General features: G+C 26.6%; 1 protein-coding gene across 3 annotated transcripts; it reads right to left on the reverse strand.

Annotated features, from left to right (window-relative positions):
- Positions 1–3,853: 3,853 nt before the first annotated feature.
- Positions 3,854–50,691, reverse strand: LOC100209198 (fibrillin-2). Of its 3 annotated transcripts, none has more exons than XM_065800883.1 (16): positions 50,548–50,691; positions 41,304–41,372; positions 28,406–28,534; positions 24,579–24,734; positions 22,481–22,611; positions 22,135–22,207; positions 21,740–21,844; positions 18,382–18,513; positions 17,361–17,459; positions 16,815–16,946; positions 11,765–11,878; positions 11,535–11,675; positions 8,717–8,884; positions 8,451–8,593; positions 7,944–8,079; positions 3,854–4,280 (listed from the first exon to the last, which is right to left on the reverse strand). In XM_065800883.1, the coding sequence occupies exons 2-16, from the start codon at positions 41,347–41,349 to the stop codon at positions 4,234–4,236; spliced, it is 1,752 nt and encodes a 583-aa protein (XP_065656955.1). In that variant the 5' UTR covers positions 41,350–41,372; positions 50,548–50,691; the 3' UTR covers positions 3,854–4,233. The 3 variants fall into 3 exon arrangements, with proteins under 3 accessions (XP_065656955.1, XP_065656954.1, XP_065656956.1); XM_065800882.1 differs by lacking the exon at positions 50,548–50,691 and adding an exon at positions 47,740–47,871; XM_065800884.1 differs by lacking the exons at positions 18,382–18,513; positions 50,548–50,691 and adding an exon at positions 47,740–47,871.
- Positions 50,692–72,089: the final 21,398 nt, after the last annotated feature.

The following is a 72,089-nucleotide window of genomic DNA, read 5'->3' on the forward strand; positions in this document are numbered from 1 at the left end:
ATAATTTAAATTCAAAATCATAAAGTTTTGTAAGAATACATATTATGAATGCTTTTGATGTGTATTGAATATTTGATGTGTATTGAATATTTGATGTGTATTGAATATTTGATGTGTAATGAATATTTTTGAATGCTTACAAAGAAGTAATTAAAATTATCAAGTTAAAAGTATATTGTTAGGGAAATTATTTTATAAATTAATTACCCTTAATTCAACATCCTTTGGATTAGCTTAAAATTGTTTTGACAAAAATTGATGATATCCTCGTTAATGTATTTTTGGTTGCCAATACGCTTCCTCTGTGTATCGTTATTAAGGAAACTAATTAAAAAATAAATTGCTAATTACAGTACTATGACCCGGCGTTGAGTATTGAGTAATTGTATAAAAAGGTAAAAAAAAATGAATTAGCTAGAAGAAGAACAAAAAAAATATCGCAAATAAGTTAATTACATTTTCTTTTCCTGATAATTAATGGTAAGAAGGAATTTAGAAATGATTTATAGAATTATATCTTTTCATGCCATGTTTTTTTTAAATAATAGTTTTTGGAAATAATGGGTATTTTATTTACGACCGTTTTATTTATTTTCAATTTTAGAACAAATGTTTTAGTTATTAAAATAACATTAGATCCAAAACGTTTGGTTCAAAAGGTCCAAAACTTGTTTTATGTATATTAAGAATGCTTTTCTTCTTCAATAGACTTTTGGAATTACTTAGCTAAATACTTATTCCCTTCATCGTAATTTAAGTACTGTGAAGTTCTAGAGTCGGGATTAGATTACAAATACTAACATATGGTTTTCACCACTTGTTAACATTTGTAACTCTTATAAGTTTTGAGCACTTTATCAAATTAATATGATATTCATACTACAATTTAATTTATTTAGGTAGTGTCTTAAAAAAAAACATGGTTAAAACAAGAAGTGGGGGATGTAGATCATCACCGAAATTGGTTGGAAAGATGCTTCTGTAACTGGCTATAATATATTATAATAGAACTTATCTTCATGATGGTATGACTCCTTCAACATCTGGTAGTAGTACTCTTGACATTTGTCAAATGAAGCTACCAACAGTTGATGTTTCTTTAAATTGTGTCAATGGTTCCAATCATTCTATTAATCAATCAGTCACTGTTAAGAAACGGGGCAAATTCCTGAAATGGAGTAAAGAAAATATGATGAGTGCAATTAAACATGTTAGATCAGAGCCATCATTTTCAGTGCGTAAAGCAGCAATATTGTACAATGTGCCACGAACAACAATAAGAGACAATTATTGGAGCAAAAAACCTCCATAGTCCGTTATATATAACCCCGAATTCTCAGGATTACCATAAAAATATCCCGGGATTTAGAAAATACGATTAATAACTGCGTTTACCGATTAATACCCGTATTTAAATTGCATCAAATAAAACAAAAGTAACATCAAAGCTTTAAAGTTTAGTAGCAATCCAATGCAATGTTTTCATTTTTGTTTATTAGTTTAAAGTCAATCTTATATATTGTGACCATTACTGTCGCGTTTATTAAAAAAAAAATACTAAGAAACTATTTTTAATTATTCAAACTAAATTATAATAAAAATAAAAATAATAAAATTAATAATAACAATAATAATAACAATAATGGGAAAAAAATTAAAAACTTATTTGCATTGATTTATATTGTGTTTTTATAATAATAGCATGGTCGACGACACTGGTTTTGAAGTGGAGGGGCACAATCGTCAATTTCTAAAAATAGTCCTCTGTATCTAGAATTTTCAAAAAAAAGAGGTCTTTTAGAAAAAAAGTGGGGTGAGGGCAAGACCACATGACTCCCAGTCCCTCCGGTGTCGGTAGCCCTCAATAGAGTATATTTATTTAAATATTAAATTTATTTAAATTATGCAACTTTCAACTTTCTGAAAATTCAACTTAATAAGTAATTTAAAACAGTTAATGAATTCTTATACTCTCTTTGGTTCGTCAAATTAGGATACCATATCAAATTTTGTAGAGTTTAACCGCAAACCCCTATATGAAAACAACTACTGCTCAACAAAGAAAGTGAAACAGGATTGTGTAAACTAAGCCATTGCAAAGAAATATTGAAAACTACTGGCGGATCAACAAAAGCTCTACTTCCGTTACATAAAATAAATTTAAAAGCAGAACTGGCACGTTTTCCAACATTGGAAGAAGAACCACAGAGTAAAAAAAGTAAAATGAGTTCATATTTTTCTTCGAATATGAATAAAGAAGACAGTTTGTCTAAGGTGTTTGCAAGATTAACAGATAAAGATGGGATTTCTTTTAACGTATTATACACTTCTATTGATGTACGCACTAGGCTGGCTATAAGGCGATTTGTCAACATACCTAAATCTCCAAACACTGTTAAAAAAAATATTCTAGATTACCCTAACAATGTTATAAGAAATGAATTAAGACAAAAATTATCAGTGGGACTAAGTTTTCAGTGAATCAGATAGCGATGATGATGATGATGATAACAAGAGTTGTTTTATTGTGGTTAATCAAATAATTGAAGACATATAAAGCGATTGGTCCTGTGATTAACAAAGTTATTAATAAAAAAATAGTTATACTACTTCTCTTTTGTTGCAGTTTTATTTGTTAAAAAAACTTTAATACTTTTATGTTGTTGTTAATCTTTGATATATTACGTTGTATTTTAACACTAATATTTATATTATATTAACATATTATTATATTATATTATATTGTAGCTAACGTATGTAAAATTCTTATTATGTACTTAGCTACTTTTCATTTTTGTATAGAAACTGATGATTTTTTCAATGTAAATGGGGCTCGATTATAAAACAGTTTATGTCTTCTGCTTGCTCCAGCTCTCTTATTTATTAACACGATTTATTTCATTGTAAATTTTAATATACGGCAAATAATAATAAAAAAAAGCATTTGTTTCTTAAGTGTCCCTATATGCCCCGCTCTACTTTACTTGTAATCACAATATAGTTGTAAAACTTATACAATGCAATTGTTATTAGCTTGAGATCACGTAGTATTGCAATCGTTACAACGTTAGCTTGAGATAACGAGTTTGCGCTGTTTTGGTTTATGACGGCAGGAAACGCGTATAACTTAGCTTTTAGAAAACATTTGGTAAAAGATTATAAAAGAGGAGTCAAACAAAAAGAAATTGCCACTAAGTACTCCATTTGTAAATCAATTGTATGTCGAATAATCAAACGATTTTTTTTTTGTTATTCACCTCCTTAAGGCCATGAAGGCCACTACAGATGAGGAGGCTACTCAATAGTGGTTATAACCCTCTCTCAACTCTATAACTCCGAAACACGAACCTCGACGAACAAGGCCGCTGCGCGAAGAAACAAGTTGAGCGCGGTACTACCAGGGACGTATTAAAATAAATAGTTAATCAGTGCCCTGATTAACTATTTATTTTAATATTTTTTTGAGTAGTTATATAAAAGTTGCTAATGTTTTAGAAGACCACATTTTTAGATTAAAATACCAATATAAGCGAACAAAAACATTTATTTTTAAGTAGTCTTTTTATGTATTTTCATTTTAAGAGTTTTTTTTTTTTTATAGAAAAGTTGCTGTATTCAGTAAGTTGAATTTTTTTTTTTTTATTTGGTCGCTAATGTTTTGCAGGAAAGTGTAAATATTTCAAAACTATTTCTACTATTGATGCACTATGTAACCGACAAGCAAAACTCAACTTTGCATATTTCGAGCAATGGTTACATTTAACTGATGAGCAAAACTTAACGTTGCATTTATCGGCTCACTATATGTTCATTAAAACATTTTAGCTCTGTCAAGGATAGCGGAATAAAGAAATTTCTTGCACTAGATAGACTTCATTATCTATACTTTTCAAAATAAATTGTATAATACATTTTAATTACAACCATTTTAGCAATTTGTAGATTTGTTTAATGATTTATCATTAGTTATCGTTATTTATCGTATTGATTTGTTTAAAACTACTTTAACTTTGTAATTCGTGTTGCTAAGAAAATTAATAATTATATATAAATCCCGTAAAATATAAAAACAAACTAGAATTTACAACAATAATTACAATAAAAATTAAACACACAAAAAAATATAAACATAAAAGCTTGAATGTGAAATATAAAGATAAAAAGACTGTAATGCTTTTAGTTCAACAAGTAAAAAGTTTATTCAACAAGTAAAAAGTTTAATCACGATGATAACTAATATTGAACAGGCGAGAACCACTCCAGAGCTCTACGGAACCAATCTAAGAATGAAAAAAATTACATATGTTTATAATCTATAACATAAGTAAAATAAAAACAACACAACTAATCACCTACACATAACACTTAACGCATCAGTTATTTAACTTTTTTAAATAATTAGCATTGTCTTGGAATATTCCTTTTTTCTAGAAAATTAGTCTGCGAATAAACAAATTACGTTTGTATAAAAATTATAGAAACATCAACAAGTCGTTAGTAGCAAATTGTAGCAAACCACTGCTTATCAGATTCGTTAAAAGCAGATTGTAGAAAACCACTTCTTAGCAGAGGTTTGCTCCAGATCTACTTATAGATATACCTAACTATATCGATATATCTAGAACTCTTATAGATATATCTAATCCTGAGAATCAGGAAAACCACTTTAGGTTTGGTACCCAGTGGTATCTCTAATTAAATACCTGTAGTTAACAATGGTACCTAAGTGACATCTAAGAAAAAAACCGAACAAAACTCGTGTAGTGCAACTTGCATCTAAAAAGATTCTTATTACAAAATATAAAAATTCAGATTTTATTGTTGATACCAAGTGTTTAAGCGAATTGCTTAACTCACAGCAAAACGCTTTATTGTTGATGTCAAGTGTTAAAGCGAATTAGTTAACTCACAGCAAAACGCTTTTAACTGTAAATTACTCTTAATATTCAAATGACTCGGACGAGTAATTTTACCAAAAATTGTACCTAACTCTTTTTTTTATATACGTTAAAATAAGTAGACCAGATACCAATCGAAAATGTAACAAGTGTGTAATCAAGTGGTTGGTCCCATGCATTTAAAAACACTTTAATGATGGTACGAATACGAATTTTAACCTGATTTATCATCATCACACTATACTTAATCAGTCACAGATTTGGTGGAGCACAAAGATACCGATAGTACTAAGACATGAGTTAAGAATATTTATGAAATTCTTTAACAAAAACTGTACATGGATTGCTGGACTGCTGACAATGTTTACCAACTAGCAACTAGGATCGAATAATGCCGATATTGGCAATACCAGATCCTGGTTGCTATAAAAAACTTAACCAAATGCGCCGTTACGGAGTTAAATGACTTAGCGAATCAATTTCAACAAAAAAATCAACATTTTATTTTTTTTTAGTTTTGAAATTTTATGTTCCGCATATTTTCACATTTGCATAGCTTAGACATATTTCCATTTACCTTTTTTAATTAAAACAATATTATTGAAAATATAAAGCAAACTCTAACAACTGGATGTTTTTCCGAATGTTAACCTGGTACAAAAGATGACTGAGTATTTTTATCGTAAAATTATTACTAGCAAGATCCACTATCCAAGATTTAAAAGCTCCTTCTACCATCAACCATATTTAAATAGGTATTTTATATCAGAGTTTCCTTCCTTTATGTAAGTAGCGTTGGCTGGCCTTTTTTTAATCAGCGGTTTTTAAAAATAAATTTCAATAAAAAAAAAAACTTCAGAAAAACTTTATTTACTTTGTTTTGCTCTGAATGAATTTTTTGTTTTTTCTTCGGTCTTTTATTTCGTTCTCCATCTTCTTTTTCTTTTGATCACTATCTTTCAAAGAATCAGGTTCAGTATTTTTATTTAAAAAAAATCTCTTTCTTACTGATGTCTCCATTTGTAACTTATCATGAACTCACAAAAAGATCTATCTGGGGTTTACAACTTTTTAACTTTATTTCTACTTTTATTTTTTGAAACTTACAGGAAACAACCAAAAACAATGACGATTAAATGTCTTTAACAGATTTTCAACAAAAAGGAAATGTCTGCCTTTAACTTTGTACAAATGTCACAAAAGAAACAACTACCCATCTCTCCCAATGGCCCATTCTGTGCGTCTCAAAGAGGACTACACCAGTGTCAAAATGTTGCTGAAAGCATTAAAGTGAGGACTACGGATAGAATATCATTCGTGACTTCAAAATAGTATCATTCCTCATGGGTATTTAAAGAGATTTCACAAAATTTTCTTGTTTTGGGGGTTACTTCCAAAGAGTGATTCACAGTACAGTCGTAAATCTAGAAAATCTAAACTATTTTGAACCTTTTGAGTGGTTTCCGACTGTGTTTGTCTTTTCCTTATGGAATTTTTGTTTTTACCTGAGCATAATGACAAAAATGAAAAAAAACTGTTCCATTTTCCTAAAAATCAAGTTTTCTTTGTGCTGTTGACGTGTAAGCAAAGTTTGTGCTTAATGAAGTCACTTTTTCACATACTTTAGACATAAGCAATTAAAATATAGCACTTAGAAGCCAGGAACGAAAATTGTGTTACATAATTATAATTATTAAATACCAGTTGAGGTCAGAGGTATCAACATTGTCCTGACTCAATTGTTTCTTTGTCTGAATTTAAAAAGATATTAATGAGTCCAGATAAACATTGAACAAGTAGGCAGTGAGGTTTGACTTTTAGAATACCGTTCAATAATCCAATACTTGAGCAAACTTGAACAAACTGTTTTGTGTTGATTTATTGATTTGATAGTTACACAATATAGGCTCTAATTGATATAAATTTTTTTTGATAAAGAACTTTGAATGCTTGGACATGAGTAGTCATATGGCAATCTTTTGGGAAATGTTTTGGGAAATGTTTTTATGTCTTGGGCAAAATTGTTTTGCTAAGTGATAAATTTAAAAAAAAGCTTGCAAAGTTGTTCTTTGTATTATAACACTCAAGTCCTTTTCTCCTTGGAATATAGGAATTTTAAAATATTATATTTTACAACTTGAAGTAATTTTTGACTTTCTGTGACATGTTTAGCAACCCACTCTGCTCCAAACTGCTTTAACTGTACACATTTTTCACTGTTTGGTACTTTGTAATCTGCTATAACTTCAAATCCATCAATAACTTTACTGGACCAAATTTGTGCAAGAACTTCACTAGCTTTGGCAAAGGTTGCTTTCTCCTTTGTCTGTTGTTTCTCCTCTTGAATTAAGATGGCTTCCAAAATAATTCCTGCTAGGTCATGGCTTAGCGAAACTAATCTTTTCTCTACCCTGTTAAAGGCACTTCTACTAGGAGCATTGGTGGCCACAAACATCTTATCAAGGTCATGCTCTTTGAAATAAGTTTTGGCACAATGAATTTTTTTTTTTGTAGCTAAAAAAATTAAACTAATTATTTGCAATAGACACAAAACAATAAATATAATAATAATAACATTGAAAATAATAGCAAAATTAAAAAAATTATATATTATATTTGAAGATCTAATTTTAAACAACTACTATTATTTAAATTTTTAGTCTATTTATATAAATATCCTTTAAAAAAGCAAAATATGACTTATGATAGTAATATAAATCGATTTTAAATAATCGCCTACTATCTGGTTATTCTATGTTTGTACGATCAGAAATTTATGCGTGCAACTATAGCCATTCCACATGATTTTTTTGTTGTTGACATATTTATCAATGATTAACATGGATAAATATTTCATGAATAAACATTTATAAACTTAAAAATCTTAAAATAAATAAAATTACAATTTAACGAGCAGTTATATGGTTTTTCATTTTTTAGTTTTAAAAATTTGAAAAAGGTCTGGTGCAACGTCATTTTATAAAATTAATTATTGTATCAACACAGCCATAAATGATTTCAAATAAAAATGTTAAATAAACTTACTTGTGTTCACTTCCTCGCATCTTGCACTCTCCTGTTTTAGCAGAATTACTTTCATATCAAGATCAATACTCACTTGTTTAAAGGTTATAAGTTGGTCGTTTAATTTTTTATACAAACTCCACCATGCTGCATCAAGCTAATTACATAAAACTTTTATCAAACTAATTTGCTTAATTTAATATTCAAAAATAAAATAAAAACATATACTTATAGTAATTTGAAATAAATACTATTCTTATAATTTTTATTCTAGTAACTAGATTATTAAAATCTGACTATTGTTTTATTTGCCATTTTACAAAGTAATGATACTAATAATTTTCGTATTTTGTTGGGACAAAAATATTGAGCCAATTGAATATCAATCTTTATTGACAGTGTAACTAATTATTATGCAAAAATTAAGAATGGAATAATGAATGAATTTAAGAATGAAATGGAAATTAAGATGGAACTGTTGTTTTTATTGCCAAACTGTTTTATCGTTTTACAAAATTTTCTACCTACCATTTCATAAGGATTGCAATTAATAAAGTCCCTAACTACCATTATTGCCATATTTGCATTATTCATCATAAAATTTGTTTGACTTGAGTAAGTTGTTATGTTTGTAATCAATTCTTCAAGCATTTTAAGGTTACATTTTGCCACTGAAATTAGAATTTTTTAAAAATTAAATTCCTTAACTTAACGTAAGCACTTGTGAATATTAGATAAAACATATACATTAATATTGTAAAAAAAAATATAAATGAAATTGTAAAAAACATTACTTTTACAGTAAAGTTTCACATTTTGGCTAGACCAGATGTTCAAAAACTGACGTGCTATATCCTGGTTTGCATCATTAACATTATTAAAGAATGAAATAGGGGGAACAGCAATTGGGCTGATAATGTTACTACATTCACATGTCTTTCCAAGAGCACATTGTTGATAAACTGAAATTTCCAAAAACAAAATTACTTATCTATAATACTAAAAATTTGTATTATTAATACTTGGAAATTTTAAGCATAATAAATATTTTATGAGAAGGATTAAGTTAATACTATATATATATATATATATATATATATATATATATATATATATATATATATATATATATATATATATATATATATATATATATATATATATATATATATATAGCCCTCAGAATTAGTGTTAGCATTTGGCAATGCCAACTTTAAAGTGTTTGAGGATAGCAAAAAATCGCTGACCTCATTTCAAGGTTTTAAGGTAAACCCTCTATGTCAAATTTATTTTTCCAACCTAATGCAGACCTCTAACAGTTTGAGGTTGGCAATTTATTGCCAATCTCATTTTTCAACAAAATGTTTTTTGGTTTTTTCCATTTGGGGTCCAGACATATTTTTAAAAGTTGCTAATCCATCGTCACAGCATAACACAAAATCATTTTTATTATAAAACAAAAGGTAAATTCCCACAAGTTTGCATACTTCTATCAAATGTTCCCATTGAAACATTATATAATCTGCTTGATTTTTAAATCTAAACTTGATCATCGTTAAAGAGTAATGACCTTGTAATGACTTCCTTGCATGATAGATTAATGATTTATTGCTACGGTCAATAGTTAGATGCTGCTCAGCAAATCACTTTTAAGAAGTTTTTCAGCTATTGAAGGGTAGAAATCAACAATATCAAAAATAAGGAACTTATAAAGATGTTTTTGACTGATAGAATTGAACCAATTTGTGGTATCTTGTGTTTTTTTTCCACTGGTTGAAGTAGAGTATGTTATGTGGAGTATATATTATTCATTCTAAAATAGAGAGATGCGAGGGTTTCATTACATGCATCTACTTACTAAAGGATTACATAAAAGGAAGTGCTACTATATCAACTAAGGGTTTGAGTTGGAGTAGAAATCTTTTTTTTTTTTCATTATTCTTCATTTTTTTCTTCTTCTTCTCAAAAATCTGTATAGAAAAAAGGTATAACAAATAGAGTGCTCAATGTTCTTTCTGATAAGCCTACAGAAGGAGAAACATTATATATATATATATATATATATATATATATATATATATATATATATATATATATATATATATATATATATATGTATAGCTTTTGGAATTAGGATATTCAAAGGAAATGATATCATTATATCAATACAGTGTAACATGAAAGTTAAAATTACCTTGATGTCAAATTAAATCTCAATGATCATACTTTTAACTTTAATCCACACCCGGAAGATTCAAAATTTCACGCCAATTCAAAACATCCACCCAATATTTTAAAACAACCATTCTATTCAACTGAGTTAAGATTGTCTGCAAATTTGTTGAGTAAAATTATTTTCCAAAGATCTACTTCTATGTACAATGATTCACTGCTTAAGTCCAACTTTAACTATGAACTTTCATACCGTCCTAATTAAAATTTCACCTCACACCAAGAACTGTATATGCATAACCATTTAGTTCAACCCTCCTTTCAGTAAAAATGTTAGCATTAATGTAGGAAATTTTTTAACAGAAAATTTTTTAACAGAAATTTTAATTTAACAGAAATTTTAAAATTTTTTAACAGAAAAACAATAAAAATAAGTTACAGCTGTATGCTGAATATGAAATCTATTTTAAATGCACACAACCATCACATTATAAACAACTACAAAATTTTACCTAAAACCAACTGCAATTGCCTTAATATGAATACCTGCCCTTTACCAAACCAATGCTTAACAAAAAAAATTGTATACAAAGCAAATGTAACATCTAATGATCCTGTTCATGCTTCTATCAATAAATTTAGCATCGGTATAAGCGAAACACCATTTAAAAAAAGATATGCGAACCAAATGAAACCTTCAAAATTCTTAAGCACAAAAATAAAACTGAAGTAGCATAAGAAATTTGGAAACTAAAAGATGCAAATTTAAACCCAGTTGTTAAATGGAAAATAAGCAAAGGATGCAATTCTTATAACCCTACCACAAAATCCTGTAAATTATGCATAAATATGAAGTATGAAATTTTGTCCTCCAAAAATCCAAATCCTTTAAAAAATTGAAATAATATCAAAGTGCAGATGTAGAAACAAATTTCTTCTTGCATGATTTCACATGGCTGATTAACAAATTTGTTTTGTTTTTGTTTTGACGTCAGAACTCATTCTATTGCTTTGTTACTATCTTTTGTATCTTGTATTTTAAACGGTTTTTTCTTGATTTAAAGAATAGATATAAGTGATGAAAAATTTAAGTTCCATCACATTGTTGACACTTTTCATATAATCTAATTCTATATATATATATATATATATATATATATATATATATATATATATATATATATATATATGTGTGTGTGTGTGTGTGTGTATCTATAATTATAGTAAAGCAAAAATTTGATTCTATATTGATATATTATATATATATATATATTTATATATTATTATATTATATATATATTTCTATTATGGATTAATATTATTATATATATATTAAATATATATTATTATTATTTGATGAAGAGTGTAAATACATAATAATATTTTAAAGGTTTTTTATTTGGAATGAGTACATTTTGACTATTAAAAATAAATTCTTACTTGAGCAACTACGATTGCGCCTAGATGTTTGCATATCTGGAACGAAATTATTCATACACTCACATGAATAACCTCCAAAACTGTTTGAACAATAAGTGTTAGTACCTCTGCACCAACCAGGTATTAAACATTCATTTATATCTAAAACAAACCATAAATTAAAAACAACATATAAAACATATTTTAGATTTTTTTTACAAATAGTAATAAAATTAACAAATACTTTTTACCAACACAGTAAGTTCCATTGTTCATAAAATTATCATTACACTGGCACGTGGCTGCATATGAAGAGTTTAGAACACATCTACCATACAACCCACAATTAAGTAAATCGCACTTACCTAAAAAAATTAGTTACTTGTAACAATTTTACAATCTTGAGAAGATGAAAACATACATGAGAAATTCTATTTAACTACAACTACAAATGCTTTAAAACAAGATCATTAAAAAAATCAAAATACAAAAAAACTATTTAGATGACTATTTTTTTCCTTTTTTTTTGTGTGTTGTTTGTTTTTTTAATTTACATTTAAAATTTTTTTGCTTAAAAAAAACTTATAATTTTTTTTTTACATAAATAAGCAATTACAAAAAAATAAGAATAAAAACTCAAAATAAAAAAGAGTATATATATGCTTATTGTCAGTATTGTATTGTTCGATGTCACAAAATATGGTTTTGAGAAAAACTTTATTGAATATTCAAAAGAGCACAAAATGTTCAAATTCAATTTACCACAATTTTTTTTTTTATAAAATTGTAACGGTCAGTAATGCACACATGTATAAGAAAAGGGCACACCAGATAACTTAACACAAAACACGTATAAGAAAAAGACATACCAGATAACTAAACACAAAGTATTGATGCGTAAGTATACCCACAAGCCAAGCATCGTACTATTGGAATTTTAGCAAATTAAAAGATAGTAACCAATAATTCTGAGATCTGAAAAAGGCGCAGCCGAATTTAAATAAGTCTCACAAAAAGCAAGCGATTCTGGTGAATTTTGCAAGAGGTAAGATTCAACTGATGGAAGGTTACTTTGAAGACCACGGATATTTTTGAAAGATATATAGAAACAGTTAGTTATTTATTTATTTTTTTTATATGTATATATTTTGCCGTTTAAATAATGCTACAATACCAAAATGTATAAATAAATATTTACATGGCCGGGGCAAAAAGAAGACAAAAATAGTCTTATCACTAAGCCCCGTAGTTTACACCGTATTTTTACATTATAAGCAGTTGTTTTGTAAGATAAATAATTTATAATACTGTTAAAAATTAATTGAAATATATTTTTATTTAATTAACAAAAGCCGAAAAAAAAAAATGACACAATTTAATAAAAGACAATAAAAACCTCTTGGTGTAAAAAAAAAACAAAAAAAAATTAAATATATGAACTGATTTGAAATAAAGTTATGAAAAGAACTATTTTTTGAAGTAATTTTATTGATTGTTAATCAATAATTATTATTAGGATTAATAGTTTTTTACACTGTTTACGATAATAATAACAAGAGCAGAAAAAAGCAAACCAGGTGGCTTGTTTGCATAAGAGAAATAAGGAAGATGAATAAAAAAATAAAAAAGAGAAAATAATGAAAAAGAAAAAAAACAACATGTATATATGAAAAAAAAAATTTAGAAATAACTTAATATGTTGTCAATAGTAAGAAGTTTTTGTTTAAGTTTTATTTTAAATTTGTGAAAAGAAGCAGTAGTTTTGATGTCATTATTAAATTTAGAATTCCATAATTTAAGTCTTCTACTATTTGCAATAGAGGTATTATTTGGTGGCCATATAATAGGTTTTAGTTTGAATGAAGTTTTCATTTAAAAATCTATTAGAATAAACATGATTTATTTTGTTAAAAAAGGTATTAAATATTCTATTATACATATGTGTTCATACCATGGAAGATTTTTGTCTAGTGCTCTCTTTTTATAATAAAATTATCAATACAAAGATAGGGAAGTTTTAAAGTGAATGGTTTTTTAAAGTTAATGGGAATGGTTTTTAATATTTTAGGTTATTTTAGGCATTAAGTTTGACTCATTCATAGATTGAGCACAGCATCCCAAGCAATAAGTTATGGAACTATCTCAGTCCTGCTGATTAACCTAAAGTCGTAAATTAGAGCTCAGACAAGAAAACTTTTAGAATTGTTGTTTCTTGATGCACCCAAGTGTATATTGATGGAAATCTCTCCTCCCAATAACAGCAGATGCTATCAAAACTTAACAGTAAGATTTTTTTGGTGCTATCTCTATTTCTTTGACTGTAACAAATACAAAGATATACATTGATCCAAATGATTAACCTTTGAAAGTGTTCAAACATTGAAAAGATCTAATACTGCTTGTATTCAACCTGTGGTTGAATTCTGCAAATTAGCAGAAGCAACAAGCTTTTTTACAGTACCTGCTATACCATTTTAACAGTACCTGCTATACCATCACCAAATAATGTTACAAAGAAATTCTACATTTTTTAAAAATAACAAACAGAAACATTTTATAATAACAGATATTATAAAAATGCTAGCAATTTTTATGTCCAGCCAATCAGAACAATAATGAATTATTATGCTTAACAAAGATTATTTTTCGTATGGTCATTAGTAATATACCATAGATTTCACTAATGCCGAACAGTTCTTAATTCTGAACTGCTTTAGTTCACTTATTGTTACATCTTTTATTATTGTGGGATTTTTAAAAAGACAACTGAATAATAAATTGGAAGACTAGGGTAATGGGAATATGAAGAAATATTTAAAAATTTTTTATTGATACCATCAAATTTTTTAATTGCAAGTTAAAACCCTGAAAAACCAACAATATAAAACCGAATTAAAAAAAAGAAGGCAAATTAAATTGCATACTGTTAAATGTAGAATTTGATGGTGATTATTTATCTGAAAAAAAAAGTCAAAAAATAGCAATAATTTGTAAGAAATTTAAAAAACGGTACTTTTCCGCATAATTTAAACGTTTCCCAAATTCTGAACGGATTTTGGAATGCATTTTATTTTTTGCAAAAGTTGGCGTTTTTACATGCAAGTAGTTAACAGCAATTTTTAACAATTTAACAATAGTATTAACAATTAGTATTATTTTAACAATAGTATTTTAACAGCATTAACTTAAAAATGCTTTTAACTTTTTTAATGAATTTCTAAACATCTTGTTCATCTTAATGTTTTTTAATAAAAAAAATATAGAAAATTTAAAAAAATAAAGATCGCAAAAAAAAAAATTTGTATTGAGGCTATCACTAATAAAATGTCATATTCAGAAGCTTCAGGTTAAAAAGAAATGATATTTTAATTTTGTTTCTGTAAGTTAACCAGTGTTAACCAGCAGAAATAAAATTTCTGCTGGTTAACACTGGTTAACTTACAGAATGTTAAGTTAACCAGTGTAAACACTGTTTCTTGCTCCAGTTGCAATTCTATATCTCATTTTGCATTCCGCACCCTCATTAATAGCCAAGTGCCATTTTCATGTTTCATTGATAAGTAGCACTGATTAAAAATAGATGATAATATAATGGTGTGGATGAATGACTGTTTTCTTTTTACATGGAGTAACTCATAAAATGTTTTTGACAGATCACAAACATAAAGCAAAACTATTAATCACCCATATAAAGAAAAAATATAAATCACAAATATAAAGAAAAACTATAAGAGAAAAAATAAACAAAATAGCTGCTATGCCAATATATAAAACTATGAAAAAATTTATTTTTTAAATTACAATACATAATAAGTTAAAACCAATGTTATAAACCTACATTAAAATATAAAAGTAATTTAAAATTTTAAAAAACCTTTTTACACTAGTATAAATTATTTACTATTTTAAATTAAATGCTATTTTTTACCACTTGTTTGGATACCCTTGATATATAAGTTTGGAATTAACTCTACGTGTTCCTAATTACGAACGAAAAATTCACTTTTTAAAATCAAAAATTAGAAATATTTTCATCAAATATACTTGTTGCTTGATATGGTTCGATTCAGCTTTGGTTCCAGTTTATTTATTAAAAAAATTAAAAACAGGCGGAGTTATTCAACTTTAAGTGAGATTTGTTTTGGAAATCTATGATACTAACTACTATTTATTCTTATTTTTATTAAAAAAATAAAACAAATAGAATTATAAGGAATAATTTTATTTATCATTGTTTATTAAAAAATAAAACAAACAAAGTTTTAATGAATAAAATTATTTATCATTATTTATTAAAAAAATAGAACATATAAAACTATAATAAAGTATAATAATAACATAAAATAAAATAAATATTTTTGCAGTATATTTCATTAGTTATAAACCTAATGATGTTGGTATATAATCTATATATCTGTATATATGTTCTGTCTTGTTATGTTTTTGACATGTAAACATTATATAAAAAGATTCCTAATAATTATAAGATTAGATTATAAGAACTAAATATAAAATTATTTAATAAAATTAATTCTCTAGATAACTTTTAAACCATGGTTTAAATAAAGAATCATGGTTTAAATTAAAATTCAGAATCATGGTTTAAATTAAAATACAGAATCATGGTTTAAATTAAAATTCAGAATCATGGTTTAAATTAAAATTCAGAATCATGGTTTAAATTAAAATCCAGAATCATGGATTAAATTAAAATTCAGAATCATGGTTTAAATTAAAATCCAGAATAATGGATTATATATATATTATATATATATATATATATAAAATTCAGAATCATGATTTAAATTAAAATACAGAATCATGGTTTAAATTGTAGTGAATCTTAAGAATCTTACACTAAGCAAAAAGAACCAATTTCTCTTTCACTTTATAAATGGGATGAAATGAATGTAGTGATAAAATTCATTGGATGAAGTAAACACTGTTTCTTGCTCCAGTTGCAATTCTATATCTCATTTTGCATTCCGCACCCTCATTAATAGCCAAGTGCCATTTTCATGTTTCATTGATAAGTAGCACTGATTAAAAATAGATGATAATATAATGGTGTGGATGAATGACTGTTTTCTTTTTACATGGAGTAACTCATAAAATGTTTTTGACAGATCACAAACATAAAGCAAAACTATTAATCACCCATATAAAGAAAAAATATAAATCACAAATATAAAGAAAAACTATAAGAGAAAAAATAAACAAAATAGCTGCTATGCCAATATATAAAACTATGAAAAAATTTATTTTTTAAATTACAATACATAATAAGTTAAAAATACTTACTTTTGCAGCCAGTGCTACCAGGAGCATTCAAACCATCACCAAAATACTCCATACCACAGATACAGGTTTCACGACCATTGACAACTGAACAAGTAGCACGATTTGAACATAAACCTTGTGTGACACAGTTAGCTGTAAAAATATATAGTTATTATATAACTATATTTATTATATAAAATATATAATTATAATTGTTTGATTATTATATTATTTTTTTTTTTATTTAATAAAAGTAAAAAACAGCGAAAAAGTAAAACTTTATAAAAAAAAAGGACCAACAACAGCCAACATTTAAAGACATCAAAACTTACTCTGAAATAAAACTTTTAATATTTAGACCCATTCATGAATCAGGGATTAAAATCATATAGTTTTATAGTTTTCATTAAATGTTTGTATATTTCTTTTGATAAATAAAAGATTTTTATATATAATAACAAAAATCCTTCATATCTAGATAGTAACTATGCAAATTCAAACTCTTAGCTGATGTATTAAAAACATAGTATTTTGAGAAGCAAAATGCTAAAACTTATTATGACCAACCTCCACATACAAATCCAGGTCGGCATTTACAAACTGGGACTCCAGAATCCATAACACAATCAGCATAAGGACTGCACTGGGTAGAACTACACATGTTCACTAAAAAAATAATTTTTTTAATAATCCAATACATCTATAACTTAAATATAAAAACTATTTACAAAAAAAAGTTAAACAAAAAGTGTTTCCTACATATTTAAATAAGTCTTCAGATAAAAAGCTGTTTGATAAATGAAGTAATTAATGTTTTAAAAAACACACGCCATTGTTTTAAGTTTAAATTAAAACTGCACAAAATATACTGGCAAATATACAAAATAACCAAGTAGAATTCAAGTTAAAAAAAAAGAAAGTTAAAGATAATGTAAAATTTTTTTAGGCGCACCATGCTAATATTTAACAACAGAAAAAATATCAATTGTTTACAAGTATGTACATTTAATATAATTTATATAAAAAATATAATTTACATAACAAAATATATAATAAAATAAATGTATTGAAAATTGTTCTTGAAATGTCCGATTTTATACATACAGTTTTATTTAAGAAAAATAGCTGATTTTATTACCAGGATAAGGTAGTGATTGTGTAGTGCTCAACAAGTGCACAAAAATCTCACAATTTTTAAAAATATATAAATAATAAAAGAGTTATTGAAATCAATAAATGAGTTTATAAAGGTATGGGCACTAGTCTGACTTTTCAATATGGGTAGTACTATAATTTTTATTTTATTTTATAAAACGTATAAATCATTCTGAAAAAATAATTCTTTTAAATAAATTGTCTTTGCAAACCTAAATAAATATTTAATAGGCACAACAAAATCACTGATAAAATAATTGCCTAATCTAGTGTACCTACTCTAGAGTATTTGTTTTTGAAAAGTATGAATGCAAGTGAAATAAGTGAGATAATAAATTAATAAAAAAAGTAATATGATAAGTGAGATAATAAATTATAAATAAGTGAGATAATTGACAGAATATCAGATAAAAACCACACAAAAGCTACTAACTTGAACATGAACTATTTCCAGCACTAGCAAGACCTGATCCAGAACCATATTGAGGTAAGCACTGGCATGATGCCACCCCCATTGATACAACACATGTTGCTTTTACAGGATCACATGGAGATAGACAGTTTGCTAAAAAAAGTAGTTAATATTGTGCAAGATATTTATATATTTTTTAAATTATAATAAATTATTTTAAATTGGTGCAATATTATTTTTAATAGTATTTTCATATTTTCATTAATATTGCTGAACAGTTTTTTAAAACCTTTGTTAATCATTTTTTATTTATTTAAATTACTAATTATATATACCAGCTCATTTATTTTGCTTAATAATTTCAATTTTGATGTTACTATGTAATACTTTTCAGTTAGGCAAATGTTGCATAATTTTCCTCCGGGTTTAAGCGGTTGCACTTTATTAATAATTTTTTATGTTATAATAGGATTTGTATATCCTTTTTTTTTAATTTCCCACATAAACTTGAAAAGCTCTCTTGAAAAGCTCTGTTGAATTCACTTTGCTTTTGTATTGGAATGATTTTTTGTGTTTGTACTAACGGTCTTTAAAAGTATTCTCTGTTAGTCCAATATAATTGAATCTGCTATCTTGTGGAGAAGTTTTTACGTTACAGCAGTATATTATATTTTTTTGGAGGCATTTTCCTTCCAAAGAGCATTGTGAAGTTTCTTGGCAGTTGCATTGTTGATTGATTGAAGTGTTAGTACCAGATAAAATTTTTTTATTGTGAGCAGTGATAATATTTTTGATGTTAGGAAAACTGCTGTAGCTTACCTTTAAGTTGTTTTTGTTGAAGATTTTATAAAGTTTATATACACACTAAACCTAAATATATATATATATATATATATATATATATATATATATATATATATATATATATATATATATATATATAAATTATGCCCCCTCCTATTTTTTTTTAGTTTTGACCAGATTGAGTGTATTTTATAAAAATGTTTAACTAATTCTTTAAATGACTTATAACAATGTTAAAATAGTCACTAAAGCTAAAAATATGATATTTGCAATATAAAAATATTATTCTTTGAAATACTCAATTGACATAATGTTTAAATATACAGGTTATAATTTTTGAAATTTTTGCTGCGTAAATTATTTTGTATAACTTTATAAATAACTTTTTGTTTCTGCTATTCGCATAACACATACCACCACTGCATTTAAGCTTGCCTGTACTCGCCAGAAGAGATCTATTTTTTGATGACAATGTTTTGATTGCAGTTGCAATACTCTGGTTAATCCAGTAAATTTTGCAACAAATTTCCCCGCTGATTGGGAGTCTATTAGTTCTAGAAAATATCTGGAGAGTCCTTAGCAGATAAAGAATTCTTCTTATCAGCTTTTAAGACCAGATAATTTTATGGTGGTGTACTGAGACCAAATAAGGAGGATTGCCATAGTGTACAATGTTGCCATAGAAAAAAAAAACATTTTTAAAAATATTTTACTAATATTTTTTATACAACGTTGTGCACTATGGCAATCCTCTTTATTTGGTTTTTAAATGTAATTTTATGTAATTTTAGGAGTGAATAAAAATGATTTGTATATATACATATATAAATATATGTATGTATATATATATATATATATATATATATATATATATATATATATATATATATATATATATATATATGTATATATATATATATATATATATATATGTATATATATATATGTATATATATATATATGTATGTATGTATGTATGTATGTATGTATTTATATATATACGTATATATATATATATATATATATATATATATATATATATATATATATATATATATATATATATATATATATATATATACAGGTCTCGAGACGCTTCGAAACTCAAATTTCACTTCTTGGTCTTGAATCCTAAAGTCTTGGTTTTAGTCTTCGTCTTGAAAGCCTAAAGTATTGGTCTTGGATCTATACTATCTTTTACTTTCTGGATTCTTACGAAAAATATCAACTTTTAAAGTCTTGGTCTTGATCTTGGGTTGGTTTTTTGATATCTTATTATTGGTCTTGGTCTTGAAGCATTTAGTCTTGGTCTTGGTTTTGAGCCCAAATGTCTTGGTCTTAGTCTTGGACTTAACTGTCTTGACTATACTCTGTATATATATATATATATATATATATATATATATATATATATATATATATATATATATATATATATATATATATATATATATATATATATCAAAATCTCTCAATACACTTATCAAAATCTCTCAATACTTGCAGTATTGAGAGATTTTGATAAGTGGTCGAAGGCTGTTACTTCAACAAAAGTGAATATTTCTTCTGAGGAAGCTGCTGTAATCGCATGCAAAGAGGTTCATTCTGCTTCTAGAGATGGTTGTTTGACAGCTACCCTAGCCACTGGTCTTGAAACGGTTGGCGGTTTTTGGACAAGCCCTTTAATTCACATGATGGTGATGCATCTCGAATTTTTTGTGCACAAAAATAAGTTTATCGGAGCATGAAGCATCTGAAGAAGGAATAGAAAGTTTGTTATCGGATTCCGGTCTAATTTTGTAATATTTTTGACAATCAATTTGTTTTGCAGACTTGTTGTGCAGTACTAACTCCAAGTCTGAACCATTTCATTAACTTTGGCTGATAACAATTTATGCATTATACTCAGGAGTATAATGCATAAACTATACTATAGGATTATTTGAGAAAATCATCTATACTTTTGAAGACATGAGGTCTTTTTAGGATGTTTTCCAAATATTAGGACATTTTAGGATTTTTTAGGAGGCGTGGCTAACCTGTGAATATACGATACGATTCTTAACACCACACAACAGGACTGTAAATAAGCGTCAAAACACATTTATACTCATTTATAAACACATTTATAACTCATTACAACATATACAACATTTAAAGCATGTTATGGTGTGATAAAATATTTTTTAAATAACTCTATAACTTTTTTAAAAAGAGAGTTATAGAGTTTAGTATGTGTATTCATAACTTTTTGCCTTTTTTTTTTCCTCTTTCTAGCGGAATTGACCACAATTTTTTTATTTTAAAAATAACTCATCAAAGCTCACAAAAATTAATAAAGATACGTATCAAATTTTATTCTTTTAAGTCTCCATTCAAAATTTATTAAATTGCAATTTTAAAATTTATTTCTTCTTTACTTTACAAGTATTTTTATTTATCACTAAATTTTATTAAAAATTTGAAACTTTTATTTGAAACAAACTTAAAAATGCTTTTTTGAACAAAAATTAAACTTAATACTTTGTCTTTTGAAAATTTTATTAGAAATAAATTTAAAAAATGTTAAGCTTACGCAAACATGTGTATCCATCACCAGCATATCCATTTAAACAAACACATTGCTGGCCATTTGTTGTATTCTGACATTGACCATTAATGCTACATATACCACATCCAACTAAAAACATATAATATTTGGAAGTGTTTAACTGAAAACATAAAATCATAAAAGTCAATAAAATTACAAATAACATCTGATTAATACAAAAGTGATTTAGTAAAACAAAAATGGTTATTTCATATATATAATAGTGTCAGTTGGTTAGTTGGTTAATATAACATTGTCAGGTTAGTAGAACAATGTCAGTGGTTAGCGGAAGTTAAACTTGTTAAAAAACCTAATATAAAATTTTATAATTAAAAAAAAAAGCTCTATAATTATAAATTAGGAAAAATCAGTTAATGTACTTGAATAAACAGCCAAGTCATCAATGGCAACATCTGATAGCCAACTTAGAGCATTCACAATAAAGTCAATTCTCTAAAAAAAATAGGATTAAATGATTAAACATCTAATCAATCATCAAAATTATCATTATCATCATAAGTTATAACAGGGTCTCAGGGAAGTTTAGGCTTAAACTTGCATTCCCGTGAGATTTACTGGCTGCTCAACCTTTTTTAAACATACTGATTGTAAAAACCTTTAGATAACAATTTATTTGCACAAATAAACAACAATTAATAATTTAAAAGTAAAAATTATACAGAAAGATATTTTAATATTAACATCAAAGAAAATTAAAACAGTTACCCTGACTATTGATGCAAATGTATATGTGTTATTTATAATTTTCCAAGAGGAGGTAGAATCTGTTTGTATTTGATTAGTAAGTATCTGGTCATTTCTTAGAAGTACACCGCTATTGTCATATATGAGAACATCTAATACAGAAAATTGTAATATAAGTAGTAAGATTTAAAAAAGTTTTAATATTAGATTAACAAACAACAGTTTATATTTAAAAGAAATGCTATGAAAGATTTGAAATGTTGTGAAGGATTTGAAATGTTGGGAAAATATAAAATGATTTGCTTGTTGCGTATTGTTAAAGCAACTTTGTAATTTATAAAACAAATATTTTTATTTGTAAAACAGAAGATTTTAAACAATATTTATATTAATATTATTATTAATAATAATATTAATATTTATATTAATTTTATCTCGTCTATAAATATGAAGTTTACATTTATTGTAATAAACATTTTAATTTTAATTTTAACTTTAATTTTTTATTTTAATTTAATATTTATTTTAATTATTTATTTTATAATATTTATTTTAATTTTAATTTTAACTTGATTAAAAATTAAATAACATGGCATTTTTGTCTGGATAACTGCATAAACTTTCTTTGTTCAAAACTAATCTTCTGTAATCCTAATGTATTTCAGTCTTCCAACAGGTATTAACTGGTCATGTTTAACCATTTATTAAACATATGTTCTAAGATTTTAAAATCTTAAATATTATTATGCAGTTGTTGAATAATAGAAAACACCTAAATCTTCAATAATTTAAATACTGATGAACAATATCAATTGCAGAATAGAAAACCCAAACTCAAAAACAAACTCATGTATATTGCCTACTTTCTTACTCAAGATTATGTTAAGATAGACTTTATTACAATTATACAGTTGTTTGCCATTCATATTTAGTATAACAGTAATTAAGACAGAATTATGCCATTCAAATAAAAATGAAACACATAGAAAAAGGATTATAAATAATTTATAAGGAAGTGCATCACAAAGTTGTGACAGACATAATAAACATTGAAAATCAATTTTACTCTTCAATGTCTACTGCAATCATTTCTATATAAGTCAATGATTATCAAGTCAATAAATTTTAATTAATATAACAAACTACAATATGTAAAAAAAAAATGTTAAAAAAATTTCAATTTGATCTAACAATTAAAATGTTTATTAAAAAAAAAAGTTTAAAGAATTTCAATTATAAAACTCATTTAAAAATAGTTAAAATTTTAAATAGATATTTATAAATACATTAGGTAAAAAAATAAAAACAATAATTTTACTTAGAACAAACTTTATATCAATTAAAATAATTTTTAATAATAACTTGTTGACCATTATTTTCCACACTGCAGGAAATCTTAATGGTAATCCAGATTGGAAAATTTAATAAACTTAAATAATAACTGCATTTTTACAAATAGAGTTGATATAAAAAAAACATGAAATATATGGTTTCCAATATAAAATTAATTTAAAAGAAATTAGATTAAACCAAGTTTATTAAATGTTAAGACTTCATTTTTCTAACACGTTTGTTGATATAAAAGAATATATATTAAAAAAATCCACTTTATTTTTTTTTAAATAATCAAGCATGGCAATGCACTTTAAAATATTTATTAAACTAAAGTATTAAAACTATTCTAAAAACTATCCTTAGTAAAAGCCTTACCAATATGCAGTATTTCTGTTTGCTCATTTGTTCAAAAAAAAATAACAGAAAAAAATTAAAAAAAAATAAGATTTCTACTATGAAAACAGACTATTTTTGAATTCGAACTTTATTATAGTCTAAACAGTTTATAGTCAAAACAGTTTCCCTATTTCCCTATTCACTAATTGGTCTTAAACTAGTTAAAGATAAAAGAATCAGTTAGAAAAAAAACTTAATAGATTTATTATTAATCATATTTTACAGTAACTTACATGTAAATGTGTAACTATAAATATATATCATACAAATATAACTCAGATATATATATATATATATATATATATATATATATATATATATATATATATATATATATATATATATATACTTTTACATACACATAAAAGCACAAAAACAATTTACTCACTAAAAGATTGAATGCCTGAACCATAAGCATGAAGAGCAAATTGAAGCCGTACAGCTGTTGTTGATATATTGGCAGGAAGAGTTAAGGATAGAGGTAAATTCAAAGAATTCTGATAATTTGGGTCAGAACTTTCAAAATAAACAAAGTATGATCCAGCTATTAAAAAAAAATCAAAAATAAATAAGATAAAAAACCTACAAAAAGAAATAAATTATACTTACTTACGTTTTAAACACAAGTTATCATTTTAAATATATATATATATGTATGTATATATATATATATATATATATATATATATATATATATATATATATATATATATATATATATATATATATATATATATATATATATATATACATATATATATATATATATGTATATAGATATATGTATATATATATTCAATATATATATTAGGGTGTCCCAAAAAACAACATTATTGAAAAATGTATACAAAGATCCCCTTAATGTGTTCTATCTAATACAAAAACACTAGATTTAAAATTTTTTTTAATAAAAAATATTTTAAGGGGTCCCTCGAGACCCTCGAATATTTAATGGGTCCGTAATATTTTCAAAAAAAAAAATTTTCAAAAATATGTTAACCTGGTACTCAAATGAAGCGAAATTATATAAAAATTTCAAAAATAATATAGATTTCAAATAGAGAATTGTTATATTTGGTTTTATTACATGAAAAATTACATTTTTTAACAAAAAACAAAAAAATGCATTATTTATGTATTTTTATGACAAATTTGATAAATAAGTTAAAATTTTTCCAAATTAAATATTATTTTTGAAATTTTTATATAATTTTGCTTCATTTGAGTTGACATACTTTTAAAAAACTTTTTTTTTTGAAAATATCAGGGACATAATTAAATATTCAAGGGTTTTGAGGGACCCCTTAAAATATTTTTTATTCAAAAAAATTTTAAATCTAGTGTTTTTGTATTAGATAGAACACATTAAGGGGGTCTCTGCATATATTTTTCAAAAATGTTGTTTTTTGGGACACCCTAATATATATATATATATATATATATATATATATATATATATATATATATATATATATATATATATATATATATATATAAATATATATATATATATATATATATATATATGTGTATATATATATATATATATATATACATATATATATATATATATATATATATATATATATGTATATATATATATATATGTATATATAATATACATATTAATATTACATATATATATACAACTCTCGGAATTAGGGTTGACATTCGGCAATACCGACCTAACTGCAAATTATTACCGACCTCATTTTTCCTAATTCCAAGGTATATATATATAAATATATATATAAAGTATATAAATATATATATATATTTTTTTTTATATAAATATATATATACATTATATATATATAATGTTTATATATATATTTATATATAAAAAATATATATATATACATTTATGGATATATATACATTTATGGATATATATATATATATATATATATATATATATATATATATATATATATATATATATATATATATATATAAAATTACTTCCACATTGTGTTTCACCATCAGTTGGTTCATCAGGAGGTTCTTCCTGATGGTGAAACACATTGTTGAAGTAATCAAAAATTAGATAAGTGTTTTTACTAATTTATTATTGCTCTGTTCTTTTAGAACATTGAGCACTCTGTTTCTAGAATACACTAACATAATTTATATATATATATATATATATATATATATATATATATATATATATATATATATATATATATATATATATATATATAGACATATAAATACACACACACACACACACATATACTATATACAAATATTAATATACTATATACATTAGTGTGTTTATAGCTGACTGCGGCCCAGTAAATTTTTATTGTAATGAGTGAAAATTCAGGTCAACATTATCAAATCCCCTGGACTTAATGGTAAATATAAATAAAATAAAAACAACTTTCAAACCAGCTTTAATGATAATTTTTGAAATAGATTTTGACTGATAAAATGTCAGACATGTTGCAAAATTTAAACTATCTTTGTACAAAACAAAAAAGTGTTTCATATTTTTAATTGCTTAATTAAAAAATAACTTTTATAAGTTAAATATGTTTTATTAAAACTATTGTTATGTAAAAACTAATCTTTCTTATTGTTAAACATTATTGCTTTTAGTGAAATAGAAGTAAAATTATAAATAAACTGCTTTAATTAATAAAATAAAAATTTAATTAAAAGCAATTTAATCAAATATTAATAAGTTAACAGACAATATGAGGAAAATATTTTTATTAACTTTTAAATGAAACTGAAAAGTTGGTAAAACATAATATATGTTAACAACTCTAATTTTTCTTCGATGATTTTAATAACTTCTAAACCCTGTCTGTTAATCTACTAGCATTTATTATTTCAATCAATTTTTTGTTTGACCTCAAATTTTGGATCAATTCCTAATTTTTTTTAAATTTTGCATTCATATCATTGCAGGACAATGCAAAGTTCAATTAGTTTTAAAAGAAGTCATAATTTTGGTAAATTAAATTAAAACTTAGCCACTTTGATTGAAACACATTGTCACACATGATTTTATTACTCAATGTTAATCATTTACCTGATATCAATAAATTTAACATAAATATTAATTTAAATATTCATCGTATATCAGATTTAAAAAGTTCTCACCGCCAATATCACTATCATAAAAAGTGCTCACCATCAAATATTTGTCTAAACAATAACCATTAAACTACATTGATAGCCAATGGACAGCAGTTTTAAAATGTGATGTTTGCAATCTTTCTAGGTTTTATTATAAAAAATTGTTGATTTTTAGTTCATATTTTGATAGTTTAAAGTCTCTTATTAATATAACCACTCTCACTGACACTGTTTCTAATTGTACTTGTGTTATTTGTATTTGGTATATTTTCATAATATTCTTAATGTCATTTTTATACATAACTTATAGGAATAGATTTTTAGGCAATTGAAAAAATGTCATATTTAAAGTTAAAATAGATGCTTCTAATAAACATATAGCTGCCTATCTCAATCAAGCTGGATGATCAATCAGTTATTTTTTTTCTTCACACAAAATTTTTTGAATTGAGAAGAAACATTCCTTTCTAGAAAATGACGCCCTTTATATTGAAAAACCATTACACAAACGGAATCATCTAATTGATCATTGCATCTCTTATAATACTTATCAATCATATTTGTTGTTGTTGTTATTGTTGTTTTTGTTGTTGTTGTTGTTATTGTTGCTGTTGTTATTGTTAACAATATAAAGAATGAAAAGTTCAAATTGACTAATTAAAAAGGTCCTCTCATTTTTTTTTTAAGAGTGATATATTTTATTATTATGTTTTCTGCAGAACTTGTTCGCTCTATTATAACATAAATTTCTTTACAAAAAACTAATTACAAAAATATAGTATAGAGAAAATATTATCATAATAATAGATTATTAAAATTTTCTCTTTTTTTTTCTAGTTCTTATATCTGTACATCAACTCTATTTAAATGCTTTTGTCTTTTCAAGTATTTATACACTAAGATTTAACTGATTTAACAAAAAAATAAAAAAAGACCTTGAAAAAAATTCGGAAACAATAATAGTAAAATTAATAACAATAATACTTATCTATCATAAATAATAATAATAATAATAATAATAATAAAAAATAAAAATGATAGTACAATACAAAAACGTTACAAATAAATCTTAGAACAATACAGTTGTTTTATATATGTTATATATTTTATTGTAATATATATTACCATATGAAGAAGCTGGTCCAGTATTACTTGATGGTGTTTTTTGATTGTATCTTATCCAAGCATAATTGTTTCCATTTAACCCACAAAGATCACTTTCAAATCCACAATAATATTCTAAACGACTTTGACCTAAAAAACATAAAGTATATATAAGTATATATTTCATAGAATAATATAACATACATAATAAATGCAAGGAAGTTTTTCTAGTGTTATTCAGGGTGGTAGCCCTTCCAAAAAATCTGTATCTATTGAAAATTGATAAGGTTGATGACAATACTTTGGTTAATATTCTGTTAGAACTGTTATGCTTTAAAAGTTTAAATCAGAGATATTAGTTTTGATAACAATATAAAAACTAAGTCACAATAATTATAGTTTTTTTTTTTTAAATATATTGATGATTTTGTTTCTTAACTAAACCCTCGTTTTCTGAAAAAGATATGATTATCTTAGATGCCATTGGTACTTACGATATTTTACAAATTGAAAAAGATGACTCAGCGAAATCTGAAAAGTTTTATTAGTTTATTTGCTAGGCTATTATTGACATTATATACCTGTCAACTATTCCTAGTTAAAGTTAAGTTAATTGTTTAATGTCTACTAAAGCTTGTCCAAAAAGTTTACTTGTACAAAGATGTGTAAAGACCCAATTTTATATGAAGTAACTTTGGACTACATTCTTTACATTGTAAAACTTTGCCTGAAATTATTTTCTTTCTACCTATTCTATTTGGAAATTGTTTTACAGTGTCTCTGCTGTCCTACAAACACAAGAAACAAGGATGTTTGATGAATCCTTACAGTAAACACTGTGTAAGATGTTAACTTATGTTGTGATGTAGTATAAACTCTTTGTTGAGCTGTCATCAAAATTAATAAATAATTTGTCATTGGCCAAGTTGATTTGTGATACGAATTGCTTAAATCATAAGAAGTACTTCACCATAGGTTGCAATAGATTTTGTTGTCTCAATCTCGATGCAAGCAGATCTGCATTTCTGCTTTCAAAAAATTCAAATTTTTAACTAAATCATTAAATTATTGGTTAAGAAAGTGAAATTCACTAAAAGTTTTATCTTGCTCTTCCACATAATTATCATCCTGTCAAACATCTCCATGTTGACTTGATCTGTAGTTAGTGAAACTGAAATCACTTAAAGCCATATTAGTAGACGATTTTAAAATTTTTAGCTTAAAAATTAGAGAATGATATAATAATCACTAAATAACTACAGAAAAAGAAAAAGAAAATCATTTCAACAAACTTAACGCCTAAAATATGTCACATGTGAAAATCACATGGTCAAATTATAAAACAAACATTAAATGATAAAATTAAACATTTTAAAATCTTATAACCTTTTTGCATGTTAATAAATTATATTTTCGGGACAACATAACTTCTTTTAATATTTATTTCTAAATTATAGTAATTAATTTCTTAATTTTATCTGTTTTGTAAAAAGAATAAAATGCACTGCACCATCTCAAGCTGCATTGAAAATATGAGACTTATAATTAAGAAACCATAACATGCAATTAAGACACATGAAATGCAAGAAGAAATCATAATTTAGAATTCATAATCATAAACTGTAATTGTTACTGCCCTGTGTTACCTTATTGCAATAGGTCTATATGAAAATAAATATTAACAAACTACTCAAATTCGGCTTTTCCATGCATTAGAAATAACTTCAAAAATTGAAAGATCATTATTTTATTTGGCGATACACTTTAATGCTAAAGTCTTTCATTAAATAAAATCTGTGCCAACTTTATTTTACCAAGTTTGTTTACAGCTAGTGCTGGAACAACCTATTTGTTTAACTTTCGATGTCAAGTATAAGGTAATAAAATTGAGCTTACAGCAAGAGCTTAAACTGTTTTTACAAGAACTTCTTCAAAGGTTGGATGTTTTTATTTTAAGTAGTACACAAGAAGCCTTTTTACAACAATGTAATCCTGAAAGCAAACAAAAAAAGAGCTGAATACGTGAATGAATTTAGAAGAAAGACATGGACAAGTTGAGAACAGAAGCATTGTCGTTAGCATTATATAAATGTGTTATTTCTCTCATTTTGTAAAATTTAGGAATAGCTACAATAAAATAGCTACAGTAGAAAAAATAAAAAAATAAATAAATATAGAAATTTAAAAATATTTTTTTAAGATTTTTTTTCTAAGGTTAGAAATACAAAAATATGTTTGAGTCTGTTAAGTTGAACAAACTCTATATTTTTAAAAAACTTATTGAAGTTATGCTTTCCATACTTCAATTAAAAACTAGGTTCCATAGACAATGTTCTCAATTAGAAAATGAGTAATCTGTTTTTTTAAAAGTTGAAATTGCTAAGTTATTATTCTGACTGTTGGATCCCATTGAGTATTTATAAACAATTTCTGGAATCACTCCTTTAATTATTTCAGAAGCATGTTATTTTTATATTTAAACATAAAGAATAAGTTTTGAAACAGGTTTAACTCATAGACAGTCAGGAGTTTTAATTTTTTGAAGTAACAACTTAAAATTGGGATATTTATGGTCATACTACATAAAATTCTACTAGCTCGTTTTTTGCTTTATATATATTTACTTTAATGCTAAAGAGCAATTACTTACTAAAGCAATATTACAATAGTTAATGTAGTATTAATAAAAGAGAAGTACATCATTCACATATACAGGACGGATAAAACAGCAGAACATGTTTTACACATTTTTTACTTAGTAAACGTTTTCTTTTATGCATAATATTTATTGTTTGAGAAACTATGTTTTGTAAGGGTCCAAAAGTAAAGCTTTGCAGTACTCCATAACTTATTATTTCTAAGTTTGTACATTTGAGTCAAAAGATCTTGTCTACAATTTTTTGGATACCATTTTGGCCATTTAAGACTACTGCTTTTTACTCTCTTTGTTTTTTGTTTATGAAGAAAAAAGTTAAATATAAAATTTTTGTTATTTGCTGCATTTTACTGTTTGTCAAGAAAATAAATAAGCTAAGAATATAATTTTTGTTAGGAAACACGTCTAAACCTGAATAAAACTCGTCTAGACCGTGCTAAATTATTATTGAATGATGTGTTGAATGTTTTTTTCAAAAATTTAACTTTTTTATGAATAAAATATATACTTTTTGGTTTTAAAATAATGTTATACATATAACATCATACTTTTACGATACAGTTAATTCCGGTTCGCGGTAAAAAAAAGAGTCGATTAAGTAAAGACTTTCAAGTCTTTATTTGCCAGAAAATAAGAACCTTTTGATTATAAAATTTAAACTTATGATAAATGTTTTTTGTTCAAATTTCAATTTCACTACTGAAATTTTATTTTTATTTTTTTTAATTGTTTAATAGCCAATCTTTACTATATTGTAGGAATTTTACCTAATTTTATGTAAAAAGATCATTTTTGAAAATTTTCAATTTAAACTTATTTGCTTCATAACTTTAAATTTTATTTTCTATATAGAAAAAAATAAAGTATATAGTATATTAACTGACTTTATGATTGCACGAGTGCTGAAACTTGTAAAAAGTGATTTGAAATTTGAGGATAAAAGAGTTCCAAGAGGAATTTGCAACACTTGCCGTATTCTTCTGCAAAAAAGAGACAATGGTGATTTGAACAGTCCACTACCACCACTTTACACTTTGGACTCCATTGTTATAAAGCCTCTTACAAGAACAACAAATAGGTGTGAATGTCTCATTTACCAAATCAGTAGGCTCAATTTAAATCAACAGCATCCAATCTTTGTTCAATCCTCATCTAAACAACAAACTAAGAAACAAACTATTGCAACACCAGGGTCATCAAGTGCAAATCAACAACCTCCATCTGCAGAAAAAAGGTGTTTGTCAGTCATAGCTCGAGGTCACAGACATTTTTGCACTCCTGGAACAAGACACAGAAATTTACAGTCATTGGTGCAAGATGACATTAAAGGGGCAGAGCAAATTGCAGTATCTGTCATTTGCAGTATCTGTCAAATCTGTCAAATTGCAGTATCTGTCAAGCTTCTCCTCATGGAACAGTTAGACTCAGTCAAGGAACTGGTGGAAAATTGTTTCCAGTTACACCAGGTAATATTGAAATAAAGAAGTTCATCTCTTAGACACATCGTTTTGACGCCTTGCATATTAAATTTGCTGCTGTATACTATAATATATTATACATATGCACTAAAACTTCTTGAAATGGCCATATGCAAAATGGCAATGTTAATAGCATACATTTCAAATTGGTCTACTGGAAACTGTCATGTACACATTCAGATTTGAGGCATTTTTTTCTTTACATATCAAAAATATGCAAAGATTTGTATTATATGTTTCCTCTGGTTTTTAGTATTTTTTGTTCGCTATGCTAGGTAAACATAAAATAATACCATTTAAATTAATTTTGCATTGCTGGTTTTTATTTATACCACATTACTTGTTACAATACAATGAAATACTATAAAATAACATTTAATTTAGAGCAATAAAATTGTGGCCAAAATAGGTGTATAATAGTTCTATTATTGTAATTTCTTTGAATTTTGTTTAACCAATAGAGAACCATCCTATGCAATGGTTTGAAATTTATATCAATTAGCTAGAAAAAATAGATTTTGTTGTGAAATTATTTTAAAAGAGATGGATTGTTTGTTCTTTTTTTATTCAGGCCCTTCCATTGCTCACAAAGTAAACAGCACACCTCTTACAACACAAAGTTTAGTGAATGTTTAACTAAACACTGGACTTTCTAATACAGGAATGAGACTTTTAGCATCAACGCTAAACAAATCCACTGGGATTCGACTAGTTGAGCCATATTTTGAGCAAAAATTTGCTGCTGCTGGACAAACTCTTGCAGATTTCTTCACCTTGTCAGAGTCAAATTTTACCATGGAAAAGGGAAAAGAAGAAAAACGATCAATGGTTCACTGCAAAAACCTGCAAGACCTAACAAATCATATTTTGCATTCAAGAGATTACTCCCCTCAGCATTTAGTCAAGCTGGGAATAGATGGTGGTGATTCATTTCTGAAAATTAGTCTTGGCATTATAAGCACAAAAGAAGTTGATGAGTCAAAAAGTCCCCAACAAAAAAGTTCACGCCTACTCACAAACTCAATTGCTTGTGATACTGGTGTGACGCGTCAACTCATTGTTGCAATTGTTGAAGATGTGCCTGAAACATATGAAGATGTCTCTTTGTCATTTCTTGTGATCTCAAAATTGCTAACATCTTATGTGGAATTCAGTCTCATTCAAGTAAACATCCCTGCTGTTGGTGTAACATCGATTCAGACAATCTCTTAGAATGTGGAGTTTCCAGAAGTTTTGGTTCAATACAAGAGAGCTACAGAGCATTTGTGTTTGCTGGCTCCAAATTCAAAATGGCTAAAGATTTTGACAACACAACTCATCCTCCTTTGATCAACATGGAGGACTCGAGACTTATTTTGGACATCATTCCACCAATGGAACTACATTTGCTACGAGGAATTGTCAATTATCTTTTCAAAATTTTTTCAGAACTTTGGCCAGGAGCAAAACAATGGCCTGCTCTGTTGCACATTCAACTTCAGCCATACCATGGAGGACAATTTGCTGGAAATGAATGTCGCAAACTTTTGCAAAATGTTGAAATTCTTCAAAGACTGGCTAAAAAGACTTGTGCTTATGAAGCTCGGGGTTTCATTGAAACATTTCACAATTTTAGAGATGTTGTTTCTTCCTGCTTTTGATAGTCACTTGAGGGTGACTTCAAAGAAAAAATTGGAAAGTTCAAAGATTCTTTTCTCTCTCTCTGCCAGTTACAGGGTAAGTCACCTATGTGTATATAACAAGACCCCAAAATAGTTTTTTCGGTACTCTCCAAAAGTATTAATGTCCAATATTTACAGGGTACGCCAAAATAGATCTTTATTTTCCACTGTGGGGCGTCGCTTTAGGGAGGAGTAGGGGGTAGGGGGTAGGAGGGGAAGTCCGTCCCCCTCCCCTCCTAATAATCAATAACACTAACATTAAAATAGAAAACTCAGTAAACTTTCTAGGCGTAATCTTAGTTGAACATTTACGTTCGAGTTTGCATATAAAAAGTATTGAAAATAAAATGTCAAAAAATTTAGTAATGATATATAGGGCTAAACCATTTTTAAAAAATAGTTCTTTAAAAAGTTTATATTTCAATTTTATTCATTGTTATTTAATTTATTGTAATATTGCATGAACAAGTACAAACCATACAAAATTAAAAAATTGTACTGTAAACAAAAACACGCGTACAGAACAATTTTTGAAGCTGATAGAACTGAGCCTCTTCTGCGTATACTTGGAGCATTAAATATATATAAAATCAACTTACACCAAGTTTTAATGTTCATATATATTCATATATAAAACAAATATAGGATTATCTCCTAAAATATTTCAATCCTATTTTGACAAAATAGTTCATAAATATCTAACAAAATTTTGAAATAACAACTTTGTTGTCCCAAAATATAATTCAAAACTAACTTCATATTTAGTTCTTTATGGTGGACCTTACTTGTGGAAAATGTTGAATTGTAATCTATTTTACTTTTTTATTTTTTTAATAAATAGTTTGTTAACTATAAATACTTAAATATAACGGTTTTTGTAAATAAGTGAGAAAGGGGCACCTATTTCTTACACTAATAAAACCTATTTCTTACACTAATAATTGTTAGAATCAAAGTGGTATAACTCTGCATACCCCACTTTGACTGTTACTTTTGGGCTGTTTTGTTTGTAAATCTCACAACTACAATGTTATTTTACCGTGAAGTTTGAAAGATCTTCTGGAAATTGAAGACACCAGCGAAGAAGAATATGATAGTGATAAGGATAAAGACTATCGGCCTCACCTAAGTGATATCAGCTGATATCACCTAAGTGGTATCAAATGATATCACCTTAGTGACATCAAGTAATATCACCTAAGTGATATCAGCTTGATATCACTTAGGTGATATCAGCAGATAAGAGTAATAGGAAAAAATTAATGTGAAGTTATTTTGTAGGTTATGTTTCAAACTATGAACTTAGTTTTTGAGTTGTTAAGTGTACTGAACTATTTAAATTAACTATGCATTATATTTGTAGCCTTTATAGACAGTGAGAGCACTATAAAAATTTGGGTTATACTTGAACCTATGGACATTATGTATAAATAAACAGCCAAGATTAAGTCTAGACCTAGGCCTAGACTTTATTTAATATTGGTGATTATTTTTAGATGAGAGCAATGACCATAGCTACAATATAAAAATGCCTACTCGAGTCTATCATCGGAAAAAGCTGAAACCTAAGCCAGCAGAGGAAAATGTATCTGATTCTGAACAGACCCTTAAAACTCATCAAACATTTGAGACCGCCCAGTATTGTGATACTGTGGAAAACTTGTCTGAGCCCTCAGGAAAACAAATGATAATGGGCCTACTTCAATATTATCAGGTAGGCTCTTAATACTAACTTATTCCTTGATTTTAATTATTTTGTTTCTGGCAACAATAAAAAAAATTAACTCGGGAAGTCCTGCGTTTTTCCAATTAAATTGAAATCCTATAGATCATCTCTAGGCAATTTTCAGCCAACATATTCTTTTACTTGTTCCTAAACTCTTAGATAAGTTATTCCCTAGGCCTTGACGTTTATTATGTGTTTATGCTAAAACAAAAATAAAAAAAAACTTACTTGGCTTGTCCTCTATTGTTCCAAGCAAATTGGTGTTTTGCATAGGATCTCTTGATTATATTAAAACATTTTGTTTAGTTGACTTATAAGTGAAAAAAAAAACAAAAAAAAAACATTCATGTAGGCCTAAGTGGTAATTCTTTTTTTTTCAGAAAACTGGCCTGCCACTGCTTTGCTGATATCTGAAGAATTTTCACAGACACCCAATGTAATTTTTTTCCCAATGAACAAACAGGTAGATCTCAGACGTCTGATAATTCACTAACTGATGATCCTTTGCTGGTGCTTCAAAACGTGGCTTTGGGGGCTCATAAATCTTGAAAGAGACTTTGAAGACCTGATGCATCTTGCAAGATAAGCAAAATGCTTATCTTGGTGGCCTAATCCACCAAGTACAAGTTGCAGTAAGAAAGCCCAAAGATAGTAGCAAGACAAAAAAACAGGCCTCAAATAAGTATTATTTAAAGGTTGCAAGAAATACAATCTATGTTTGCAAAATATTTTTCTTTCATAAATTTTGTACTTCTAATGGCAGGGTTTCTAGAAGTTTACAATGGTAAATCACCAGGTAAAGACCTTAGGGGAAAACATGCTCCTGCAAAAAAACTCCTGAAAAAAAGTTCAAGGTTTAAAGGACCATATTAAAAGTTTCCAGCTTTTCAGAGTCATTAAACTCGTAAAGATAACCCCAACAGGAAGTATCAGAGAGTATAGCCCAGAGCTCAACATCAGAAAAATGTACCAATTTTACAGTGAAAGTTGTACTACACTTGGCGTTTTACAGGAAAAAGAACACAGGTACAGGTATAGTTTCAATACTAAATTTAACCTTTACTTTCATGTCCCAAGGAAATATACTTGTAAGGTGTGTGATAAATTTAAAATATCAGCTGATGTAAAAATTGACCAACTGAAACAGAATACCTTTAAAGTTAAGCATGAAAAAGCAGAAAAAGCTAGATCTGCAATGAGGCTGAAGGAGAAATGGCCAAAGAAAAAAAGATGAAATATTAGCAATAAGTATAGATCTCTAGAAAGGTCTTCCCTTTCCTAAGCTTATAGTGTCTGATGCCTACTACAGGCCAAACATGTATTGTTACAACTTAGGTGTGCATGACCTTGCCATCAATAACGCTGCAATTTATGTATGGGATGAATGCACAGCCTCTCAAGGATTTCTAGAAATTGTGTCTGCAAATTTAAAACACATATCGTTGCTTGTTAGCACTCAAAGCCATAACATAATTTACAGTGATACATGCACTGTCCAGAACCGAAACATAAAGGTTGCCCTGGCTATGCTGAAGTTTGTTCAAGTCAGCTCCTCTGTTAATATTATTGAACAAAAGTTTTTGGTATCAGGGCATTTGTATTTTCCCAACGATTCTGATTTTGGACTAAAAAAGAAAAAAAATGAAGTTTGTTAATTTTAAAGCAAAAAACAACGTTTTGTTGCTATTACATTTAAAGAATCTAAAATTTTTTTTTTCGGTGCGCCCTAATGGACAACTATATCTATGTATTTTAATATTATTTGGTTTGCTATCAAGAACTTACATATAACCTTTATTATCTGTTCCGTTAAAAAGTTTTTTTGTAGGAAAGTTTAACGAAACGGTATTTAACGGAAACTCCGTTAACGCAACGGAAATTGAAATGGTTTTTAATGAACCTCACAAAGTTGAGGGAAGTAGGAAAGAGTAAAACTTTTAACAATATTAGTGCAGAAAGCATTTTCTTTAATCTACAACTTGGATCTATTTAAAAATAAATATCAGGTAAAATATACATGAAAATACTATATGTTAAATATATATATATATATATATATATATATATATATATATATATATATATATATATATATATATATATATATATATATATAACTGTTTTTAAAGATGTACGTTATACTTTATATATTTTCCTAGAGCTGGTGCTTAAGCTTCTTCCAAAACTATAGTCGCTTACTGAGAATGATGATGCAGATTCCTTTAAACGTACTTTGCTACCTGAGGAATTGATCAGCAATAAGAATCAAAATTCATCCCCCATTAACAGTGTTATCAAAGATTCTGTTTGGTAAGTCTGTGGTTCTGCAGCTTTTTGCTACAACTGCAATTAGTACTAATTAGTACATACATACTAGGAATACATACCTCGTATATATTCCTAGTACGTATGAAGCCAATGACCTAATAAGTATTCAACATGGGTTCATCTTTGATAAAAACTAAAAAATCATGAAAAAGTTGTAAAGCACACACGACATTTACTTCAGACTTATAACACATTCAATAAAAATAAAAAAGTCAGTAAAAAAAGACTTTTGCAATGTAAAATATGTAGAAAACTTGGACATACCACAAATGGGTGTAAAGTAGATGTGAACAATGTCCTTAGTGAGGAAACAATGATAATTCGAGAATGTTTTCTATGATCGTATAAATCAATAAGACTTTTATTTATGTATATTTAATATTAAACTATTTTGAACTCAAATATATTTGCTTTGAAATATAATATAATATCATTTTCTAAAAATTATATAACCCATATATTAGCCATAATTAGAGGAAATTAGCAGTTACCCATATATTAGTCACACCACGTGCCACAAACATGTAAGTTGACCTTAAACCATCTTATCTAGCCAGTAACTTGTTGGTCACAGGGATCGCAGCACTATTTATTATATAAGGGGTTGGCGGCAGAAAAGTTTTTAAAAAATGTATTTTTTAATTTATACTTTATGGTTTATCTGAAAAGTTTATAAAAAGTGGTGGCATGACTCTCGACGCCCCCACGTCCCCTCAAAGTTTTTTAAACAGCTTCTCTTTTGTTGTTTCTCACAGACTACTCTTGCTGTTTTTAACTCTCAATTAAAAACACAAGTTTTGACACACACACAAAAACAAACGGACACATAAAAAAAAAAGTGTACACAAGGAAGGTGTTTTCATAAAGCGTTAAAAACCGTTTTTAGAACATTACCATATTGCCAATAATTTATCACTCCAATTTATTACTCAAACAGCACAATAAATACCGGTTTTCGCATTGAGTGGTTTTTTGCACAAATCTGTTATTTTTTTGTATTTAATTTAGTAGTTTTTTGCATTAAATCTGGCGGTTTTTTTCATTCAATCTGGAGGTTTTTTGCATTTAATATGACGGTTTGTTGCATTTAATATGGCGGTTTTTCTTTATCAGAATAAATGGTTTTGTTTTTATTGCTTTGCCTAATTTAACCTTTTCCTTTACTTACAATATAAGCCTCTTTTCTCTTTAATTTTTTGAAACACTAAAACTAATGATGCCCAATGACAATGCACAGAAATTGGTGTTAAGGTAAGAGATTTTATCATTATTCTTGTAATTAATGAAGGAAAAAAGAAAAGAAATATTGGAACTCATGCATAAAAGTGAAACTTTTATTCGACACTTGTTCCGTCGAAATTTTTCAATATGTAATACCAATCCTAGTGTTAGGGATGATATTCGACAATCAGGTTGTACTGAGAAAATAAGAGATAACAAAAACTATAATCTACCGGACATAAAGGTAAAATTTGAAATTTATGCCAATATCTGTACAATATGGCAATGGTTAAAAAAATTAAACTATACTTACAAAATTTTAAGATCCATAAGTAAAACACGCAATACTGCAGAAGTAAAAGAAGAAAGAAAAAACATATGTTATATCTAAACTTGACATTGCGACAACATTACAGAAATATTATTCACATCGGTAAAAGTTCGTTCAATCTTTAAATGATAGGAAACCACGGGTACAGTCTACGAGAAATAATACCAAATCATGGTGTATTGCCATCAAGAGGCTATAACATAATCATGATTTTAAATTTAAATTGTTCAAACATAGTCCTCAGTGAAACAATAACTTTATAGGGTTCCTAAACATGCTTAAAAGGATTTTTTTGGGTGGAATAAGAGTTTACTTTGGTGGTGGGACAACGTTTATCATTCATTTTCAGATTTCAATGACAACTTTTCCTGTGATATATGTTTTTTACCCTGATACTCTCTTTTTCTAAATCCTTGTGAAGAAACACTCTCGAAAATAAAAATTACTAGAGGTCAAATAGCTCCCATCGGAAATAACAATTTATTAGATTGAGCAAGGAACGGTTGTGAGTATATTACTGAACATGATCATTCAAACTACGCGAGACATAGTGAATTTTTGTTTACTCAATTACTTAATGCTTTTTTTACCCAATAACTCAATACTATTTATTACACATCTAAATTTATTTTTAACTGGAATTTACAAATTATTTAAGCAATTCATGACATGCATCATAAAATTGATACAAATCTTAAAACACCAGATTAAATACAAAAAACCACCAGATTAAAAGCATAAACCGGTATATCTTCATTTATAATTGTTTTCAATTTCAGTTTTTTTTTTGCGTGTTGCTTCTTTAACTAAGAGGTTATACAATATATATATATTTTAATCTTTTAAAACATCTTATATATTTTTTTGTATTAATAAATTTACATATATATATATATACATACACACATACATACATACATAGATACATACATACATACATACATACATACATACATACATACATACATACATACATACATACATACATACATACATACATACATACATACATACATACATACATACATACATACATACATACATACATACATACATACATACATACATACATACATACATACATTCATACATACAAACATACATACATACATACATACCTACATACATACATACATATATATATGTATATATATATATATATATATATATATATATATATATATATATATATATATATATATATATATATATATATATATATATATATATATATATATATATATATATATGTATGTATATATATATACATATATACGTATATAATTTGAGACACTTTGGGAACAATGGAGGGAGAGAAAGAAAAGATTGAGGGCTAAAAAGAAGTATTGCTACTTTTTATCTAGTTAAAATATTTTAAATATTTTCGACAATATAAGTAACTTAAAAAGTGCCAAAAGAAGTAAATAACGTTTTAAAAATAGAAACGGTAATACTATCTTCCATACCTAAAAGTACCAAAAGAAGTAAATAAAATTTTAAAAATAGAAACGGTAATACCTGCTACCAGACCTAAAAGACCAAATATTATCGCCGCAGCTATCATTTTCTTCGTCTTTTTTTCTTAATCTAAAATTAGTATATATATGTTAAATTATAAAATGTTAAAATTATATTTAAACTGCGGACTGTGGACACAGTTCCGACTGTTGAAACGGTTCCGACTGTAGGGTGGATTTTAAATGCGTAATTTGATTTTTCAAATTTAATTTAAGAGCATGAAGTATTCAATATTTTAATTTAAAGGCCGTGGTTATTGTTCCGGCACCGGATCTCAAAGTAAAATGGCTATTCTTCCGACATACATGGGCATACAACTAATTTTTTCTTAGTTGTACGGGCGTATTCAAACATAAGTGATTGTTAATTATTTTGACAATATCGCTTAAAATTCTTGATTACTTCACTTTGTAATTTTATTTATACAAATTAAATTAATTTATAAACTCAATTTAAATAAATATTAAAATACCTTTCTTTTGTTTTAAAGAATACCTGTCCAAACCTTCTAAATCCCTAAACCCTCAGTAGATATATGTACACTCCACTGCGCCTATCCCTATTTAAGTCATTCGATGCATATACACGGCACTGCACCTATGCCTATTTAAGTCTGTCGATGTATTTAAACTCCACAGTGCCTATTCCTATTTAAGTCAGTATACTCAACTGTGACTACATCTAAATCATTCAATTTATGTATGCATTGATGCACTTATTCCATGAAACTTTGAAAGATGAAATTAAATAATAAATATACCAATAAATAACAACAACAATAGTTAAAAAACATAAAACTACTTAGAAATAAAACATTTAAATAAAAGATAAAGATTTTCCTCAAGGAGGATTCGAACGCCCAACCCCACCAGTCGCGCCTCAATTAAAGGAGATTTCAAGTACTGCTTCAATCATTAAGAGCAATATAAACATTTTCACGTAAAAATAAAAGTTCTATAATGTTAACTTTATTTGTACGCGCGTAAAAATAATGACTGTAGAAAAAAATGCAAAAATTGTCTTATTTTATTATATTCTCTGAAAAATTTGATTAGCAAACATGCGTATGAATACTGCACATTTATGTCGGAAGAATAGCCATTTTATTTTAGGATCCGGCGCTGGAGCAATATCCACAGCCTAATTTAAAAGTCAAAAAGGTTTTGGATTTAAAAAACATAAAAATATAAATATTGTTATTATTTAGAAAAAAAACCCAGAGGTTTTTATTTTGCTCTAAAGAGTTTATCTTTTAAATATTATTTAAATATCTATCTTTTAAATATTCATTAAGAATAAGTTTGACAAAACAAACTCGTTTTTGTTTTTGAACATTTTATACAAAGTTGATACCGAAATGAAATCAAGACCTTTACAATCAGCAGTTTAGCACGTTCTCACCTTTTGATATGAGATATTTTAGTCTGAAATATCTTTGTTTTTATTCCAATTTAGTCAATAGACGTTGATTACAAGTCAAGTCTAGTGGTCTTTAAAAAAAAACTGAAAACAAGTCAATTTTTAACTGATTACCACTACACCTTTTCAAGATGTAATTTAGAAGATGAAAGTTGTAATTGAGAAACGTATGATGTAGTTTAGAACATGAAAGTTGTAAATAAGAAATCGTAAGATGTAATTGAGAAGATAAAAGTTGTAATTGAGAAAAGTATAAAGAATACAAAGTTCTTTGAATTTTGAATTTCGTAATCCTAGTATACTTTGTAATTTAAGGCTGGAAATAGTAATATAATATCAATAAAATATAAAAAGTCATGAAAAAGACATTTGAGGTTTAGGCAGTAACTGGAAAAATCCTATTGGGTGTCTGTAAAACTTTCTTTTATTTTTGTTTGTGAAAAATTTAATTGACATTTCAGATGAATAATAAATAAAACATAAATAATTTGTTTGCATGAAAATTTAAAATTTAAGTTTAAACAACGTCATTAAAAATCATTGTAATATTTAGTTAAACACCAACTTGGACGTGTTCCATATTTAAAATCATTGCGTAATGCGTGGTCGTATCTTGTACAGCGCGAGTACAATCACCTCCCATTATTGTATTTTTTGCCGCAGTAACAATTCTTTCTAAATACTGCAATCGTTGTTACATAATCCCAGCACCAAATACAGGTGAAATGCGAATAACATTTTTAAAGTTTATTTTTATTTTGGGCGAGTCAGTTTCCACTGGGTTTAACATTGGGCTGTAGGGTCCTAATCTTAACAACTGAGCCGGTGAATTTTCAAACACCCTTTCCAAAAGAGCGTGACACGGAGCATTGTTTGTTACGACGACCAAATCCTCTAAACGATTCCCAGATGTAACCCACTGGTTAAAGAAAGCCAACATCCACTCGTTACAAGAATCTGATTTAAATGATCCTCTGCGAGTTTCCATCATGACATCCACGTTTATGCGATTTGATCATTGGTTAATTTTTTTGGTTTAAAACCACCTCTTCCAATAAAATTTAAATTTCCGCTGCGGACCCAATTGTATGCTGTCTTATATTTGACACCTAAAGTTTGTGCCAGAGTCACCCAATCGTCGTTTCTCTCAGCACATTCAATTAATCTTCTTCTATCATTCGATGAAGATAAAACATAATGTTTTCTTTCAACTTGTTCAGTTGTATGTATTTTATGTCTACAAATTGGACAAGGTGGTTCTGGTTGTTCCAGATGTGGTTGTAAGCAAATTTGGTGAAATAAATGCTTGCACGGATTCAATTTAATGACAGACTTTCTATTCATAGTGTATTGACAAATAACACAACGATCTTTCAATTCCATTACTGTATTACTGTATTGCTGGTGCATACAAATGCTAAATTTGATATTATTAACTTATTAAAATGCATGTCCAAGAAGATATTTTATAATGACCTTTAAGCTTACATTGAATTTGCAATTACAAATAATGTATTCTCATTTACATATTACGATTTCTAAATTACATGTTGGGTTTCTCAATTACATTTTAAAATTTCTTAATTACATGTTGTGTTTCTTAATTACATATTGCGACTTCTAAATTACATGTTGTATTTCTGAATTACATCTTAATTTTCTTAATTACAACTTTCAATTTCTCAATTACATATTGAAAAGGTGTAGACTTGACAAGTTGATACAAATCTTTTTTTCTTTCTCATAAAAACATTTTTACACTTTTTAGCAACATGAACATTAAAGTAGCCAAAATTTCCGAATGGTTTAGATTAAACAAACTATCATTAAATATTGATAAAACTAAATGGATTCTTTTTCATCCTTATGGTAAAAAGCACCAGCTGCCTAGCAACTTACTCTTTCTTTTTATTGATAACATATTTATTAAAAGAGTTCTAGCAAGAAGATTTTTAGGTGTATATATCGATGAAAATCTTAATTGGAAAAGCGACATTGCTAACTTGTGCAATAAAATTTCAAAGAGTGTAGGCATTTTATACAAAATAAGAAACGTTCTAGATAAACATACCATAATTCAGTTATATTATTCGCTAATTCATTGCCATATTAATTATGCAAACATTGCTTGGGGTAGCACTTATAAAAGTAAACTTAAACCTCTCTATCTACAAAAGGAACATGTAGCACGCCTTATAAATTTTAAGGACCGTTTTGCTCACGCCAAGCCTCTTTTATATGATATGAAAGCACTCAATATATATGAGTTAAATGTTTTTAATATTCTTTGTTTTATGTATAAATGCAAGTTTCTTTTCGTAACTTGTAACTACAAAGAGATAAAAATAAATATATTTTAAGGAACGATAATTTAATTCGACAACCATTTTCTCAAACTAATTTTCGAAAATTTTTTATTTCATTTCGCGGACCATTTTTATGGAATAATATAGTTCTAAATATTTCTAAAGATTTTTCTCAAGAATGTAATTTTGATTCTTTTAAACAAAATCTTAAAACACTAATTTTTTCAACTGAAAATATACTAATCTACTTTTAAATTTTTAAATTTTTTGAAAATCCCTTATCTATATTAGTATATGTATATTCTTTTTTATTTATTTTTTTGTTTGTTTTTTTATCCACAAGCAATTAGCGGTTTCTCTGTGACAAGACCTGATGGTCTTCTTGGAGTATTCGCGTTCTTTATATTTATTTTTATTATTTATTTCTTAGCGATATCTTGGCTTGTTAACTTTTATTATTGTAATAAAGTTTTGTTTATTTAAATTGTACTAAATATTGTGATAAACAACAACAACATAAAAAAAAAAATCTTAAAAGACGTGTTTATAACGTATTAAAATGTATTATAAACGTCTAAAACACGTGTTACGTTACACTTTCTTTGAACTTGTTTTAAGATAATTAACTGTATACAAATAGAACTTTATTTGGGGAAAAATGTTAGTGCATAAAGCACTGTCTAGACATACCCAAAAATCGATTTTACTTTTATTGTTTTTTATTAAAGACAAAAAAAAAATATTTAATATCATAAATTAAATCAAAATTCATTGAAAAAATTTAAATTATTTTATTTTAATTTGATTTTAAATTTGTTGACGTTCAAGTAGTATGACCATATAATAGAACCACGTAAGATTTACACACCATTTCTTATTTGCGATTTTGAATAAATAAATCATACTAATAACCCACTATTACACACTATGGACCACATATTCATTGAAACTAGCAACTATAACCAAAATTACCAACTATAAATTAGCATAAAACTAAATATATTAACTAACCAAATTAATGCTTCATAGTATCATTTTGTTAATAAATTAAATAACATTTAAGTTTTGTGTTTATAAATTATGCTGATTAATTTTATAGTCTTGAAAAAATCTTTCAATTAAAATTTACAATTCTTCATTATTAGACAATACCATTGACTATCATAAAGCTATACGCATCCCTGGTACAAGATATTATGGCACAAGATATTATGGCACAAGATATTAGGGTACAAGATATTAGGGTACAAGATATTAGAAAAAGCAATTGAGTCATTAAAAATCAAATTCAAGATATCAACCGAAAGACTTGTTGGCACATTGCAAAACTGAAAACTGAATTTCGAAACAATTAACATCATTATAAAAATTAAAAAATTAAGACTCCTGTGTTGTCCTGGAAAACTTAATTGAGTAAGAGTAGGCTGTAGCTTTTTACTCTGTAAAAATTACTTTTTTAGTTTTTTACTGGTATATAGTATAAAAGTTGTGAATTATACAATAGTGATTTAAAAAAAAACGAAATGCGGTTCTTTTTATTTTTTATTGGAAATTCTTTGTTGGGGAGTTTTTAAAATGTATTGCGAATATATTGCTAATAATATTGTTCTAACCTCCTTTTACAGGCTTTTTTAAAAATATTAATTTTTTGGTTTAACATAATTTTCTTCAACTAATATCTCTTGAATTATTTAAATTAAAAAAAATGAATTTTAACCAAAAACAATGCTCAGTTCAATTTCTTTGTTATTTTACACGTAATTTAAAGCAAAATGTAAGGTGAAATTACAAAAACTTAAGTTAGGATACTTCAAATCTAAAAATTATGTAATTTAAAATGGGTTCATAGCTGTTTAGAATTTGTAGATATTTATTTTTTAATATTTGGCATTCTACGAGATAAGGAAAAGTTTTAAAAGATATTGAAAAAAAATTATTGATAATTACAATATTTTTTAATTATTTATTAAGTAGTTTTAATTACAAAAAAAAGGATCATAAATTATTTCTAAGTACCTTTACTACCTTTCTCCTATCTTTGTAGTAAAATAATAAAAAAAGTTTCATCACAAATGGTTTTCTGTTACAATACGTTACTACATTTTACCGATAAATAATAAAATATAAAAAGATAAATTGAAGACCCTTTTACCTTATCTTTTCCCATGAGGTACATTTAATTACCCATTAGACAACATTGAGCTTTATAACTTTTTGTTTTTGATCTGACCTTAACTTATAATACTAAATGGAAGCGTGTTTATGTCACGGTAAAATGGGTTTCTAGGTCTCATTTTTTTAAACTTTTTTGTATAAATATTTTTTTATAGTTTAAATTACAATCTAACAATTTAAATATGTTAGAACACAGAACAGAACACAAAATACAGAACACAGATTAAGAAAAAAACTTGTTGTTAAATTTTATTTTTATTCTACTGGCTAGTTATGGAGTGTTTAAATTATATAAAGAGGTCTTAAAACACTGAGGATTTAAGAACATTTTGATAATAGAATTTAAAATGACAAAATATAAAAATAATGAACTAAATATTAAATTTAGTTCATTATTTTTATATTTTTAAATATCAACAAGGTTTGTGTATTTCTGGTTCGTTGTTCTTAGATTGTAATTTTATCAATAAAAAAATTGTATTTTTTAAAGAAATTAATAAATTTTGGTTTTTACATATGAAAAATAAAAAAATTACCTCAAATAGCTTAGAATTTCAGTAATACTTCTCTAATTTAGTATATACTAATGTCAAATGTTTATGAAAGCATATATTTTGTGCATTACTCATCTCTTAGTGAAACTATGCAATTATAATTCTTTATTATCATTTTGAAAAGAATGGAATTACTATGCATTATTAAACTTAATGTGTTATGGCTTAATACAATGATAAAAGGTTTTACATTTATGATAAAAATTATTAATTTTTTGCGATAAAAAAACTGTATTGCTCGTAGAATTACAAAAACCTTCAATAATAATAAGTGCTTTTCCCATATTATTTTAAAAAACTTTTAAAAATACATTTACCTAATTTTCTTCGAAAATATTTATGATTGTTGTTTAAGATATACTTTGCCTGGAAACAGTACATAAAATTTTCAAGTCTAACATACCTTTGCCATTTGTTGGCTTTGTAGTTAAATGTTTAGTTACAACTTCTCAATAGTTATATTTTATAGCTTTCTTTCTAATTACAGCATAACTATATATAAATCAGTTGATACAACTCAAATGTGTATATATATATATATATATATATATATATATATATATATATATATATATATATATATATATATATATATAAATATATATATATATATATATATAAATATATATATATATATATATATATATATATATATATATATATATATATATATATATATATATATATATTTATGTTGTATCAACGGATTTTTATAGGAATAGTCACAGTGGGTGTTCACACACATTGACTGATATAGACATAGACGCAGCCGAGAGTAGTAACAAAAAAGTCAAAATGCAAGTTATTTAAATACGATTAAGGAGATCAGAACTTAGAACAAATAAAAAAAATTAGTTTTGTTGGGATAAATTTTTTTTTTAATAAGGAGTCGTCCATAAATTATGTCACGCTTTAAAGAGGGTTGGGAGGGGGTTAGTGGTTTTGTGACGACTTATACAGAACATGTTACTAAAGACTTACAATGTTGTGACGAGGGGGAGGAAGGGGGTAAAAAACGGTCAAAAATTGCGCGACGTAACTTGTGAACAACCCCTAAATCTCGTAATAAGTTTCGTAAATTCAAAATAAATATTCCGTTTACTTTTACGCACATAGCTTGTTATTGCTGCCGCATAAAACTTTGAAGAAAAAAAAGTCGAAAAGTGGAAATGAGCAGTAAAAATAAACAAATTGATGACCTGGCCATAAATGACATCATAAATGACATCATAAATGACATCATAAATGACATCATGCCTAAAGACATTTCCAAGTTGCTAAAGAAGCCTTTTCATACTTCACTGTGTAAACAAGAAAACAAGTCTCAAATTTTTTACTGTAATTAAACGTTTTTAAATAACTGTTCGTGTTGAGAGAAATCTTGACAGTGACTTAAAGAAGTTAGCTCTAAGTCTTCAACTGATCAAGGTTGTCAATGTCCAAATTTCTCGTGATCTAGTAAGCTTAATTAGAAAATGGCTAAAGAGCTCTCACTTTTTTGTGCTTACTCACTGAGATTTTCAGATTTGCTACCTTTTGACTATTCAATCTGGGCCTCAATCAAGAAGGAGTGGATTAAGATGCCCAAAGATTATATCAAGACCACCAGATCCAGGTTCAAGAATCGACATGAAGTTGTGATTGATGCTAAGAGAATTCTTTTAGTCTTGTTTAGTTATGTCTTGTTATGTCTTAAGACGTATTAAATAAAAACGAGGTATTTGTCTTTCTGGAAACTTTTTAATAAATAGAGTTTTTTTAACTTCAAGTTTTCATTCTATATTAGTTTTGGTAAAAAAAGGTTTTTTAATGTATTTTGTGAACGCATATAATAAAAACCGTTTTACTCGTGTAACTTCTTTTTCATTTAGCATAAAGATTCTTAATACTAATGAGTTTGATACTTTCAGCAAATTTTATTTTAAGGTTAAATGTAAAGTTGATTCATGTCCAGTTTTTTATGTAAAGAAAAAAATAAATATGTATTCCAAAACAATACTATTATACGACTACCGAAATGTAAACCAAATATTGATAATTGCATTCCATTTCTTGGAGCAAAATAGAAAAATTTTGATTTTACTCGTGAATGGAATTTTATTACTTTAAAAGAAAACTAAATGAAATCATTATTACAGTTGATGACATATTTTTATATTTATGAATATTTGCTTTCAATCGCTTCTTAAAATATTTAAATATTTTGTTTTTTAAGAAAACTTTATTTTAACATTATATATTTGAGCATTGTTGATATACATATTTTTGTCAAGTCTATTTATGTTTTATTATGCTATTTTATTTTTATTTAACGTTCTAGCAACGTTTCTAGCAGTTCTCGATGACAAGACCTTGCCTCCGCATTCTTATATTAAGAAAAAATTAAAAATTTAAGTAGCTCAATTATCTAAAGATTTATATTTACTTGTAAAACGAGTTTTATACTAAACATTGTTTAGCAAATTTTTTTTTTAAACACACTTATTTGGAATCTAACAGATCGTACACATCGTAATTGATTTAAAAACGATGACCGTGTATAAGCAGTCGTTATAATACTTTAAAGTTAATCAAATGAAAATATTAAGTTGTTTACTTAACCAACAGAATTAAAGGATAAACTCGACCTAATGACTCAAAGAAAAAATATTTATGTCTATAAAGAGTTTTCCAAAACGACAGTTGATATAATATTGTTTGCACTCACGGTAAAAATAAGGTTTATAAAAATCTCTCTTACAAAAACATAGTGTCAGAATGGAAATATAAATATAACAAAACTTCAATTACCTGATTATAAGTCATCCAACTAACCAAGAAACGTTATTTATAGAAGCATATGCAATTTATTTAGGCATCTTTAACCTCTGTAAATTAGTTACAATGTGAGTCGTTATCAATAGAGTTAGTGAACCAAAAAAAAAAGAAAAAAGTAAGAGATTTGTATCAATCACTATAATGCAATCACAAAAAATTTGAAAATCGCTTGCGCTAATATTGATTTAATATCCAAAAAAACGTATTTAGTTACTAATAATTTAAACTTAATGGATATAAATAGTGATAATCATTTTAAAAGCTTTATAAACACATTTTTTTATTTTAACGCTCTTATAAATCTCCGTGATTAACAAGCCGACACAGTAAAAAACATAATATAACATTATTACTGAAAACTGCAGTATATCGAAAATCAAAATGGTATTGTAAAAACTGATATTTAGTAACCATTAGTGACCATGTTTGTCCTTTTTTAACAGCAAATATTTAAAATTATTTATGAAAAAACCCTTAAAAGTATTTTTTTTTTTTCTCAATGATTCCTTTGAATTTTGATGTTATTCTCGTTATATCATAGATATCGCAAAAAAAAGTCTATTTCCACATTTAAACCAAGTATACAACCCTGATGAACATCTCTTACAAAATTATGTCGTAATTATATTTTATCCTGTTTGCCAACAGCACATCCAAAGTAAAATAGTTAGAGCTTTTTTAGCTTGTTTGTGAGGGCTCCTTTATATTTTTTCACTGTATATTCACCGCATATAAAAAAAGCTTTCAGTATAATTCACACAGCTTCAAGAAGCTATAATAATGCACAAATAACAATGAAGAGTAAGCGGAATGAAATTATATGAAGTTTGCTATACTATCTGAAAGAAGAAGAACATAAAAAATTTGTAAAACAAAAAAGTTAGGTGAATTAATTGATATTTATACACAGAATTATATTACAATGTCCGTGGCGTAGCATACTAAGAAAAGACTTAAACTGACTTCAGATTTAAAATCAGCACAACCAAATTAGTATTAAAGAAGTACTAGTTACATGAATTTTTTAAAACATTAAATTTGTACCATATTATTCAATAGTTGATTTGAGTAACAGTATTTTTGACTTAATGAATTCTTAGACTAGATTTCAACTTGACTACACAACTATATTCAACAAGTAGTCATTAGCGGCATTACATCTGAATTTAAAGCGGTCACTAGTGGTGCGCCTTAGAGTTTGGTCTTTGCTGTTCGTGATTTTCAATAATTATCTGCCGGAAAGCATCACTCATTATATAAAACTGACCAGAGTAGAATTATAGATATAATCGATAATGAGTCAGACTACATCACTCTCCAATCTTACATTGACAAAACAGTGGAATAGTCACATATTTAACTTATGCATTTTAACGTTAAGAAACGCATAATAATGCATGTTGGCCGCAAATATAACTAGTCAATACACAAACACTCAATGGCTAAGGTCAATAGCACACGACGCCCACTCAAAAAGTCTGTAGTCAAACAAGGCCTTGGTGTGATCTTAAAGTCAGACCACAGATTAGTCGCATAAATAAAAAATAGAATGCTAGTGCAATTTAAAAAAACATTTCGCAGCTGCAGTTTTCAGTTATTGGGCACACTGTACCTCATTTACATTCACCTACACCTTGAGTTTCCTGTACAAGCCAGGTCGACGCAGTTAAAGTCAGATATCGCCATTTTCAAGCAAGTCTAATATCGAGCAACAAAAACAGTATTGACACTCAAACACTTTCTCAAAATAGATCAGCTTAAACGGTTTAGTCTATTAACACTTGAAGAACGCTGCAAAAGAGGCAACCTCATTGTGCAATATAAAATCACACATTAACTCGAACTTGTCTGCTTCTTTGTTCCAAAATAAAAAATTCAAATAAATAAATCAAATATATACTGAGAAGACATAAACATAAAGTAAAATCCCAACTAAGAAATTGTAAAAAGTAACTTTTTTTCAAATAGAGTTTTTGTCCCATAGAGTGTGCTTTCGCAAGCAGCAGTGGACACTCCATCAGTCAACGCATTCAAAGACAGCATAAAAAAAAACCTTTTCAATTCACAATTGCTTTATCTGTATTATATGTATCTTCATATGCGTCAACGTAAAGGAGTCTGGTATCTAACACCTCTTCATTGAATTGTAGATAAATTTAATTTATTATAAGTACAAAAAAAAGAAAAAAAGAAATATATACAAATTACAAACAATCGGAAGCTATAAACGAATTTGAATTCGCAAGACTGTGCTAATTGAACTTCAGGAGAACAAAGTAACAACAAAAGATCAACAAACGTTCAATAAACGTTCAACAAACGTTCAACAAACGTTCAACAAACGTTCAACAAACAATACATTTTTTTACAAGATTTGCATTTATTTTTGTGACTGTTGCTGTTTTCTACTGCTGGGATTGTAAAGACATTTTCTTAGGTGATTGTCTTTTGACTAAAAATTAGGATAATCCCCCATCCTCTTTTGGATGACTCGAAAGCTAATAAGCTAATGAGCAAAAAGAAAAAAATATTTGATTTACTGATATTAGAGATCATTGATGTCTACAGGTGTGATAGTGTAGTGCATTAGTATGTTCCGTTTGGTCGTCTTGTATGGTCTCGTTATGTTTTCGTCCGTTTTCAAATATGGTGAATAGAAAGCTAAACACACTCACTTTTTGTGCTTATGGGCTAACACATTAGAGCCAGACGTAAGACCCGAAGAATAGACTTCAATTGATCGAATGCACACATAAGTCACTATAGGCCACAAGCCATCACTCTCAGTTAAAAAGAGCCACAACCCCATCATGATGTAGAATGATGTGCTATAAAATGAGATTATAGATCTGAGCACATAGTCAGTATCCTCAGGTGAGATGGTGTAGTAGATTAGTATGTTCCGTTCTGTTGTTCGGTATTGAACAACCACATTCGCAACCAAATGGAATTCCATTCGATTGCGCCTGCAAATTAAATAACACATTTAAACTGTTGTTCTTTTTTTATTTTATTTTAGGTGCCCCAAGAAGTTCTTACGTCTTATCACGTAGCCCGCGGAAATGCATTTAACACACCTACATTCAGAGGTCAGGTTTGAACCACTAACACTTTGTTTTAAATGCAACCGCGCTACCACTGCGCTACAGGGCTGCAGCTCCGTTGTAAACAATGCTAATTTAGTGTAACGTTGATGTAAAATGAAGGAGAAAAATTAGGAAATATTCCTCAAACTCTTAAACAAGTTACTTATTGAAAAGTAACTTAGCACTAAAAGTTCCTCAAAATTTTGGGGCTTCTAGTACGAGTTTCTTATAAACTGGTTTTTTATTAAAAAAAAAACATTTAGGAATGTTTTCCTCGAAAGTATTTTTGAAAATTGTTTATAGTATAACAGTTATATCTTAATATAATAAATTATTAATAATATTATAAATTATTACTTTTTTAATCGCTCTCTGTATATATGTTTACAAGGTAAAAATAGAAGCAAAAAATAGTTTAAAATCAAGCAAGAATAAATGAAAATAATAAAAAAAGGAGATCATTTAGGAACGTTTCCTTTGAAAGTATTTTTGAAAATTGTTTATAGTATAACAGTTATATCTTATGATGATTAAGATAGTTGTAAATTTTAAGATGATTTTAAATTTTGTTGTGCAAAATTTCTTTAAAAATTTTTAGAAAACACAGAAAGAAGGGAAATTTGACTATAGTTAATAATGATCTCATCGTCACCTCCATTTAATAGCAGCACAACTTTTTTTTTTTTTTTTTATCAAGTCACACTAAATATTTTCAAATATTTTGCACAAAAAAAATAAAAATTATTATTTAAAAAATATGTAAAAATAAAATTTGGCGCCCTAAATCAGAAAATCTAAATTAAGTTTCAAATAAGTGGTGCCCCTACAAACTTGGTTCGGTTTCAGCGTCATAACAAATAGTAATAACAAAAATAATAGTAATAATAAAAATAATTAAAATTACTTTTATTATTTTATTAATATTAATAAAATTTAATTAACTTAATTTTGCTCCTTTAATGTTGATCTAATGTTAATGTTATCGGTTATTATTAAATTTTTAAATAATAATAAAAATTCCATAAGCAATTTTGGAATATTCCTTGAACTACTCAATTAACAACTCAACATTCCTTTAACTACTCAATGAAGAACATACCAATACCAACAAAAAAATTATATCTTAAATACTTAACTGAAAAAGTCGAATTAGTAATCAAACAAATGAGATTGAAAGCTCTAATTTGGGAGAAAAATCTTTACCAAGAAACAGATTACCACTATAATTTTAAAACGAGAAAATGTCCACCGCAACATCATGATCTAGTAAATTTTAAAAACGATCTACTTAAAATGATACAAAATATTTCTTTAACTAATTCCTACAACCAGTTTCAAAAATAACTAAATAATGACATTTGCAAATTTAAATCATGAGAAAAAATGTTTCTTTTTGCGGATAAATAACATAGTAATCATGAGCTTGGAAAATCACCGCAGGATGGTGGTTTAATTTATATTGGTTCATCAGAGCACACCTTTAAAGATCGCTGGTACAAACATAAAAAATTCGTTCAATACGAAAGTAAAGCTAATACCACGGTACATTTGCACGTGTCCGGTTTGACAGACAGTGCTGATAACTTAATTTGTAAAACAAATCGAAAAACCGGCTTCGTAGGATTTATTTTTAGCCTTCACTTAGTAATTTAAATTCTTGTTGACATACAAACTGAGTCAAGATTATATTGAAATATTCTTTAGTGCTGTTAGAATTCAAGGTGGTTTTAATAACAATCCAGAATAATCATGGTTTTTAACTTATATGACGAATCATTCGCTGGTTCTCAAAAATATTGACTTGTACAGGTAGGTACACCTAAAAAACACAAACACCTTAAAAACTATAAAGTTATGTTCTCGACGAAGAATGTTGATGTTCTCGACAAGAAATGATTGAGCTTAAGCGCATAATATTCTTTGTTTTAAGATTTAATATAAAAAATCTCTTAGTATAAGAATACAGGTTTGACTACTTTCATATTTAGAAAATGTGATATAAATAATTTAAAATTAAAAAAATTTTAACTTTAAACTAAAAAACCACAATTTTTTTTATAGGTAATCACCAATTTGAAATTAAGTTTACAATTCCTCGGTTTATAGATAAGTACATTGTTGCTACAAATAAAAACAAAAAAACTTTTTACAATACTCTTTTTAGGTTAATAGAATGAGCTTCTTACTAGCAGTAGAGAAGGTTTTAGTTTTTAAGACAGTAACACAGCATATAATCAACAATAATTCCTTAACTTATAATAATTGAACAAAATATAGAGGAGAAAATAAATGCTTTGACATGATTCATATATAAACATCTAATCAATATGTAAACATCTTATTTGTCAACAGTGGAATTGTCCACTAACATAATTTATATATACAAGTATATATATATATATATATATATATATATATATATATATATATATATATATATATATATATATATATATATATATATATATATATATATATATATATATATATATATATATATATATATATATATACATATAGTATGATATTGCAGTTTCACATATAGAATGATCATAACGCTGATAATGCTGTTTCTCTAATGTATAAGATCATAAGCATTTTTTTTACTTAACTGCAACATTTTGATGTTGCCTGATGTATATATATATATATATATATATATATATATATATATATATATATATATATATATATATATATATATATATATATATATGTATATATATATATATATATATATATATATATATATATATATATATATATACATACATATATATATATATATATATATATATATATATATATATATATATATATATATATATATATATATATATGCATATATATATAAATTGGTGAAATGCAACCTGCAACCAATCACCCTACAATCTAATAACTATTAACCATATTATTAAATTTTTACTAATAATGTATAATTAGCTGACATTACTTTTTAAGTTAATAAAAATATTATATGATGGAAGCGGTCCATGTGTTTTTGTTTTATTGCAAAAGTGAAAAAATGCTACAAATCGAATTTTGCACAAAAACATTTGGATTAAAATATAAAATAAATGCTTTATATTATTTTAATAATAGTTGACAACAAGGTGCGTTTAGTATATAATAAAAAAAAGACAAGCAAGGGTTTTAATTTGAGACACTTAAGTTTTAGGAACAATTGAGGGAGAGAAAGAAAAGATTGAGGACTAAAGAGGAGTATTGGTACTTTTTATATTGTAAAAATATTTTAATATTTTTTTGATAATATAAGTAACTTAAAAAGTGCCAAAAGAAGTAAATAAAACTTTAAAAAATGAAACAGTAATGCCTACTTTTAGAACTAAAATATCAAAAGAAGTAAATTAAATTATAGAAACGGTAAAACCTGCTACCAGACATAAAATATCAAATAATATTGCCGCAGCCACCATTATCTTTGTCTTTTTTTTTAGTTAACTAAAATTAGTATTATAAAATGTTAATTTATAAAATGTTTAAACTACGGACTGCGGGCACAGTTCCGACTGTGGACTGGATTTTGAATAAGTAATTTGATTTTTCAAATTTAGTTTAAGAGCATGAAGTATTAAATATTTTAATTTAAAAGTAAAAAAGGTTACAAAAAACACATATAAACATTATTATTACTTAGGAAGAAAAAAAAAAAAGAGGTATCTATTTTGCTCTAAAATAATAAAAACAGTTTTTTTTTTAAATATCTATCTTTTAAATATTCATTAAGAACAAGTTTGACAAAACAAATTCGTTTTTATTTTTTAAAATTTCATGCATACCGAAATGTAACCAAGACTTTTACAATCAGTAGTTTTGCAAGTTCTCACCTTTTGATATGAGATCAAGATAGTTTAGAATTCAAATTTGAGTCTGAAATATCTTTTCATTCTACTTTAGTCGATAAACGTTGATCACAAGTCAAGTCTTGGGGTCTTTAAAAAAACTAAAAAAGTACTAAGTTCAAAGTAAGAAAAAATACGTATTAAATACGTATTAACACGTAATTTAAACGTCTAAAACACGTCCTGTACCCACTGGGTTAGGTATTAAACATGTTTCAAGATAATTTACTGTATACAAACAGAAATTTATTTGGGCAAAAATGTTAGTGCATTAACCACTGCTTCGAAAAATATACCCCAAAATTAATTTTCTTGCTGTTGTTTTTTAAGACAAAAAAAAATTGATATTTTAAATTAATTATCTTAAAGCGTTCTAACCGCTGCGGCCGTAGCGCAATGGTTAGAGCGCTTGGTTAAGAAGCAGGAGATCGAGGTTCGTAAACAACTCTGGACATATATTTCCGTCACGGTTAGGAAGGAGACGTAAGTTTCATAGCTATATGCACTTCCGCGGTGCTTCCGCTTAATGACAAGACCGTTTGGTCTTCTTGGGGCACCTAAAAAACAAAATAAAAAAATAAAAAATTCATGGAAAATATTTAAATTATTTTGTTTTAATTTAATTTTAAATTTCTTAACGTTTAAATAGTATGACCATATATTAGAAATATGTAAAATTTACACACCATATCTAATTCGCGATTTCAAATAAATAAATCATATTAATAACCGACTATTACATAATATGGACAACATATTCATTGAAACTAGCAAAAATTGCCAACTATGAATTGGCATAAAACTATACCAAATATATTAACTTACCAAATTAATGTGTTTATAAATATGCTGATTAATTTTATAGTATTAAAAAATAAATTTCAATTAAAATTTACAATTCTTTATTATTAGACAATACTATTGACTATCAAAAAGCTAGAGGTTTCTCTGGTACAAGATATTAGGGTACAAGATACTAAGGTACAAAATATAAGAAACAGCAACTGAGCCTTTAAAAATCAAATTCAAGATATCAACCGAAAGACTTGTCGGTACATTACAAAAACCATGCTTAAGGTAGTTCTTAACATCATTATAGAAATTAAAAAATATATTAGGAGCCCTATGTTGTCCTGGAGAACTCAATAGAGTCAGAGGAGGCTGTTACTTTTTACTCTGTAAAAACCACTTTTTCTTTTTACTGGTATATAGTACAAAAGTTGCGATTTTAGAAAAATTAGATTTTAGAAAAAATAATGGTTTTAGAAAAATTAAATGCGGTTCCTAAAAATTTTAAATCTGAGACTGAAAACACATCGATTCCTCTGCATGTTTTAAATTGGATTGTTGAAACCGATATTATTGATGTATTTCCAAATGCTTATATAGCATATCGCTTGTTTCTAACTATTCCCATTACAAATTGCGAGGCTGAGAGATCATTCTCTACTCTTAAAAGAGTTAAGAACATGCACCGTTCAACAATAGTCCATAGTCGTTTAAGTAATATAGCAAGATTAACTATTGAGTCAAAATTATTAGAAACTTTGGATTTCAGCGATGTGATTGCAGAGTTTGCGGGGGAAAAAAGCAGAAAAAAATCACTCAACTTAATTCAATAAAATAGATATAAAATTTGTATATAAATAAATATCAGTGATAGCGTTTTCAAGAAAGTCTTTGTTTTACTCATTTTTGTCGTTGTTAGTGGAACGGGGCCTCCTACTTTTAAATAGCCCCAGGCCCCGAAAAGTCTTAACCCGCCACTGACTTATATAAAACATTTTCATATAGAGGGGATTTAGAGAAAAAATGTTTGTGCACTATACTTGTTTATGTTTCGATAATTAAAAAAAATTAAATGATCAAGCTTTTTGCGGTAGAAGTTTTATAGTAACGATTTCTATCAAATATTTTTTAAATTTAATCTCATTAGCAGAAAATAAAAGATTAAGATTACGTTAAGATTAAGCAAAAGATTACTAATAAAATTAAGAAACTCATAAAAAAATATTTTGGATCACTGTTTTCTCTGGTTTATGCATTATCAAAAATTTTCCTAGAATACCGTCTACTCAACGCCGTTAATGCAAGTTCTCAAACTTTTTTGTCTTGTTTGTTCTCGGTTATAACAAACATATTTTTTTCCGGTCTGCAACATTTGTTTATAAACAATATATGTTAAGTTTTAAAAGATATGTAAAGTTTAAACAATATTTATATATATTGTTTAAAACTCAACATATCTTTTGCGATGGAGTAAGAAAATATGTATACATATTTTCAACAAAAAAAATAAAAAAGATATATATATTTAGGGCTGCCATTGTCCTGATCTTTTCGCTGGAGAACGCGATAAAAGTTTTAATTTTAATTAGTTTAGCGCTGGGCTCTCCTCCGAAAAATCAGGACTATGGTAGCCCTATATATATTCAAATAAAATTTATATACTAATCTATGGTAATTTAAAGACCGGAATTTTAGTTAAATAGTTTTATGGCATTATAAAATAGGGGTGGTTCACAGTAATGTTTAAATTTTGAGCTTAGACTTTTAAATAAACCTTAAAAGGTTTAACTTTAAAAGTCTAACTAGTCGTATGTCAATTTGTGTGTTCTTCACACTCGTATTAATAAAAACTTTCATATAAAATGGAAAAAACAAATTTTAAACTTGAAATAACTATTTTTTTTCGACCTTTAATATGTTTGCAGACATATGACTGGTTAGAAATTAAAAATATAACTTAAAACTTGTTTGAAAAAGTTGTTTTCTCAATTTAATGTTTTATCTTTATTGAAAGCAGCACCATTTTATACTAAAATATGGTTCATCAACTATAAAGCAAAATTTTATATCTAAACTTAAGTAATTTAAAGTTTGATTTTAGACAAACTAAAGCGCTAGGAGAGAAAAAAAAAAAAAAAAAAAAATTATTCGGGCTAAAAAAATGCAGTGAAACGTAACCTTTTTATAAAAACGCAAAATTCGTGTATTTTTCAGTACTTGCATTAACGGCGTTGAGATACCGCTTGTTCATCTTGCACATGTTTGCGCAACATCATCTTCAACATTCGTATCCTGATCGTCTGATTTCATAACATGATTTGTAACCGCAAAAAACTAGAGTAAAATAGACAGCATTTTAAATGTAAATTCATTAATCAAAATTGGAATTACACAAAACAACTTTACATATAGAGGATTTTATGAATGCAAGTTTCCGAAATTTCTTGTACCATCCATGTTTATTTCTGACATTAAAAAACTAGTAACGTCGTGACATAACATATGCAGTGGTTTTTAAATGTTTATAGCAATGGACTTTTTTTTTCTTCGCTTTTTACGGTAAAAACTTCGTGTTTTACGGAAAAAACTTCGTTTTTTATGTTTATAGCATTGGCCCCTGATCTCAAAATATAACTGGATAGCGTATGCGGCAAATTTTTTGAAGCCAGTTTTGGCCTCCCAAGATGGCGACGGTTTCGGTTGATTACAAATGAAAAAATTTTTGTTACGAACTTATATGTCATTTACATATATAAATATTATGAAATGTACATGCCTCAAATATAATTTTTGTTTTACATAACAATAATTAAAAAAAAAAGGCAATATTACATATTGACGTAAATTTCTCTATTGTTTAACAAAATATATTCTAAACAATAAGTTTGTATAATATCTTGCTTTTTTAAAGATAAATAAATGTTATTAAATAAGATAAAATTTTTTAGTTTTTTTAATTAAGAATTAGTTTATTTAACATTAGTAAAGAACAAATAAGGAACTAGTAGTTATACAAGTTAACAATTTTCAAACAACTTTCGAATAATTATTTTAAGTTTGAAAAACTGAAATAATTTTATTCATATTTTGTTTATCTTTCATTTAACTACTTTCTTTTAATTTTAGTTTTACTATAAATTATTTGTTTAATATTGTTTATAATACAATTTATGCACCTTTTAGTTCTTAACTACCCAATGCTGTGTGCTAGAAGGTTAATAACATAACTGCATGGTAGGCAGCTAAATATCTTTTTAAAATAAACTATTATGAAATTAGTTTTTCAAATAGATATCACAAATTTACAAATGCTGCATGAACTATTAGCTGAGCTCTGTGAGTACACACAACTCAGGGGTTCCTTCTAGAATTTTTTTATATAGTTATTTGTGTCATATTATTTTATTATATATATATATATATATATATATATATATATATATATATATATTTTTATTTTTCTAGTTAATTTGGCAGCCAAACTGCCAAATGAGCTAAAACAAGGAAAATATATTGTTATCACTTATAGTTAAGTCAAACATGAGGAGCTAGATCAATTATTATTTTCAAGAAATCGACTGATCTCAAAGCAGCACTTGCTAATGCATTTTGAATTCCAATTTCATTTGGAAAGAGGCAATCTATTAAAACAACCAATTAATTTGGAAACACCTTTCTGTTTCTTTGCATATAACACTTGTGGTTGGTTTAATCAAACCTCCTATGTCTTTGAATTTTAAAAAGCTATTTTGTTTTAAATGAAAAGGGAGTACTAGTGCATTCTGACATTTAATGAGGATATTTTTTTTTGAAGTCTTTATCTACGTATCCAGCAATATATGGGATCAAAGTTTTTTTGTATTCAAATAGATTGTTGCAGTTTGGAATATCTGCATTATCGTGATCACTAACTGTTGGTTCTCTCTCCAACAAATCATATTTTCTTATTAATTCAATTTCAGTAAAAGATATTTTAGTACTAAAATCACCAAAAGAATCGTCTAAAACATATATATGAGTTTTATTACTCTGATGCTGCAGTTTTCATTTGAAAATTGAACGGTACTTTGCATAAAAAGTTATTTATATGTGAATTGTTGGCAATTGATATTGCTGTTAAACATTTCTGCAGATCTCACAGCACCAAAAAAGAGCTCTAGATGGTTTTGACTGAGCTTATATGATAATAAATAATTTAATGGTGAACCTTCTTTTTCAACCCAGTCAAGAAATACCTTGAGCAGATTTAATTGCTGCCAAATATTTAATGAAATCAGTTTTTCGATTATACAAGATCATTTGTGTAGCAGTAATCTCTTTAAGACTAATAATATTCTTTAGCAAATCATTTTCTTGAATTTAATGTCATATAATCAATCTATTATGCAAATAAACTCAACAACATATTTATAAAATTATTTAACAGCTATTTACAGTTAATTAATATAAAAAAGTCAGCAAGCTGTAATATATAACCATAATACTTAAAAGCAGGTAAGCAGGATATTTAATTAAAGTTAAGGAGATATTTCAAAGAGAAGGAAATGTTTTGAACATTTCTAAATAAAGATATAAATAAATTTTTTTCAAAAAAATGTATTTTTATATACATTTGTTTCTTCAATTGTATTGTGTGATTATCCTTTAAACTATAAGAAACTATTATTTACTTTTTATTTGTTTTAAAAGTTGTTATAAATAACTATAATTAAGACCTGGTTTTTTTTTTACCAGTATAAGTGACACTTAGTAATATTTTATTCAAATAGTTTATGCAATAATAGAATTCAAGTATAATATAATTCTAGAAGGAACCCCTAAGTTTTTGTATACTCACAGCACTCAGTTAACAATTCATGTAGAATTTGTACAAAATGGCATCTTGCTACAAAAAATAGAGAATATAGTAGTAGAGAATATAGAGGGTAGAAATCATTACCGTTTATCATACTGTTATGTTATTAACCTTCTAGCATACAGCGTTGGGAACTAAAAACTATAAGACTTATAGTTTTTAGTTCCCAATACTTATACATAAGACTTAACTAAATTTGTAAATAATGCCATTTAATAATAAATTCAATTATACAAAAAAATAATTTCTTTTTTTCTCTAATATTTATAAAATTCATTTGTTTTCTTTTATTTTTAACAAATTTATAAGCTTATTTAATTATTTTTTTTAGTAATTTGATATAGCCATTTAAAATGTATATCGGTTTCACCGCTAAGAACTATAATCGCCGCCATCTTGGGAGGCCAATTTACGCTTCAACTTTTTTCGGAAAAAACAATAGAACCAGCTATCCAGTTATATTTTGAGATCAGTGATTTTATGTAAAAATTGTTTCAATGACTCAAAATTTTTTTGAATACTTCTAATATTAATGTGAAGCATTGAAAACGAATTATCTTCCATTCCTTTATCAATAATTTTTGAATTTGGGTTATAGAATCCTGATAGAACGTTAGACTTTCTTCAATGTCTTTTTGTATTTTTTCATACTTTATCATCTGCTTGTTTGTTTTTTTAAGATCGGTATTTCGGTTTTCGTTTTCCTTTTTTAAAACTTCACAAGAATTCTTTAATGTATTAATTTCTTTTAGCAATCCATCAATTCGATCGTTAGCCAGTTTTAAATTTGCACTTATTAACGCTAAAATATCTTTTTGTTGTTTTTGGAACATTTCTTGAAATATTTCACGAACTAATTTTATTGAGACTTCAGTGTTAAGTTTTGAACTCATCATTGACAAGATTTGAAAAATAAATAAATAAATAAAACTTGCAATATCAATTTTATTTCTTTCGTAGCAAAAGCACGTCCGTTTACTACAGAACCGCAATCGCAAAATTGTGTCAATGTGGCCATCAATAATATTTAAAACATCGGAGTCCATTGATTTGTTGGCATTTAGGAAGGTAGATTGTTGCAATAAGAGCTTTTTAACCTCCATGAATTAAAATGGCGCATCCGACACTCGTTTATTATTTATTTAACAGTCGTTTTGCTTTCAGTTGTTGTATGGAAGTGAATCTTGAAAACGTCTAATTTAATTATTTAGCTAATAAAAAATTATTTTTCATTAGATTTTTTATTTCGGTTTAGGTATGCCTATTTAAACCGCGTGACTTAAGCTGTTATGTAAGTCTTCTGACAAATATATATATTACTATATATAATAATATAATAAACGTTTATAAAACGTCGATCAAACGTTTAGAATAACGACTTATATTAATCGATATTGTAAACGTTTAATCGACGTTTAATAAACGTATATTTTAAAAGATTTAAAGCGTATATTTTAAATCTATAAATGTTTATGTTTAATTAAGGTCGATTAAAGGTTTACAATATTGACTAATGTAAGTTGATATTCTAAACGTTAGATCGACGTTTAGTTAACGTACATATAAAAAAGTTTGAAATATACATTTCAAATCAAGTGTCGATTTTTAGTCAATAATGGTCGCTAAATGTTTTATCCATTTTTCGACCGATTTTGACTAAATATTGACCAATTCTGAACCAATCTGTGTTTACAGGGTAGTCTCATTTTAAACGTTACTTAAGTTTTAAACAAAGAAAAAGTATAGGATGCCTAATACAGTAAATATTTCAATTTTAACCTAAATGGAAAATATTAAACAAAGTAATTTAAATACAAATTTTATCCAGGTTAAAAATTTCAACTACCGTAAACTGGGGTTACTTTGAACGTTTTTGAGATATTTTAACTTGCTCTTCCTTCACTATTGACAATATTTGAAATTTAACAAAATGAATATAGGGGCTAAGGTTGACACTTACATAATTCAAAATCAAAATAATATTTAAATAAAAGGATTTTGTATAATATTAATTTAAATAGTCATTCAAACCCACCCCACAAATGGGTTAACTTTGAATGCGTTTTTTTTGTAAAAGCAAAACCTATTCAAAAACGTATTGTTTTGTCTAAATATTTAATAAAAACAACAGTCAAGTTTCACACTAATTCATTTTTGCAAAAATAAAATAATATTATTTTATAACAAACACCCATTTAGTATTTTATTTTATTTTAATGGGTAAGTTTTAAGTGGACTAGCATAAAGAAAGTCTTATTTACATCAGTTTTACTGACAGACAATGCAAGTGGAACATCTTTACATTTTGCAAAAAAATCCTCAAAAAAAATACTTTTAAAAAGGGCAAAAGTAATTTTTTTCCCTTTGAGCTTTTTTCTTGACATCAACATAAAACAATTGTTAAGTAAATTAATTACTGCTTGGCTTACTAAAATTACAACTACCATCTGGCAAATGATTGAAAATTATACTTATATCTAATGGGTAAATCCCATACTTCTTTCAAAACCACTAAGATACTGAGTTGCTGATTACCTTTTGATCTGAAAAAATGTAATGTTTATAAGAGAAGAAAGCACAAAGGAGATTTATTTTTTGTAATTGTCTGTTTTTTTTTGGCACAAGAGGTTTTCGATTGATTAAGTATTTTCCTCTAATACTATTAAAGAGGTCCATACAATGTAACATCATGAGGTTGCAATAAATGGGTAAAGATATCAGTTATATAACAAGATACTGTTTTCTTCGCAATATGATACTATTTTCTTTAGTAAATTCAAGTACCCTTTCACTGTATAGATTGCTTAGATTATAACTAATAGGAACTTTAACTCCTACAATTTGACAAAAAACAAAAACAAACCAGTCAAAAGAGTGAATAGAAACAAACCCTCCAAACTTTAATTGTATTGTACATTAAGTGTTCCACTTTTGGTCCTTGTTGTCCATAAATGGTCAGCTTTATAAACATAACCAGAGACAATTTGACTAGAAGCACATTTTTGTATATTTGTATACTATGGATTTTCCATGTGTTTTCGGATTAAGTTTTTAAACTCTATTATGCAAGGTGGTAACTTGCACCCAATGAACATCTAATGCTTTCATCTTATAATGTTTATTGTTAACATAAAATTTGAAAACTGGCACTCAATATAATTTATATACTGCTTTATGTCAGTTTTTTTTTGTATAAACGTGGGAAAGTACTGCTATGAAATGCTAAACAAAAACAAATTTAAAGATAAATAACAGTACTTTAAACAAACTTAATTCAACACAATATTGAATGTTCATACACATATTACATGACATATTTTTCATACAAGATTTAAAATTTATTAGTGTTTTGCAAAAAAATTATTTAGATACACAGACAAATATATATATATATATATATATATATATATATATATATATATATATATATATATATATATATATATATATATATATATATATATATATATATATATATATATATATATATATATATATATATATATATATATATATACGTAAGTGTATATATATGAATAAAGAAAATATCTTTATATTATCATGTATAATATTGTATACTTGAAAGAGTGCTCAATAGATAAACTAGAGCTATATAATATATATGTTACTGTTACCCGCAATACCAGGAATTAGCTAAATGCTAATTTTTATAATATAATTTAATATTGCAACTCTGAGTTTCATGTGTTATCACAATCATCAGGCAAGTAGTAAAAGTTTAATTTTGCTACGATTTGTTTAGTGGACGTTACGGTTTATATTTGTATTTTAGATCGTTACGGGACGGAAATTGATTAGTAGTTAAGTTAATAATATTATTAATTTGTTTTTAGTTGGCTAATAATTGTGAAATAGTTATATGTTTAATGTTGTTTAAAATATTTTTTATGTGTTAATGTGTATTATTTGTGTATTAAAAAATAATAAAATAAAAATAAGAAAATAAGAATTAAAATTGATTTAAAAATATACATAATATTATGAAATATATTACAAAAGCTGTGTATGTGAGTAATTTATTAGTTAGCCTAGAGATATATGGAGCAGATTAGTATAGTTATTTTTATTTATAGTTGTTAGTCAGGTCTGTAGCGAGCTTTGTAATTTTTTAATAAGAATTTATTTTCGTGGCGACACTTTGATATAATTTCGGTTCTCTTATTTAACAGTTCTTCAGGTTTTGGATATGATATAATAGTAAATTTCTCATACAGACATAGTGGGCATCTTTTGGAAATATGTGAGTAGGGGGTACTAATTTGAGAATAGACCATGTTAGCATAGGGGTTTCACAAATTGTTTTTTGAATCCCAGACATAGTTTGATAGGGCGGTCGAATTTTTTAATATTGTTGAATGATGATTTGTGGTTGTTGTATCTGGTTTTCCACTCACCTTCCGTTAATCCTATATAAACTTTGTTGGGTTGGTTTTTTGCTGCGATGATGCATTTATATATAATATTTGTTGATTTGCACTTACCATTCAGGGGGCATTCTGCTTTGTTTCGACAGTTGCATTTTGGATCATTATTTTCAATTCTAGGGAAGATAATTTTTTTGTTGTGGTTTTTTATAATTTTTTCTATATTTTCAGTGCAACTGTAGCTTACCAGTGTTTCTGTTTAAGATTTTGTGAAGTTTGTGTGTCTTAGGGAAGTTTTTTTCTAGTAAATACAAGAACATTTTTGCAACATTTGTGGAGACGTTTTTATTAAATGGGGGGTTGAACCATATGATATTGCGTTTACGATTTTTCTGGGATATTTTTTGTTTGATCTTATATTTGAGGGAGTAGTTTTTGTATCCGCTATTTTTTAGTGCTTGTTCATATTCGTTTTTAGATTGATTAAAATATAACTTCGCTGGAGGAATTTTGTGATAGTCTGCTTGATATTCAAGTAGGTAAGTATTTAATAATTTGTGGTGGGTGATTAGAAGATATGTGGATATATTGAAGATTATCGTTGGGTTTTTTGAAAGGCTTATGGGTGTTTTGGGCTAAATTGAAAGTTACATCAAGGAAGTTAACTGATTTAAGATTTATTTTTATGTCTATTTGAAATCCAACGTCTTTAAACTTTTGGATTATATTTTTTCGGATTCGCTCCATTTCTTAGCCGTTAGAATTGCGTATTATCAACAAGCCATCATCACGGTAAAGCCCTATGTCGGTTTTTATAATTATATTAGATAATTCGTTGAGAATGTAGATCCCTACAAGTTCGCAAATTTCAGCGCCATCGTAGCTGCCCATTGTTACATCAAAACATTCATGGTTCAATTTTTTTATCCATGTGTTATTGTTGTAGTAGAGGAGGGATTTTCGGCTATGTGTTATAATTCTAAGTTGTTCGTCTGTTATTGTGGTGTGTTGTTTTGCAAAGGAAACGGCTTTATTAAATATTTCTGTAGTTATAGATGGATAAAATTCATTTATGTCGATTGGATGAAGAAACAACTATTTTTGTCTTCTATGCCGTTGAACCAATTAATAACGTCGGTGGTATTTTTCCATTGGTTTACTTTTAGGCTGTTTCTTAAGTATGTGTTAGTAATGTCTAAGATTTTTTTGCTTATTATTCCGATTTCGCTTTTTGCCGGGTTAATGAGACGGCAAGCAGGTTTTGATTGAAAGTTTTCTTTATGGTCTTTTAAGATGATAAATGCTGGAGATTTTGCTAGGTATTCAATTCGGTTATTTAAATTTAGTTTTAAAGCTATTTGGTTGGCTTCTAGGTTGACTGATTTTTCTAAATTATCCGGTGCTTTTTTATAGGTTTTTGTAACATTTTCGTTCATCAGTTTATTGTGACAGCAGACATTTTATATAGATTATTGGTTTTATCAGCAAATACGTGAACTTTTTTGCTGGTTACAATTTTAAGGATATCTTTTTTTATTTTTGTTTGAAATTGATCGTTTATGTTTCTGAATTTAATAGATTTGACTAAATTTAAAAGGTCATTTTCAAAGTCGTTTAGCTCGGTACATTGAGGGGGTGTTAGTTTTGATTTAAAACCGTAATTATCGTTTGTTTCATTGTTTTGTTCGTTTTTCAGAAAAAAATGAGTTTTCCAACAAACTCTTTTTATGAAACTTTCTATTTTTTCTATTAATTTGATATTATAATTTGTTTTTTCCCGTTGTGGGTATGTTTTTAAGAGAATAATCAAACTGGATGTTATCCATTGTTGAATATACAAATATAGAGTGCTTAACTAACAACTATTAGGAGCGTAATACGTAAGTGTATATGTATGAAGAAAGAAAATATCTTTATATTATCATGTATAATATTGTATACTTGAAAAGGTGCTCAATAGATTAAACATATAACTATTTCACAACATTAAACATATAACTATTTCACAATTATTAGCCAACTAAAAACAAATTAATAATATTATTAACTTAACTACTAATCAATTTCCGTCCCGTAACGATCTAAAATACAAATATAAACCGTAACGTCCACTAAACAAATCGCAGCAAAATTAAACTTTTACTACTTGCTTGATGATTGTGATAACACATGAAACTCAGAGTTGCAATATTAAATTATATTATAAACATTAGCATTTAGCTAATTCCTGGTATTGCGGGTAACAGTAACATATATATATTATATATATATATATATATATATATATATATATATATATATATATATATATATATATATATATATATATATATATATATTTATTCATATTTATATTTATATATGTGTGTGTGTGTTTCTACATCGTAGACACACACATATGTTTATATATATGTATGTGTTTATGTTTATACACACACGTATATAAATATTTATATATCTGTGTGTGTTCAAATACAGAAAGAATGTGTATGTATGTGTGACTAACTGTTTATGCAAACGATACTTTAATTTTTATTCATATTAATATTATATATAATACATGTATGACAAAGAAATTTTTAAGTTGTTTCATATTTTTGACTATTTATGTAGTGGGGTTACTTTGAACCTTATTCAAAGTTATTCCATATGCGAAAAAATGTATACAATAAAGTATGTTATGCTATAGCAATGGAACATAACTATAGTAGGCTAACAAACTTCTTTAGATTTTGCATGCCTAATAAATTTATAAACAAAAATTATGCAACTTAGACAACAAGCTGCTACACTAGGCTAGTGTAGCAGCTTGTTGTCTAAGCTAGTGACTAGCTGAGGTTGTGTACAAAGTATTCTGACTAATTTTTTTGATTAAAATATCCGAAATATTTAAATCGTTTTTTAAGGAATAATAAAAACCAATAAACAAAGTAAAACTTTAAATAATCAAAATATAAACTATTTTTAACATTTTGATGATTAATGTTTGAACAGATTCATATAAGTACTTGCCATAATTACAACTTGAAAAAAAAAAAGATTTTTATTCAAAGTTACCCCGCTATTCAAAGTAACCCCGGTTTACGGTATTAAAAATGTAAGTAACAAATAAAAGCAACATATTAGATTTAAATAAAACAAGAAGCAAGTTAATGAACAAGATTATATGCATAATATAGGTTATAAATATATACTAAATAGCCATGATACTAAGGTGCAGCCTTTCACTTTTATTTTTGAAGGTAAAAAATTACATAAATATAATACTTGTTACGGCCGGAATTTTATTGACAATTCCGGCAAATCCGTTTCCGACCGGTATTCAATTTTTCCGTTTCGGTACGCCCCCACTCAAAACACTTACAATTTAAGATCATTTTGATAATAGAATTTAAAATAACAAAATATATTAGATTTCCAAAAAAGTTTGTGTATTGCTGATTCGCTGTTCTTAGATTGTAATTTTATAAATACCTCATATATAATTCATTGGTATTAATTTGAAAAAAAAAGGAATTTTTATGCTTTATTAAATTTAATATGTAATTGTTCTATTTTTAAAGTTGATGAATTTTAACACATGTTAGAAATCACGTAGATGCGCGTTGGAAGTCACGTATAATTTCATTGTTTAATGACGATTGTAGTTAAAAGTATTGTCATGGGACTTTTTAAATTTTGTACATATATCCTCTTCAGATCCCGCGTCTATTACAATGGACAACTATTAAAAATTCATAGCTTATTAACGCAACAAGCTAACAATTCAAAACCGCTGTAAAATACAATGGACATAGTAGCATAATCCTTAAGCTAAAAAATAAGAAAATTAATTGTCTTTGTTTACTAAAATGGCAACGAATTTGAGGAAAATTTTTTACTCAAAAAAACGAGGTAAATATTAAAATTTCTACTTTTAAATCTTTTTTACCCTAAAATTATTTATATTATTTATTAATAATATCTAAGGGACATTTTAACACAAATTATATTTAGTTAACTTAATTTGGAAAAATTTTATAGTCAGACAAATGAAGTGTTCATTACGATAAACAGTGGGTTTAAGTTTGGATTATTGATTTTTTTCTTAAAATGTGTTTTTTTGGGTAAAATAGGATATGATTATGCAAAGAGGGTTGATTAAATATGATTTAGGGTTAGGATTACTCGTATTACCGATGGCATTAAAATAATAGCGGTTAATAAAACCATATATCACTAATTTTTTAAAAATTAATTTGTGTAATATTTCATTGAATGAATTTAATTGATTTTATCTATTATAGTTTTGCTCTAGACAAAGATGATTCAAATTTATCAGATTTGTCAGATGGGGAAGATATCGAAAATAAAACTCAAAATGAAGAAGTGTCTGCTGAGGATCATGATTCTGACAATGATGATGATAGTGATGGTGAGCCTCCTTCTAACACTACAAACAGATGCTTATTGTGAAAGCATGGTGAAAATTTCTTGCGAAATATTTTTACTTTCAATCCTATTCCTGATAGTGTAGTGAATGGAATACATTAGGTTA

This window comes from Hydra vulgaris, chromosome 07 (genome assembly GCF_038396675.1).
Source record: "Hydra vulgaris chromosome 07, alternate assembly HydraT2T_AEP".
Taxonomy (NCBI): domain Eukaryota; kingdom Metazoa; phylum Cnidaria; class Hydrozoa; order Anthoathecata; family Hydridae; genus Hydra; species Hydra vulgaris.

Coding starts and splice junctions, on each gene's coding strand:
- LOC100209198 (XM_065800883.1), bottom strand. CDS start 41,349: ATGATAGCTGCGGCGATAATATTTGGTCTTTTAGGTCTGGTAGCAG. Junction 28,535..41,303: donor TCTTTTAGGTCTGGTAGCAG/GTATTACCGTTT, acceptor TATGTTTTTTAG/GTCAAAGTCGTTTAGAATAT. Junction 22,612..24,578: donor TTCAGGCATTCAATCTTTTA/GTGAGTAAATTG, acceptor TTTCTGTATTAG/ATGTTCTCATATATGACAAT.